This window comes from Gossypium hirsutum, chromosome D10 (assembly GCF_007990345.1).
Source record: "Gossypium hirsutum isolate 1008001.06 chromosome D10, Gossypium_hirsutum_v2.1, whole genome shotgun sequence".
NCBI lineage: Eukaryota > Viridiplantae > Streptophyta > Magnoliopsida > Malvales > Malvaceae > Gossypium > Gossypium hirsutum.
In genome coordinates this window covers 17,234,266-17,303,175 of record NC_053446.1, presented here as the reverse complement: position 1 = coordinate 17,303,175, position 68,910 = coordinate 17,234,266, and the positions used below count along the sequence as shown (strand labels likewise).

Sequence of the window (68,910 nt, the reverse complement as noted above, 5' to 3'; positions counted from 1 at the left end):
TAAAAAAGAAAAATTTTTGAAAAAAATAAAGGCAACACTCGGTATTTGAGATTTTCGAGAGAATTAAGCCCTAACGTATTGGGTTTCAATTTTCTTCGTTGAATCTAAATAATCGAGAATGCTCTTTAATCAAAAAAATAAATAAAACGCTCATTATCGGGAATTCAATACGTCGGGTCCTAATGCATTGGATGTGACACGTTTTCTCGAGATGATGATTTTTTCTAAAAATTAATAAAGGAAATATTCAACGTTTAGAATTTTGAGAAATTGTGCCCTAACGTATTGGGCTGCGATTTCTTCATCTGACTTAAATAATTGAATATCCTTTTAAATTTTACTATACAAGTTTTTTGGACAAGCTCATTTTTGAGGAGGTGAAATATCATGCCCTAACTTATTGGGTGTGACATTTTCTCTCTCCGAAATGAGAGGGTCTTAACGGGTAATTTGATTTATACAAGTTTTTTAATAAAGGATCGTATTTTAAATCTCTTTAAAGTTTTCAATTTTTGACACTAAGACATTAAGTAATCAACTAGGTACCAATTTTGGGCGTTACGAGGGTGCTAATCCTTCCACGTGCGTAATCGACTCCCAAACCCATCTTTCTGAATTTCGTGGACCAAAAGAATTATTTTAATAAATCTAAACCATTTATTACAAACAACCACTTTTAAGGTGACCCGATCACACCTTATCAAAAAAGATTGGTGGCGACTCCCATATTCGTTTTCATTTTTCAAAACCCAAGTCGACCCCGTTTTATCAAAAAAAATGGTGTCAACAGCTTGGCGACTCCGCTGGGGACCAATACGAGAGTCAAGTCACGAGTTGATTACTTTTTGTCTTTTTGTCAAAAATCGAAAACTTGGTTTAAATATACGATGCTTTCATTGCATTTTCATTTGTCTTTATTACGATCTTCATTTTGATTTATAATCGATGTGTTAGTTTAAGTTTGGATATATTTTTGTGCATTGCATTACATGCCACTCGGTCATACCCTTCTAAGTGGGAGTGAGAAACTACGCCTTCGTAAGTTTTTCACCTCCGTATGGGATAGTGAATTGCTTCCGGGATACATCTGTACCTATGTCTTCGTGAGATTTTCATCTTCGCATGGCCATAAGGAAATGTATTCCCTGAACTGAACTCAGTCCGTATAAGCCTATAATGGGTGAGGATCGAGGAATCTGTTGGTTCAGGTACCCTTACTTTAGAACTAAACCGCATATAATTAACCTTAAGAGCCTACCCTAGGTAGAACTACACCGAATGCCTAGAGGTCACCCGAAAACTTGGTTTAAATTTACGATCATTTTGTTGTATTTTGTCCGTTTTTGTTACGATTATCATTACTTCGGTTTGTAATTACTCTATTGGTTTGAATTTTGATATGTTTCTGCATATTGCATTACATAACCGCTCGATTATATCCTTTTAAGTGGAAGTGAAAAGCTATTTCCTTCATGAGGTTTTCATCTCCGTGTAGGATGGCGGACCACTTTCGGGATGCATCCGTACCTATGTCTTCGTGAGATTTTCATCTCCGTGCAGCCATAGGGAAATGTATTCCCCTGAACTAAACTCAGTCCGTATGAGCCTATAATGGGTGAGGATTGAGGAATCTGCCTGTTCGGGTACCTTTAATTTAGAACCAAACTACATGTGGAAGACCTTAGGAGCCCACCTTAGGTAGAGCCACTTCAAACCCTTAGTGGTTACCCGAATAGGTACTCTATTTTTCTTGTTTGCTTTTGCTTCGTACTAATTTGTTTCGTTTTGTTTTGGTTATGATTGCATTGCATTTTCATCTTAGAAAAAAGGTGTTGATTCAAATTTGATTACTAAATTAGAAAGCTTGTCATGGAAAATGAATTTCTTGATAAAGTGTAAGATAATATGGTTGCCCGAATATACCCTAAGAAACACAAGCAAAAGAAGGGTGATGAAAGAGTACATGACTTTACTTCGTGGCCCAAAGATTCAAGCTAATTATTTGAGGGTCGATGATGTTACGACTTCCTTAAAGAAGTTGATGAGCATTACGAGGATGGGTAGACGATGGATCACAACCAGGATCAAGCAAGAAGGAGTTAGTAGTGGCATTTCGCGAGATTCATTTTAACATCCGGATGAAGAAAAGGATTGATGTTGTTTCTTGGAGTATGAAGGCAAGACCGTACATGCATCCGTTTTATGTAAAGGAATTTGTTTTTTAGTAAAGTTTTCTAAATGGAATTGAATCAAAGTCAACATCTTTTTGCATTCATGCATCTACATTACATTTCATTGCATGCATCAAATTTCACTAAAAGACCCTAATCAAACGAAATCATTTCAAAGTCAATGGAAACCAACCTACCAAACCAACTCCCTCACAGTACCCGAACAGAAGCTAAAGGAATGGATCAAAGATTGGAACGATTAAGAAAATGCAAATACAGATGCAAGAGCAATTGACTAAATTTCAACAAGATATGAAGGATCAAATGCTAGAGGTCCAAAGAAATCTGATGAGTCAGTTAACCCAGTTATTGGATAGAGGGTTAGAAAAAGGAAAAAACCCAATAGTCCACTTTGGGGATGATGAAAACCCTGCTTATTTTCCAGGCTTTACCCCAACAAACATCCAGGCACAACCAAATACATATCCACAAAGAGTAACTGTTAACGTCCAACCACAATACCAGACCGGTACCTCGAATCCGGTGAATTTTTCAACCGGCTTAGGATCTAATCTGTGGAGCAATCTAGTTAAGCCTGTTGCTTCTGATGATCCGAAACAAGAAAGGGTAGAATATTCAGATACTGTAAAGGCCTCAAAGAAGAAGAGGAATAAATGGGATAATGCGGGCAAGTATAACAAGGGCTACTCAAAACCAATCATTGTGGACCAGTCAAAGATAAAAACCACTAGCCATCAGGTCCCCCAAAGACAAGAATCTGGCACAAAGAAAAACATCGAGAAGCCCCAATTTGCGCTAATCCCAATATTGTGCTAGGAGCTGTATCAGATTTTATTTGACGCACATGTTGTTTCCCCTTTCTACTTGAAGCCTTTACAACCTCCGTACCCCAAATGGTACAACATGAATGCGTAATGTGACTATCATGCGGGAATTACGGGGCATTCCATAGAAAATTGCATTACCTTTAAAAAGTTGGTTAAAAGGCTCGTCAGTATGGGCATTTTCAAATTTGATGATTCATCCAGTGCAGACAATCCGTTACCCAATCACATTGATAATGGGGTGAATACGATGTATGAAAAAAGATGGAATTGTTCACATCAATGCCATACATGAAGGCAACTGAAAAGGGACCTCGTTAGATATCCGCCCTTATAAACCTGGAAGTGTTCTAAATAATTGGACTGCAGAAGAAATCCCTGTAGTATTTAGAGCCTACTTAGAGTAATATTCAGAACATACTTGTTGCTTTCAGCCTAGAGGCAATAGGAACTCCTTTGTGAAATAGGCTTATGTTTGAACGTCATTATTTTAATACATCTTTGTAATCATTTTGAGCCAATATTCTTTCATTCTTTACGAGTAATCATTTTTTATTCTTTCATTCTTTTGGATTTTCTTCCAAACCATTCTTTCATTCATAACCATACTGTACAAATAATTATTCATAAATTTATACATTCTTTGTATATTCTTTTGTACCTACAATAGGTCCCTGAATATCAACGAAATGAGTGACGCTACTATAGAATCAGAATCTCTTTTTGAGCGAGACATGTGTTTAGAGGGATCTCATGACTTTGAAGATGACATAGATTGTAGCCTATTTCCAGACTTGTTAAGGATGGAAGAACAAGTCAATAAATAGATCATGCCTTATAAAGAATCAAGTGGAAATTGTGAGCCTGAGAGAAGAGAAAGAGATTGGAGCTTTTCTTATCGTTGACACAAAGCGAAACGTCATTAAATTATTCTAAAAATTCAAAGATGATTTCACACGATCATATAAAGATATGTCTGGCTTCCTAAGACCTAGGGATACGGTTAAGGCTAAAAGGTCCATAATTGTGTCAGATGGACACATACAAATGGTTTTATGATAGCCAAGTTAATTACGAGGTTTTAGTATTGCTGGTCCACCATGGAAGGGGATTACATCAGTTTTGCCGTAAATACCAATTTGATGAAGATAAAACCTATGTGCCCCCTCCATTTCTTCATAAATTTTCCATATGTGGGGCATGAATGTAGTGGGGCTAATCTCGTCAAAAGCTTTTAGCCAATATCGATTCATCTTTGCGGTCTTCGATTACTTCATTAAGAGGGTGGAAATAGCTTCATAGACCAATGTTATAAGGTCGAAATCATTAAATTTCGATTTCAAAAAAAAAGAGATCAGACACCGATAAAGAATGCCAAAAAGGATAATGTCAAAAGTTTATATTCTGTTCAAAGATCAGACGCCATAGGCAGCTAAAAAAAATAAAACAAGGATCGTGAGAAAGATGACTGAGATTTGCAAAGATTGGTATAAAGAAGTTACCATTCACCCTCTATGCTCATCAAATGTCGGCCAGAACCTTTGTCGAGGTAACACTTGACCCATTGGTTTATGGAATGTTAAAAGCTATCCATCATGGTCAGATGATGCGAGCTTACGATAAAGAGGTTCATCCTAGAGAATTCCACGAGGGGGACCTAATGTTCAAAAAGATTCTTCTTATACAAAAAGATTTTAAAGGAAAATGGATGCCAAATTGGAAAGAACCTTATGTTGTAAAGAAGGCCTGTTCTGAAGAAGCACTGATATTGACCGAGATGGATTCCAAAGGCTTGCCCAATCTTGTGAATTCAGATTCAGTCAAGAAGGATTTTACCTGAAAAGGAAGAAACCAAGGTAAAAACCAGCAAAGGGCGCATTGAGTCCTAAAAAAAAGAAAAAAGAAAGACCAAAGTGAAAACCTTCAAAGAGCACTTTGAGTCAAAAAAAAGGAAAAAGAAGAAAAAGAAAAATGAGAGGTCAAGGTGAAAACCCGCAAAGGGCGCCTTTAGACCAAAGGGGATTTGAGTTGAAAACCCGAAAAAGGGCGGCTCAAATTTTGATCAGAATGGGATATGAGGTGATTAGAGCAGCTCAAACTTTGATCAGATTGGGGTATGTGGTGATCTTGCTATACCTGAATCAACAGGAAAGGGTAGGCGACAACTTGGGGCATCGACAAAGTACTATAGATCTCCTAAACACATGTCAAACTCAGAATGGTCTTCAGAAAGTTTGTACAAAGAAGTTCAAGCTGCGATATCTGGGGCACCTAATCTTCATATTATTGATATTGAATTTGTTATTATTGGAATACTTTATTTTTTTTCGAGATACGTGTTCTCAATCAATTCCTCTTTTATTTTTCCTATCCTTAATAATTTATTCATTTCGAGCCATGCTCCTAAATCAATTCTATTTTTATCATTGTTATGATCTTTTGCAAGCATGTTGCATTGGAATAATGATTAATGGACCAATAAAACTTTCACAAAGGAAGTTTTGCATATTACTCTAGAAGTTTTTAAATAGTACAGGAACCTGAAACAGGACTATTGTTTAGAACACACCAAGTTTAAAGGTTGAAATGTCTAAGAAGGAAAAGTCTAAATTAAGACTATCCATTCAAATTTTGTTGTCAAAACATTGGTTGAACAAAAAGACAAGATGTCGTGTTGGTGACAAAGCTTCAATGAACAAACAAGCAATAATCACCGAGTAATAAGAAGAGGTTTTCTCAGAGAAGAAAATTTTACAATTGTGCATAAACATTTGGTACGGCACCCTGAGAATGGTGCAAAGACCAAGGAGCTTCACATCCTATACCTTTTGAATTGTAGTAGGAGAGGATTGAGAAAATGCTAGATCTTTCTACCCTTGGGTTATAGCGGGAGAAAGATGGTACAAAGTTTGCATCCAGTGGATTGAACTTGGAGGTTTATAGTGGGGGCAATCCGGTTAGGTAAGATACTAGCGTTACTAATCGGACAAGATAGCATTCTAACGGTATTAAAGCCTTGTTGAAAAACGAGCAATGACAACCTAACCGTTAAAGAGGGATCATTTTCATGACATTTCTGCATTCATGCAAATATCATTTATACATATCTAGTGAGGAGTATTTGATTCATTTCAATCATGACATCCTAATCGCTAGGCATAAATAGGTCCATGAAATGGATTCTACAGGTCATGTTCCCCAGATAACAGATCAATGAAGTTACCCATACCCCTGAAGTTGCAGTGGGATAGATTGAAGTCCTCATATCAAGTCTTATCTCACTAAAATTACAGTGGAATAGACTAAAAACAGCAGATCTTATCTTCCTGTACTGGCAGCGAAGTACATCGAAAGCACCAGCCTTATCTCCCTGAGCAACATTGGAGTAGGTTGAAGACTAAAGATCCTGTCTCCCTAAGCAGTAGTGGAGCAGATCGAAGACTGCGAATCTTATCTTCCCAAGGTAGTAGGGAAGCATATTTAAGCCACCAGTCTTATCTCCCTGAGCAGCAGTGGAGTAGGTTGAAAATTGTAGATCTTGTCTTCCTGTACGGGCGGTAAAGCAGATCGAAAGCACCAGCCTTATCTCCTTGAAGTTACAGTGGAGTAGACTACAGATCTTATCAAACCTTATTTCCCTGAAGTTGCAGTGGAACAGATTGAAGATATAAATTACCGATCTTATCTCTTTGAAGTTGCAGTAGAGCAGATCATATCAAACTTTATCTCCCTGAAATTACAGTGGGGCAGGTTGAAATTACGAGTCTTATCTCACTGAAGTTGCAGTGGAGCAGACTGAAGACAGCGAATCTTATTTCCCTGAAGTTGCAGTGAAACAGATTGAAGCTATAAAATACCGATCCTATCTCTCTGAAGTTATAGTAGAGTAGATCATATCAAACCTCATCTCCCTAAAGTTGTAGTGCGGCAGGTTGAAATTATGAGTCTTATCTCCCTGAAGTTACAGTAGAGCAGACTGAAAATAGCAAATCTTATTTTTCTGAAGTTGCAGTGGAACAGATTAAGGCTATAAATTACAGATCTTATCTCTCTGAAGTTGCAGTGGAGCAGATTGAAGTTACTAGTCCTATCTTCCTGAAGTTGCAGTGAAGCGGATTAAAAGGATAGATCTTATCTCTCCAAAGTTGCAGTAGAGCAGATCGCATCAGACTTTATTGAAGCTACAAGTCTTATCTCACTGAGGTTGCAGTAGAATAGATTGAAGATAGCAGATCTTATCTCTCTGAAGTTGCAGTAGAGCAGATCACGATAAGTCTTATCTCCCTGAAGTTGCAGTGGAGCGGATCAAAATAATGAATCCTATACCTCTGAAGTTGCAGTAGGTTGAATTAAATTTACCATAACAAGTCTTATCTCCCGAAAGTTGTAGTGGAGTAGACTGTAGATAGCAGATCTTATCAAATCGAACCTTATCTCCCTGTAGTGCAGTGGAGCATGTTGGAACAATAAGTCTTATCTCCTTGAAGTTACAGTGGAGCAGGTTGAAGATACAAGTCTTATCTCCCTAAACTTGTAGTGGAGCATACTGAAGCTACTAATCCTATCTCCCTGAAGTTATAGTGGAGCTGATTCAAGCGATGAATCCCATACCTTTGAAATTGTAGAGGATTGGATTAAATCTTATCATACCAAGTCTTATCTCCCTGAAGTTGCAGTGGATCAGACCGAAGATAGCAAGTCTTATCTCCCTGACGCTGCAATGGAGCTGACTAAAACCAAAACCTCGTCCCCCTGAAGTTGCAGCGGAGTAGATTGAAGCTACAAGTCATATTTTGCTAAAGTGTAGTGGAGTGGATCGAAGCAACAAGATACAATGGATAGAAATAAAGCTACTTGAAGAGAAGCGTCAAGAGAAGTCAAGATTTGGCGAGACCGGGCAAATTTGGTCTTTCTTAGTCTTTGCTTCATTCCCTTTACACGACAATGAAGCAAAGAGGGGCAGCTGTACAACCCAAATTTAGCTCGAGCCCGCACCAAATCAAACCCAACCTAAACACTAGCCCAATAACTAACCCAAACAGCCTAAAATTGAGGCCCAAATACCCATCAGACCCAACAACTAGTCAGACTAGGGTTTTAGATACTAAAACCCTAGTTCCTGGCCGCCACCTACTTCTGACACCAGGCCGCCGCACGTCTGTCACACCACCGCCATGCCTACTTGCCATGTCAATCACTTGCAAACAATAAAGAAAGACAACAGCAACAGTACCAAACATTGGACTTTTTTTTTCTTTGCTTACGGCTATAAAGCCGAATATTGTAAAGGAAATGAGGGGATTTTTAATTTTTCTTTCGGCTAAAGCCGAATATGCTGTAAAGAAGAAGGGACTCTTCTTCTTTTTTTTGTTTGTTACAAACATTGAGAAAATAAAAACAAAAAAATTCAAGGTGATTGGTTTTTTTCCCCTTTGATTTTAGCTTTTCATTTATTTATTTTCATCATCTTCTTTTTGTCGAAACCATTTTTTGAAAAATAAAAGTTTTAGGTTGTCGCCTTAAAAAAAATGAAAATTGGGAGTCGCCACCAATCTTTTATTAGGGTGTGATTGGATCACTTAAAAAATAGCTTTGGTCTACGAGTTTAGAAAACGGGTTCGGGAGTCAGTTACGTACGAGGAAGGATTAGCACCCTCGTAACGCCCAAAAATTGGTACCTATTTAATTAATTAATGTCTTAATGTCAAAAATTTTAAAAATATAATCCTTAAAAACTTAAAACGTTACGTATTAAGACCCTTCTCATTCAAGAGAAGAAAAATGCCACACCCAATGCGTTAGGGCACAACATTCTAATTTCCTCTAAAATGAATTAGGTCAGAATACTCGTATAATGAAAAAAATTAAAAGAATATCCATTTATCCAAGATTTATGGAATCGCGGCCCAATACGTTAGGGCACAATTCCTTTAAAATCCCAAACTCGGAATATTCCCTTTATTAATTTTTAGAAAAAAATTCATTTCGAGAAATCAATGCGTCACATCCAATACGTTAGGACACAACGTGTTGAATTCCCAATAATGAATTCTTATTTTTTTGATTAAAGAGAAATTGCTCGATTGTTAGATTTAACGAAGAAAATCGAAACCCAATACGTTAAGGCTCAATTTCCTTGAAAATCCTAAATACAAGCATTTATCTTAATTTTGGAAAGTTTGAAATCAAGTAAAAAAGTGATGTGATGTTACATTAAATATACAAGGCAATAATAAATATTACAATAGCATAGAAATAATATGAATACATGAATAAATAAATAATTATGACATACAAAATATCAAATAAATGGGCAAGATAATAATAAACGATATGCAAACATAAATTGATAAGCGAATAATTAAAATAAATAACAAAAAGTGCATACAAGTATACATAAAAGTATATATAGGTTTGAAATAAATAATACCAAAAATAATTAAATAAATAAAACAAGTATATATATTTATACAAGTATGCGAAAAATAATAATTTCAAAATAAAACATAATACATGCTCTTTCTTTAAAAACATATATATACAAAATAATAATAATTACATATGAAAATTATAAGATAAGATAAAAACAATTGCATTATCTAAAAAAAATATTGATTTTTAAAGAAAATATGAAAAAGGGACTAAATTGAATTGCAAGTAAAAATATAGGGTAAATCTGCAAATAAATAAAATCTGAAGGATTAAATTGAACGCGAGAATTACATAGAGGGGCTGGAAGGACAATTTTCCCTTCTCCTCTAAAACGGCGACGTTCAAAAGGATTAAATTGGAATTTAAAATAAATAAAAGGGTAAATTAAAAAAATAAAAAAACTTAATTACAAAAACATTAAAAGGTGGAGGGGCTAAATAAAATTCGCAGTGGTATCACCTTCTTCCCTTTTTTAAAATTGTAAATAAGTAAAAAATAATCGAAAGAAAAAAATAGTAAGCCACCTTTAAAAAACTGCCAATCGTTCTCTTTTTTATTCCTCCTCCATCTTTTCCTCTCCCTTTACAATGAAGGGAGAGGCCTCTATTTATAGTAGAGCCTCCCCAAATCCAACGGTACAGATCAATTACATCAACGGTTGAGATTAAAGGGTATGTACAAATTAAATCTCTAAGATTACAAAATCATATCTTCTAAGATTACATATCATATCTAAGATTGCATATCATATCTAAGATTACATATCCTCGAAGATTATGTTTCCATATGTGAGCCCGGGCTAAAATTGGGTATTACAGCTGCCCCTCTTTACTCGTTGTCGTGTAACAGGAATGGAGCAAAGACTTTAGAAATGGTCAATTTTTGCCCGGTCACACTGGACTTTGGTGCTCTTCTTCTTCAAGCAGTCATCTCCATCTTACTGCATCTTCAGAGGTATAGGAATTGGTGTCTCGATCCACTCCACCGCAACGTCGGAGAGATAGGATTGGTGACTCGTAACTTTTAATCTGCTTAACTGTAATTTCAGAGAGATAAAATCTATTATTCTAATCCACTCCACTACAACTTAGGGAGACAGGATTTGTTTATTTAGTATGCCCCACTGCAATTTCAGGAGGATAAGGCTTGCTTTCTTGAGTCTGCTCCACTGCAACTTCAGGGAGATAAGACTAAACGGGATCTGCTCTCTACAAATTCAGAGAGATAAGTTCCAAGGTTGTAATCCGCTCCGCTGCAACTTCAGGGAGATAGGATTTGGTGGCTTAAATCTGCTTCCCACTATCTTGGAAAGATAAGATTTTCTGTTTTTGATCTGCTCCACTACTGCTTAGGGAGATAAGATCTATAATCTTCAACCTTCTCCGCTGCTGCTCAGGGAGACAAGGCTTTGTGGCTTAAATCTGCTTCCCACTATCTTGGAAAGATAAGATTTGTCGTCTTTGATCTGCTCCACTACTGCTTAGGGAGATAAGATCTACAATCTTCAACCTACTCCGCTGCTGCTTAGGGAGACAAGGCTTGGTGGCTTAAATCTACTTCCCACTATCTTGGAAAGATAAGATTTGCCGTCTTTGATCTACTCCACTACTGCTTAGGGAGATAAGATCTACAATCTTTAACCTACTCCGCTGTTGCTCAAGGAGACAAGGCTTGGTGGCTTAAATCTGCTTCCCACTATCTTGGAAAGATAAGATTTGCCGTCTTCGATCTGCTTCACTACTGCTTAAGGAGATAAGATCTACATCTTCGATCAACTTCCTACCAATATAGGAAGATAGGATCTGCTATCTTCGATCAACTTCACGCCAATACATGAAGACAAGATCTGCTTTCTTCGATCTACTTCACCACCAATATGGGAAGACAAGATCTGCATCTTCGATCCACTTCCTACCAATATAGGAAGACAGGATCTGCTATCTTCGATCTACTTCACGCCAATACATGAAGACAAGATCTACTTTTTCACTGATCTGTTCTCTGGGAACATGACCTATATAATGAATCTAATTATGCCTAATGATTAGGATGGCATAATCAAAATGCATCAAATGCTCCTAACTAGACATGTGCGAATGGTGTTTAATTTTTCGAGAATGATCCCGCTTAGGTTGTCATTACTCGAAGTTTATTAAGGCTTTGTAACTGACGTGCTATAACGCCTTCTTGCTTGACTGGCTTTTCTGAAGAAACATTTAACCAGGTTGCCCCCACTGTAAACCTCAAAGTTTAATCCATCAGGGTGCAAAAATTCATATCATCGTTCTCCCACTGTAATCCAAGGGTATATGGCTTCTTCAACCCTCTCCTATCACAATTCAAGGATAAAGGATCTAAATTTTTCTGGTCTCTTACACCATTCCCAGGGTATCGTACCAAAGGCTCATACGCAAATGAAGACTCTCTTCTCTGAGGTAACCTCTTCTTATTGTCTGGTGATCATTACTTGCTTGTTCATTTTAAGCTTTGTCACCAAACTGACATCTTGTTATGTTATTCAATTAATGTTTTTTACAACAAAATCCAAAGAGAAAGTCTTAATTTGGACTCTTCCTTCTCAGATTTCCAGCCTTTAAACTTGGTGCTTTCTAAACAATAGTCCTGTTTCAGGTTCCTGTATTATTTAGAAACTTCTAGAGTAATATGCAAAACCTCCATTGTGAAAGTTTTATTAGTCCATTAATCATTATTCCAATGCAACATGCTTGCAAAAAGGTCATAACAATGGATAAGAATAAAGTTAGTTCTGAGCATAGCTCGAAAGGAATGAATTATCAAAAATAGTAAAGAAGGATAACAAAGAAATTGATTGGGAATGTGTATCTTGGAAAAGAATGAAGTATTCCAAGAATAACAAATTCAACATAAATAGTATGAAAATTGGGTGCCCCAGATATCGCAGCTTGAACTTCTCTGCACAAACTTTCTGAAGACCATTCTGAGTTTGACATGTGCTTAGGAGATCTACAGTACTCTGTTGATGCCCCAAGATGTCGCATACCTTTTCCTGTTGATTCAGGTATAGCAATACCACTGTCTATCCTATTTTGATCAGTAATTTGAGCTACTCTGATTACCTCATGCCCCATTCTAATCAATATTTGAGCCGCCCTTTTCAGGTTTTCAACTCAAATCCACCTTTGGTCTAAGGCGCCCTTTGCGGGTTTTCACCTCAGCCTTTCCATTTTATTTTTGTTTTCATTTCTTTATTTTTTTTCACATCACTTTTTTTGGGGACTCAAGCTGCCCTTTGCGGGTTTTTACCTTAGTCCTCTCTTTTTTCTTTTTTTTTTTAAATATTTTTATTGAATCTAAACTCATAGGGTTAGGCATGTCCTTGTTATCCCTTCTGATCGACGCTTTTCCAGATAATGCCTTCCCATAATGTCCTTTCCGGCTTGGGATGAAGTTCTTTTTGTATGGGAATGATCTTCTTCAATACCAGGTCCCTCTTATGGAATTCTCTAGGGCAGACCCTTTTTTTTTGAGCTCGCATCATTTGCTTTTGGCGCATTTGACCATGACGGATAAATTTGAACATTCCTCTTCAATCGAGATTGGATCCAAAAACTCAGAAAGAAAGAATCTTGTCTTTAATAGGCAAAACTGCGATAGTCTCAAGAGAAAGGCATTGCCCCGGTAGAGTTTTTTTTTTGCTATCTTTTTTTGGCAATATGGCATTAATCGTGAACAGACTGCAAAGTTTTGATATTTTACTGTTGTTCAAATTTAGTACATTGTCAGATATGATCCTTTTGGCGTTTCATACTAAAATATGATTCTTCAAGAATTTGCTAACTGTCGACTTTGTGACATTAGCATATGAAGCAGCTTCCACCCACTTAGTAAAGTAATTGACGACCACAAAGATGAATCGATGACCGTCAGACTCTTTTGGCGAGATCGACCAAATGACCTTCATGCCCCACATAAGGAGAAGTCATGTATCCCAATGATTCTTTGTAGGGTAAGATCCGTTTCTTGACTTGTTCTACCACCCTTAACAGGTCCAAAAATAGGCTACAATCTATGTCATCTTCAAAGTCATGAGATCCCTCTAAACACATGTCTCACTCAAAAGGAGATTCTGAGTCTGTAGCAGCGTCACTCATGTCGTTGATATCCAGGGACCTATTGTAGGTACAAAAGAATAATTATCTGTACAGTATGATTATGAATGAAAGATTGATTTGGAAGAAAATCTAAAAGAATGAAAGAATGAAAAATAATTATTCGTAAAGAATGAAAGAATATTGGCTCAAAAAAATGATTGCAAAGATGCATTAAAATAATAACGTTCAGACATGAGCCTATTTCACAAATGAGTTCTTATTGCCTCTAGGCTGAAAGCAACAAGTGTGTTCCGAATATTACTCTAAATAAGCTCTAAATACCACAGGGATTTCTTCTGCAGTCCGATTATCCAGAACACTCCCAAGTTTATAAGGGTAGATGCCTAACAAGGTCCTTTTTCAGTTGTCTTCATGTATGGCATTGATGTGAACGTTTCTTTTAACTCATTCACAGAACTTCATTTATTGTCCATCATATTTTGTTAGACCTTAGCTAACGCTCTTGCAGCAGTAACTGGTCCTACCTCTCCCTTTGTTCAGGTCTCCAATCTTTAGTCCATTACTTGGTTTTTGACCGAGTACCGTAGCAGTGTTTGGTAGGTTGGTTGGTTTCCAGGTTAACCGAGGAATGATTTTAATCGATTAAGCTCTTTTAGTAGACTTTAATGTTTATGATGTCATGCAATGCGAATGCATGCAATGAATGTATAAAGAGATGTTGATCCTGATTCTATTCAATTTAGAAAACTTTACTAGAAAACAAATCTCTTTACATAAAATGGATATTCATACGGCATTGCCCTCATAGGCGAAGACATCCGATCCTCTTTTTCATTCGAGCGTTAATATAAATCTCACGAACTTTTCAAAAAGGACGTCTCTTCTATATCATTTTTGCTCGATCCAGGCTGTAACTCATTGCTCACTTATCCTCGGGATGCTCATTGGCTTCTCTTTAAGAAAGTTCAGCGGCTCTCGAATAATCTTTGTCATCTTGAATCTTTGGGCAACAGAGCCATAATTGTGTAGTCCTTTATTATCATCCTTCTCTTATCATGTGTTCTTGGACCATATTCGAACAACCATATTGTCATCCACTTTATCAAGAAACCCATTTCCTTATGACAAGCTCTCTATTTAGCAACTAAACGTGAATCAACACCTCTTTTTTTTATGATGAAATGAAATGTCATGTCATACAATCAAAATAAAACACAAAAAGTCAGTATCATAAGATATAATCAAGAAATAGTAAAACAGCTAATCGGATATCTACTAGGGTTCAGTATAGTTCTACCTAAGGTGGATTCCTAAGGTTCATTATATGAGGTTTGGCTTCTAGAGTAAGGGTACTCGAACTAGCAGATTCCTCAATCCTCACCCATTATAGGCTCATATGGACCGAGTTCAGTTCAGGGGAATACATTTCCCTATGGCTGCACGAAGATGAAAATCTCACGAAGACATAGGTACGGATGTATCCCAGAAGCAATCCACTATCCTGCACGGAGGTGAAAACCTCACGAAAGCATAGCTTCTCACTCTCACTTAAAAGGGTAAAATTGTTCAACTCATGAAATGAATAATACAAAAAATATTTAAACAAGAAGATAATGAATGCAAAATGATGTTATGAGTTTTTTTTAAATATTTTCTCGACCTTAAGACAAAAGTTAATTAACTTTGTGGCTCGACTCTTTTAAAAAAAATTCCCCAGTGGAGTCGCCAAGCTGTCGAAACCATTTTTTTGAAAAATAAAAGTTTTAGGTTGTCAACTTAAAAAAAATGAAAATTGGGAGTCGCCACCAATCTTTTATTAGGGTGTGATTGGATCACCTAAAAACAGCTTTGTCTACGAGTTTAGAAAACGGGTTCGGGAGTCAGTTACGTACGAGGAAGGATTAGCACCCTCGTAACGCCCAAAAATTGGTACCTATTTAATTAATTAATGTCTTAATGTCAAAAATTTTAAAAATATAATCCTTAAAAACTTAAAACGTTACGTATTAAGACCCTTCTCATTTCAGAGAAGAAAAATGCCACACCCAATGCGTTAGGGCACAACATTCTAATTTCCTCCAAAATGAATTAGGTCAGAATACTCGTATAATGAAAAAAAATAAAAGAATATCCATTTATCCAAGATTTAAGGAATCGCGGCCCAATACGTTAGGGCACAATTCCTTTAAAATCCCAAACTCGGAATATTCCCTTTATTATGTTTTAGAAAAAATTTCATTTCGAGAAATCAATGCGTCACATCCAATACGTTAGGACACAATGTGTTGAATTCCCAATAATGAATTCTTATTTTTTTGATTAAAGAGAAATTGCTCGATTGTTAGATTTAATGAAGAAAATCGAAACCCAATACGTTAGGGCTCAATTTCCTTGAAAATCCTAAATACAAGCATTTATCTTAATTTTGGAAAGTTTGAAATCAAGTAAAAAAGTGATGTGATGTTACATTAAATATACAAGGCAATAATAAATATTACAATAGCATAGAAATAATATGAATACATGAATAAATAAATAATTATGACATACAAAATATCAAATAAATGGGCAAGATAATAATAAACGATATGCAAACATAAATTGATAAGCGAATAATTAAAATAAATAACAAAAAGTGCATACAAGTATACATAAAAGTATATGTAGGTTTGAAATAAATAATACCAAAAATAATTAAATAAATAAAACAAGTATATATATTTATACAAGTATGCGAAAAATAATAATTTCAAAATAAAACGTAATACATGCTCTTTTTTTAAAAACATATATATACAAAATAATAATAATTACATATGAAAATTATAAGATAAGATAAAAACAATTGCATTATCCAAAAAAAATATTGATTTTTAAAGAAAATATGAAAAGGGGACTAAATTGAATTGTAAGTAAAAATATAGGGTAAATCTGCAAATAAATAAAATCTGGAGGATTAAATTGAACGCGAGAATTACATAGAGGGGCTAGAAGGACAATTTTCCCTTCTCCTCTAACACGGCGCCGTTCAAAAGGATTAAATTGGAATTTTAAATAAATAAAAGGGTAAATTAAAAAAAATAAAAAAAAACTTAATTACAAAAACATTAAAAGGTGGAGGGGCTAAATAAAATTCGCAGTGGTATCACCTTCTCCCCTTTTTTAAAATCGTAAATAAGTAAAAAAATAATCGAAAGAAAAAAATAGTAAGCCACCTTTAAAAAATTGCCAATCGTTCTCTTTTTTATTCCTCCTCCCTCTTTTCCTCTCCCTTTACAATGAAGGGAGAGGCCTCTATTTATAGTAGAGCCTCCCAAAATCCAACGGTACAGATCAATTACATCAACATCTGAAATTAAAGGGTATCTACAAATTAAATCTCTAAGATTACAAAATCATATCTTCTAAGATTACATATCATATCTAAGATTGCATATATCATATCTAAGATTGCATATCATATCTAAAATTACATATCCTCGAAGATTATGTTTTCATATGTGAGCCGGGGCTAAAATTGGGTATTACACTTTTTATTTATTTATTTATTTTCATCATCATCTTTTTGAATTTCGTGGACCAAAAGCATTATTTTAATAAATCTAAATCGTTTATTAAAAACAACCACTTTTTAAGGTGACCCGATCACACCTCATCAAAAAAGATTGGTGGCGACTCCTATATTCGTTTTCATTTTTCAAAATCTAAGTCGACCCCGTTTTATAAAAAAATAGTGTCAACAATTAATCATAAGATTGTAAATGGCAAGAAACTTGATATATAAATATTAAAGTAGTAATTGAGTTTAGAGAGGATATGAAATTAGGTTGATAAGTAAGAATATAGAGAACTAAGATTATGTATTGAAATAAGTTGTACAATCTGTGAATAAACTATATATGCTGGAATGAAAATATCATATTAAAGCCAAGTTATGGTATTAATATCATTAAATGTTTTAAAGAATTATTTAAATGATAATTGGTAAATTAAATAAGTGAATTAGATATGAAAAGTAAATGTTAGTTAGTTGATTTGTGCTTCACTTTCACTCGATTGTTGAACAGGAAGGATGTCATAGCCTTTTATACGTGAGTATAACCAGATACTATATCTCCAAAATATCTACGTAATTATCCTTCAAATACATATCACATTTTATGAAACTCAAATCCTTTAATATCCTCCACATATCAACTCAAACAGTATCTGATAAACAAAGTGAATATCTTCATCGAATTTTAGACCAAGCATTCTTAATCGATTCATATACTCTAAAGCATATTTAGATTTTTTTTTTTTACAAATAAATTTTAATGTTTCCTGCATGATCTCGAAATAAATAACAAATAATAAAATATACAAATCAAAATTGTCAGTTCTAGAACAATGTCACAAATTGATAATCCCAGTGTTATAAGTAATGTTACAATAATAGCTCTAAAAGTGAACCAACATTGTTAATGTTCTAACAATCTCCTCTTCTGGGCTTCTTTAAAAAATCTTATAGTAAATATGTTATACCCCCATAAAAGCAATAAACAAAGAAACTAGATTAATCAGATGCATCTGAGTCCATAATCCATCTACATGTGAACTCCACCTCAACAAATGCTTAAGTGGCCAACGGTATAGCTTCTCCTGATCAAAAAATTATATTGGGAATAACTTGATTTAAAGAACTGTACTCGTTCGTTTGGTATTGTATTGCTTGAAAAAGAAATGACGCCACCTACTCTGATATTATCCTTCTGTTCAAAGACCAATTTGGTAAACAATCTCACATTCACGTACTAAACACAACCAAACACAAGTATCAACCATTCTGACTTGCTGAACCAAACGTAAGCATTTAATATTACAAGTGAGGTGTTAAGTAATCTTGTTAGAGGAATCATATTGTTGAAAGCAAATCTTACTTCTTTCCAAAATCAAATTCGTGTAAAAGCCGAAGTTCATAAAACAACAATCTTATTTTTTTAGGCTTGCATCTTGCTACCAGCCAGAATTCGTTGGATTTGAAGGCCTCGGCTGAAAGCTTGGTTGAATAGCAGCCTGGTCTGGAATTCTGAGACGAAGGGGAACCATGCTAATATAGTTATTGGTGCAAACAGCAACACCCCCATCATGTATTCGTACCCTCTTGCTAGTGCCTTCACTGACCCCCACATTCCTATTCCCTTCACCACTGTCCGGCATGCTTGTGATATCTGATCATTCATCAACATTTCAACACAACTAAATTAAACCCAATGTTCATCCATTGATAGAGTATAGAAATGACAAATAATTAGCGCCAGCATGTACCTGCAGAAGAGCCCACCCTGTCGGCACAAAGGCCAGTATGCTCTGAAAGATATCTCCAATTGTGAGATCAAGGAAATAAAACAGCATTGCAATAGTGACTATACTCCCCACAAACATGACTAGCTTAACAAGTCTGAACATTAGCTGGAAATCCGCACTGAACTTCATCCTACCCATGGACACTATCTGCAAATTTAAAATGTGGCGTCGGTTTCTTTTAGAAAGCCAACCAAGGGATGATTCTCGTTTTGGAATGGTTTTATGGGGTTTCGAGTCTCACCTTTAAAATAATCAACACGGTAACAATGACCAGCCAGGAAAGACAATAAACCTAAAACCAAGAACAAAAAAAGCAACTTTATGAACATTCTTGGTATTTACAGATTAGCAACCCTTAAATACAAGATCTTTCAATTATGTAGCAGTGTTACAGCATTCAACTTGTAGAAATATTGTCATCTTTTCCAAATGACACGACAATAGTCTACTCTGTTCGCTATCTACCATGGGATTCATCCTTAATAAGCATTACCGTCACGCATGCATCCTAAGGGAAGCAATAGAATGTAAAAAATCTTGAGGTCTTTTTTCTCCTAAATGATTGTATGTTAGATTAATCAAAGAGAATTTAGTACAAGACTAAAATTTGAAAATGGCTTTTAACCTTAAAAGAAAGTTAAGATACTAGATTAGAAGCTGATGGACTGATACTAATACTCACCACAATGCTCTGCCGAATACCTTGTCTGATACTGGTGGTCATGTTTAGATGATACACAATTCCATACTGGTAAATGAAGAAACGTATAGAAAGAATAATCTCAACAAGACATCCAATAAACCCGGTGTGGCGCAGGTGCTCCTGTTCTTCCTCCCACCAAGATTCCCAGCTCTTAACTGAGGGAACTCCAATACCACCTCTGCAACTAATCCACTTTGACCAATCTTCCCAATCTTCTACTATCTTTTGCCATTCAAATCCCGATGGATTCAGAAGGAAAGGAGCAAACAGCCAGGATAAAACTAAGAACCACATTGAAAATGAGAGGAGTGCATAAGAGACGGCTCCACTTGCTGCAGAACCATAAATCTTGTAACATATAAGCAATACCATTAGCTCCAGCCCTTTTACAAAGTGGCTTCTTGAGTACAAGCGGTAGTTCTCTGCGAATTTCTCATGCCGCACCACAAAACCACGCCCTGTTGCTCTGTATTTAGCCCCACCATGCAAAATAGTGCGCCCAAAGTAATGGACTCTTGTTCCAAGGGAGAAAGTGAAGAACACAGATGCCAACTGAAGCTGCATGATTATGATGTCACCTAATGCAGTTCTAAATCCTCTCTCCAATCCAATCTCCATTACCATGGGTAGTACTGTTAAAACGCCTAATTGAACTATAGACTGCGAAGCCATGGCTGCCTTAAGAGAATCATTTCCCTTAGCTGAAGCATACTTAAGTATTGCCTGCTCTAAACCACTTAATGACAAATAAAGTCTTCCATACAAGAAAAAGTAGACTGTAAAGACAACCAACTGCACAATAGCAGGAAGGGACTCACATTAGCTCTGAAAAGGTAACATAAAAGAGTCAAAAACAAAAAAACAAAAAACCCTAACAATTACTAACTTTCTAATTAATCTTAAGCTCTCATTGCAGGGACTCTCCATATGTTTAATGTTTTCATGGACTAGCACTTCCAAAGTTATGATGATTTAAATGACTAGACAATCTACTCTACTTTTATTTAATTAGATTAATCACGAGTTGAATCTTGCAAGGATAAAGAATTACCATTGAGCTGAAATAAAATCCAACAGTAGTAAAGTAGCAGGACAACATGCGAAAAAAGTCAAATCGATGGCCTAATCTGTAGATGTCTCTGCTGAGTGTCTGCTCCCCGTTACCACAAGCCACTTTCGCTTCAAAAAGTGAAATTTGGTTTAACCCAACGTCCCTACCTTTCCCAACCTGAATATATTCATGATGAGTAATGTTCCCTCGTCTCAGGGTTGAGTTAAAACCTGTTAAAAGTACAATAAATATTAGATAAAAAAAAAGATAGTATATTCATATATAAATATAAACTCACTGAAGACACAGTAGTTTAACTGATTTAAGATCATTACCAGCAAAGATGTCCTCACTCAAGTTGATGCCACGAGAACCCTTGCTGATGCCTCCACGGGTTATATGGAAGATTCTATCGAACACATCTGGATGACCATAATGGAAACGAACCCTAAAACCCACCAACAAATTTTTTGTTCTAAGTATATCAAATCATACACTGGAACCAACTTCGAGATCACTTGCATTAAACAATGCGTAAGAAACTCAATATAGCTCATATGCGGCGGTTTCGGCGTGGCTTGCTGTCCTATAAAGTAAAACTACAGACAAAGGGATGAAGGTTCGGATAGGGTCCTTATATTTATTTCTAAAGTTTTCGTATCTACCACTTATATGCTAACAATATATCGATTACAATTATTACCTGTTATAAATGAAAATGCACTTCCGTTCATATCATAAAGTGTTCTCTCGGCAATATAGTTTAAAAAATAAATAAATAATTGTTGATAGCGCTTTTGTCATGACATAATAGCCTTGATTCGATTATAGGAAGTGGAAAGTAAGATGAAAACATACTTTAGTGGTCTTGCAAGAACTCTTTGACCAATGGTGACAAAGCTTGTTTCTTGATTTGACATGAACCAAGCTAAAGAAGAGACGCTGCATAATAGCGATTCCAAAGCATAAAAGTTAAACCCCCAGATGTTCACGTAAGGAGTTAGCAGATATGACAAACAAGACCAAGCAAATAACCAAATAAGCAAGTATTAATGTTCAGTCAGACCTCCCCGTAAAGATATGCTCTCGAACTCCTAAAATTGTAGGTGGTCTTACTCCATGATCCTCATTAAATTCTTCCAAAAGATTACGCATTTTGAATGCTTCTTCCAAGTAATTGTCCTGAACAATATTGGCGCTAAATGTCATTCGATCTACTGCAAAAAGCCGTTACTACTTAGATAATCACAAACCTTTATGGCCTTACCTGATTCATATCAATGGTTTGAAGAGCTTCTCCACGAGTAAATATTAAAGCATGATTCTGATTTTCAGGTTTTCCTTCTCCTAACTTTGCATTTCCTGGCAACTTTATCCGATAGAGTTCCTTCAAAGAAGATAAAAACACTAGTCAGCAATTATGGTGGCACTGTAATGACACAGGTTATTCTATATGCAGTTTATAAGGATGGATACCTGGTCAAGACTATCAACACCTTTAACCAGTACAGAATAGTAAACCTTCTGTGCTCTTCCACCTTCCCTTTCTTCAACTTCGTCAATGTATGCCACACGAAGCGAGGGATTACTGTATAAGAAAAAGGAGTTAGAAAGGGAGAGAGTTCAAGATGTCAAACAAAAAGACCTAAAGAAATATATTATTAGATTAGGTACTTACTTAACCATCAAATTCAGGATGTCAGTTGCACGACGGTCTCCATTCCTTTTTTGATTTCCATAGTTTTGACAGGTAGCAACATAAGTAAATTTAAGATCAGCAACTGCCTCCAACTGGGCATACAGGGATTTCTGACTTCTCTTATCTTCATCAGGTGCAGTTAAGATGGCTTTGTATCCTTCTAATATTTCTACTCAGACAAGAGTCAAGGTTAAGGGTTAAGGGTTAAGGAATTAGTATCTATGTATCAGGAAGTAAAGTTTTTAATAGGGTTTATGGTTTAAAAATTAGGATTTATGAATAGTGGTTTAATAATTAGATATTAGGGTTAAGGAATAACGTTTTATGGTTTTGGAATCAGGGTTTTATATTGGAGTTTAGGGTTTAAAAAATAGATTTCCTTGTCCATAATTTTACTTTTTTGGTCAATAAAGTTGGTGATAGGAGTTACCCAAAACAGGTCAGGGTATTTGGTGCTATTGAAGCAATGGTTAGCATGTAGCAATCACATGTTTTATTATTATTATTATTATTATTATTATTATTTGGGTGTAATGATGTAACTTAGTTGTATTCCAACTAAGTTTGTTAGTGGTAGTAGGTGTAGGTGGTGATTTATCTTTAAGTGGATGTAATGATGAAACTTAGTTGTATTCCAACTAAGTTTGTTAGTGGTAGTAGGTGGTGATTTATTTTAAGTGGATGTAATGATGAAACTTAGTTGTATTCCAACTAAGTTGTCAAGTTGTAAGCTTGTATAAATAGGCTTTATGCCATTTTAAAAAAATGAATGAATTCAATCAAGATTTCATCCATATACTCTCTATTTTAGCTTTGCTTAAAATTTATTTCATTTTTCTTCTTTGTTTCTGCCGCAAGTCTCGATTCTTGCTCGGCAAGCTTTTTGTTAAACCTTGCTATTTGTTGCACTTAGCTCCAACAATTGGTATCAAGAGCCTATTTCTTAAGGGATCTGTTATACAAATTCATGGCTTCATCAAGCTTTTCACCAGCTGCACCTCAAGTCTTCAATGGAGAAGGCTACCACATATGGGTGGTTAAAATGAAGACCTACCTACAAGCTTTCGATCTGTGGGAGGTAGTCAACTCAGATGTTGAACCAGAGCCACTTAGAGGCAATCCAACAGTGGCTCAAATCAAGCAGCATGCTGATGAGAGGACCAAGAGGCACAAAGCCATGTCTTGCATCCAGAACTCAGTGTCAGATGTGATTTTCACAAGGATTATGGCCTGTGAATCACCAAAACAAGCCTGGGACAAGTTGCAAGAGGAGTTTCAAGGGATAGAGAGGACAAGGCAGCAACAGTTGCTGAACTTAAGGAGAGATTTCGAGAATTTGAAGATGAAGGAAGAAGAAACTATCAAGCAGTACTCTGACAGGATTATGGCTGTGGTTAACAGCATAAGGCTCCTTGGAGAGCAGCTCAAGGAAGCTAGGATAGTGGAGAAGGTTATTGCAACTCTGCCCGAGAGGTATGAGGCAAAAATCTCATCTCTCGAGGACTCAAGGGACCTGTACACCATCTCCCTGACAGAGTTGATCAATGCTTTATATGCTCAAGAGCAAAGAAGAGCAAGCAGACTGGAGGAGCATCAAGAAGGTGCCTTTCAGGCAAGAACAAACACTGCCTACAAAGGCAAGAAGGCCTGGAGAGACAAGCCAAGGACTGATGTTGGAAGAAAAGAGGGTCAGACTTGCAAGCATTGCAGAAGGGCTGGTCATCCAAAAGAAAAATGCTGGTTCAATCCAGATGCTGTATGTCAGCATTGTAAAAAGAAGGGTCATGTTGAGAGAGTCTGCAAGAGCAAGGCCAAATCAAGGCAGAGTCAGTTTCAACAGAAGAAAGCTGAGGCTCGAGTAACTAAGGAGAACAGTGACCAAGAGGAGCAAGTCTTTGCTGTGTTATGCTCAGCTGCTCAAGAAAGGTTCTCATCTGGTTGGCTTCTAGACAGTGGATGCACCAACCACATGACACCTGATGCTGCAATCTTCAAGTCTTTAGACAGAAGCTGCAGAACTAAAGTCAAGATAGGAAATGGACATTTTATTCAAGCTGAAGGCAAGGGTGATGTGCTGATATGCACCCCCACAGGTGCCAAAGTGATTTCAAATGTGCTTTTGGTACCTGAAATTGACAGAAACCTGCTCAGCATAGCTCAGTTGCTGGAGAAAGGTTATTCTGTTGTGTTCAAAGACAACCAATGCCAAATCAATGATCCAAGTGGATCCAAGCTGATGGCAGTTCCTATGGCTAATAAGAGCTTTGTAGTTGACTGGACCAGGGAGTCAGACATTGCCTACACAGTCACATCAGATGAATCCAAGCTTTGGCATCAAAGACTGGGACATGCCAACTTCAGATCGATGGCTCGAATGGTCAGAGAGGACTTGGCTGAAAACTTCATCAACTCAGTGGATCATGATGATGTGTGTGAAGTGTGTCAGCTAGGAAAGCAGGCCAGACTCCCATTTCCCTCGAATCAAGCCTGGAGAGCCTCTGAAAAACTCCAACTGGTGTACACTGATGTGTGTGGCCCTATGAGGACTGAGTCATTAAGTGGAAACAGGTACTTCATACTGTTCATTGATGATTTTTCAAGATATTGCTGGCTTTACTTCCTAAAACAGAAATCAGAGGCGGCCTCAGTGTTTTGGAAGTTCAAGACTGCTGCTGAGACTGAAACAGGTTGCAAGCTGAAGTCCATAAGGTCTGATAATGGGACTGAGTACACCTCAGCTCAGTTCCAAGCCTTCTGTGATAAGGCAGGCATCAAACATCAACTTACCAACACATATACACCTCAGCAAAATGGTGTAAGTGAAAGGAAGAATAGGAGTTTGATGGATATGGCCAGGTGCTTGATGATTCAGAAGAATCTGCCTAAAGCACTATGGGCAGAGGCAGTTAACACTGCAAACTACATTCAAAATAGGCTTCCAACCAAGGCCTTGGATCAGAAGACTCCATTCGAAGCCTGGTTTGGATTCAAGCCATCACTGGCTCATCTGAAGGTCTTTGGATGCATCTGTTATGCTCATGTACCTGCTGTCAAAAGGGACAAATTGTCTGAAAGGGCTCGACCTGGTATTTTGGTGGGCTACAGCACTGTTAAGAAGGGCTATAGGATCTTGGATCCTTCAACAAAGAAAGTGCCAGTCAGTAGGGATGTGGTATTTGATGAAAAGTCATGTTGGAACTGGGAAAAACATGAACCTGAGGAAGTTTCAGAAGGACTTGCAGCAGATCAAGCTGAGCCAGATCAAAATGTTCCTGAAATGGACATTGATGATGAACCAGTTAGAGGAACAAGACCATTGACTGAGATTTATGAAAGAGCTCATGTAGCCATAGCTGAACCAAGCAATTTTGAAGAGGCTGAAGCTCAGCAAGAGTGGAAGCAGGCAATGGCTGAGGAGATTAGCATGATTGAGAAGAACCAGACCTGGGAATTAGTTGAAAGGCCAGTCAAAAGGAAGATAATTGGGGTGAAATGGGTGTACAAAGCCAAGCAAAATGCTGATGGTACCTTGAACAAACTGAAAGCAAGGCTAGTTGTCAAGGGGTTCAGTCAGAGGTATGGCCTGGACTACCTGGAGACCTTTGCACCAGTGGCCAGGCTAGACACCATCAGATTACTGATTGCATTAGCAGCACAGCTCGAGTGGAAGATCCATCAACTCGATGTGAAATCAGCCTTTCTGAATGGTTTCTTAGATGAAGAGATCTATGTTGAACAACCACAAGGGTTTGAGATAGCTGGCAGAGAGCATATGGTCTACAAACTGAAGAAGGCCCTATATGGCTTAAAACAGGCTCCAAGGGCCTGGTACAGCAGAATCGATGGCTACTTGACTAATTTGGGATTCGATCGAAGCAAGAGTGAGCCAACACTGTATGTCAAGAAGCAAGGGACACAAACACAGCTCATTGTATCCCTATATGTTGATGACCTGCTGGTGACAGGAGGAGATCGAGCAGTGCTGGTCGATTTCAAGACCAAGATGCAAGAAGTATTTGAAATGTCTGATCTAGGGGAAATGTCTTATTTCCTTGGAATGGAGGTGACTCAAGCACAAAATGGGATATTTCTAAGTCAGAGAAACTTTGCCACAAAGATTCTGACCAAGTTCTCCATGCAAAACAGTAAAGCAACTAAAACACCTGTTGCTGTTGGAGAAAAACTATCGAGCCAAGGTGATTTTGAGAAGGTTTGTGAAACAACCTACAGAAGTCTAGTTGGTTGTCTGTTATATTTAACTGCCACTAGACCAGACATAATGTATGCTGTAGGATTGCTCTCAAGGTTCTTGCATTGTTGCAATAAAAAGCATTTACAAGCTGCTAAGAGAGTGCTTAGATATGTCAAAGGCACTTTGAGCTATGGTTTAAGGTACAGCAAGGAAGGAAATCTGAAGCTGGTTGGCTACACTGATAGTGACTGGGCTGGCTCGATAGATGACATGAAAAGCACCACAGGGTATGCTTTCAACCTTGGTTCAGCCATGTTTTGCTGGAGCTCGAAGAAGCAAAGTCTGGTGGCTCAATCTACTACTGAAGCAGAATATGTGGCAGCTGCAAGTGCTGTCAACCAAGCCATTTGGCTAAGGAAAATCTTAGCTGATTTGAAAGTGCATCAAAAGGAAGCTACTGAGATCTTCTGTGACAACCAATCTTCAGTTGCAATTGCTAAAAATCCAGTGTTCCATGGAAGAACAAAGCATTTCAGCATCAAGTTGCATGTTGTTCGAGAAATGGAGCAAGCTCAGGAAGTGAAGCTGATCCATTGTAATTCTGAGGATCAACTTGCAGACATTTTGACTAAAGCCCTTAATGTCACAAGGTTCGAATGTCTAAGAAGGAAGCTAGGTGTTTGCTCCATGCAAACCAAGGAGGAGTATTGAAGCAATGGTTAGCATGTAGCAATCACATGTTTTATTATTATTATTATTATTATTATTATTTGGGTGTAATGATGTAACTTAGTTGTATTCCAACTAAGTTTGTTAGTGGTAGTAGGTGTAGGTGGTGATTTATTTTTAAGTGGATGTAATGATGAAACTTAGTTGTATTCCAACTAAGTTTGTTAGTGGTAGTAGGTGGTGATTTATTTTAAGTGGATGTAATGATGAAACTTAGTTGTATTCCAACTAAGTTGTCAAGTTGTAAGCTTGTATAAATAGGCTTTATGCCATTTTAAAAAAATGAATGAATTCAATCAAGATTTCATCCATATACTCTCTATTTTAGCTTTGCTTAAAATTTATTTCATTTTTCTTCTTTGTTTCTGCCGCAAGTCTCGATTCTTGCTCGGCAAGCTTTTTGTTAAACCTTGCTATTTGTTGCACTTAGCTCCAACAGGTGCTTACCACGTGCTATTGAATGAGTACTCAATCAACTAAACTAATAATATCAGAGCATAATTTCCCTATTCTCATTATAATCAGCTTGCATGGAAGACGAACGACCTGAAAAGACCTCTGAGTCTGGCTATTAAAAGAACATACCATTTTCAGTAGCCATGTCGAGAAAAGCCTGAATTTTCAAAGCTCGTCTGTAATACATCATTCCTCTGACTGCAGTTCCAATGATCATTTGGGAGAGGGATACACAAATAGATAAATTAGTCAAGATAGGAAATAATGAATTAAAGAGAGAAACTAAAGCATCAAGCACCTGTCCTGCACAGAGTTTGTCCCCTCAAGGAGACCCAGTGGCGAAGCTGCAAGATTTTTTCGTCATTTTCCCAAATCTCACTCTCCTTACAGTTGAGTCGCTCAGTAAAGTTGTTCCACTCATCTAAACGAAGCCAATAACAGATATAACATTGAAGTTATCTAAAAGAAAAAGGAAATCACAAGAAACGATATTATGGAAGTTTACAATATAACGAACCTGGAAATATTTTCTGCAGATAGAAAATGATAGATACACCATCCTCATTTTCCATCTCAAGTTCAGTTTTGGAATAGACAGTCTCTTCACTATAGTATGGAGTCAGGACACTGACAATGGCAAGAAGATGAATTCAATTATTCAAGGGGGGGGGGGGTGGAGTAGACTTCAGCATATGCTAAGACACAGAAGAACACAATCACGTTTCCACGGCAAAATGTCAGAACTGCATTAGCAATTTTATGTGCTATGTCTTTCAAAAAAAAAAAGTGCAATGGAAATAGTATGCCAAGAAAGTAAATTTACCTTCAAAAGGATCATGAGACATGTAACCAGAACATATATTCGATGACTACATTAAGCAAACATAGAATACCTGAACGAGAGCATGTTACGAACTCGAGGAGCACGTGGCAGATCCATAAACAATGAATTTGCAAAGAATGCAATCCTTCTACGTGCCTCAAGATTTGATGGTATATCAATGCCAGATTCTTTGATTGTTAGAAGGATATGAAGACGTCGTATCTAAAACGTGGGACATTTGTTGTTAGAAAATGTCAAAGATTCCTATCAAATAGAAGTTCTTTGAACTATTATTTGTGCTTCAAGTAATATCCGTTATTTTATTTTATTGCATGATGTACCTGTTCTACCCAATGTGCAGTTAGCACGGGAGGGAACACTAGAGCAGGTTTTTCTTCAGTGCCAGCAAAAAGTTGCCTTCCCGATTCCTTGTTACTATGTCCTAGCTCTACTAATTCGCTGTACAATATGACAAGAAAAAAGGAAGGGAATTAAGCTTGTGTAGAAAAAGGCAACCTCTAGAGAACATTTTCTTCCATATTCTGCAAAACAGAGTTCACTAACCGTATCTCGTTGACCATCATATCACGGGTCACCACTTCTAACATATCTTGCAGCAATAAAACCACAGCATCCTTTTTGGAGGGATCACCATCTTTCTGCAATAAAATAAAATAAAAAAAAGATCAAAAAGGTATTAACTAAAACCGCAAAATGAAGAAATAATTATGTTTATTACTTCTCATATCAAACTGACCAAGATCCCCACAAGCTCCACAAATTTCTTCCAAAGGACAGGTAAAGGAGCCATTCTGAAATTTGCAAGAAGAGTATTCTTCGAAATGTTACTCTCGATTTCCATTATAATAATTCTTATGGTCCTGTTACATTATAGGTACGTACAGTCAGAAATACTAGCACTGAATCTGAATAATTTAACACACTAAACAGAATTTAATGGTTTCAAAATGCAACAACATCAATCATAAGGAAAACCTTAAAAGTTAAAACTAAGATCAATACAGAATTAACAACCTTTTCTCATTCTCTCCAACCACCAGAGTGTTTAGAACAAGTTTGAAAGACTCAAAGCATTCAGTTACAGCACATTTCATGTATTCATCAGCACAGATGCGCTTCCAAAGTTCAGAGTCCTTCGAACGGAACTGAGCTGCCATGTCCAATGCAATTGGGATCTGTAGAAGGAGACATAGAGTCAACACAAACTAAAGCAACTAAACCAAATGCGAGTTTAAGGGACTTTGCGGACCTTGCTTGCTAGCAAAAATGGTGGCCACTGAATCAGTTTCAAGCTAGGATCTGATGTATAAGGAACCAGTAGAAGGTCCATCTCCCTGTTGTAAAGAATACACAGTTTTAGTTAAACTGCATGTAGAGTAAAGCATAATAAACTAAATACATTTAAACCCTTGTATAAGGAACCAGTAAAAGGCCCACCTCCCCGTTTTAAAGAAATACCCAGTTTAACTGCATATAGATTAAAACATAATAAATTGAATACGAGTTAAAACATCTATGGAAGGGAACTTTCCTGTCACTAATTAGGTCTTCTTCACGAAAACTACAAATTACTTCATTCCATAGCTGAGCAAATTTTGCAGCTTCGCTTCTTCTGTTTGCCGTTACCTGTGCATGACAATGATTCAATCATTAGTATCGCTTATGTCATTGTACAACAATATAATGAGCCAGTAGAAGTTTAACCTTAGCAAATCGCTTTGATAAAGAGAATCCTCTCTTCCGCGATTTATCAGTAGGTACCAAGTATGCATTAAATGCACCTGGCAGGGACTGGAACCGTGATCTTAGCATGCCCAAAGTTCTTATCTGAAGAAAAGAAGAGTGAAAGAACAAATAACTCTTTACTTTTTGTGTGGGAGTGTTGTAAAGTTGGTGCATATTAACAAGCCAGTTCTTGATGTGACCAGTTACAAAAGTTACTCCAAAAACTCCATAAGCAACTTGCATGGCTGCAGTGAAAATATAAACTAATGATTGTTTCGAGTCATAGGAAAAAGTATTCTAGTACAACATAGGAAAAAGTATTCATGTGGGAGGCAAGGCCTAATAACCTAGATGACATAATTCACAATCCAGGTTGAGTTTCTCAAAATTGGGTTCATTGTCCATCCATTCGATAGAGAGCTAAAACAAATTTTGCCAAACAGATAATTTATCTCAAGTACCGCTACTTGATGCCGAACAATCTAGCCGTGGTCAGTGGCTCGCTTTTTGCAGAAAAGAATGGACATTAAGTAAAGGGCAAATAAGCTAATCAGATAAATGACGTCCAACAATCATGGACAGTACGTGAATGTAGATCAAGAAAGAAGATGGGAAAGGAGTTCTAAAATAAAAGCAAGATGGTTTCCAAAGGATTACCTCTCCAAGGCGATCAAAAGCCCCACTAACGCCACCATATATAGTTGAGAAAATAGAATACCAAATTTGAGTGTCCATAAAATAAACCTGCAAGAAATTCCAAAAGTAAAAAGACATTTTCACCAGATATGCTATAGTAAGTTGATAGAAAGGATAAAAAAGGGTCTAAATAGTAACAGACCAACACTACCGGTGCCCAAAGTGACACAACTCCTAAGTGGTTCTCAGCTGAAATGAAAAGATAGCCATTAACAAAAAAATAAAAATAAAGCAGAAAATAGAAATTTTATTCTAATAAAAGGAAGAAAAAGAAACAAGCACCATTTGGGAAAAATTCATGCCATGCATATTTAACACGATGAATGCTCATTATGTCTTTTGTTGGCTGCACCAGTGGTTTTATCTGAAGGAAAAATGCGCAGGGGTTTAAAATAGAAATCAACGACTGAACTCTCTATTTTGAATGGCAAAATAAAAGGAACAACCAAGATCACCTGGACAAAATAGCTGAATGCAAACTTGGCACACAAAAGTATTAACCAAAACAGAGTATACCTGAAAGAGAAATATATTTAAACTTAATGAAATTTCAACCAACTGAAAAAAGGAATACATAACTGGAAAGTGTTGTTACATGGCGCAAGGTAGTGTATCTATTTTCATACTTACTTTATAAGCGCAAACTGACTTTCATGTATTCCCCTCCCGACATAAACTCTAGGCTGCACACAGGGAAACTCGATCAAGAGATGGCACAAAACAACTGATGGTATAGCTTGATGATATAATTTTTTTTTATCTATTCATATCTCATTTAAAAACAGTAAAAAAGAAAAGTAGGTTTAAATTCATATCGGAAAGATGAAAGACCAAATGTTGTAAAGACAACATGATGAATTTTGTGAGACTAGAAATATAAGATTAAGAGTAGCTTTCTTCAAGATTGATAATAATACTAGACCCTATGACATATACTGAGCTTAAGATAGAAGTTCAATTCATATGCTTTTCTCAACATTCCGGTCTTTTGCTAACTGATACGTGAAAGCCATTCTATATTAATCGCTATGACTATATCTGATTTCAAGTTCATGCTTCTCATATGATATAAGAACGTAGCAATGAACTATATGGAAATGAAACATATTCAGTACCTGTGACCACCATAACAGTAACCGAATAATGTGCCAATCTGAGTTTTCAATCCAACGCCGGAGCATTGGAAAAATGAACAGAGCAGCTGTCAGTAAATTTGGGAGCAAGTATAGCGCCACAGCCATGACATATAGCGGAGAAATGCCCTTTACTTGATTAAGAAACGATAGCATATCTTTAACGTTCTCAGGGACAAAAGAGAGTTCACGCACATAGAATAGAGGAAGAATGATGACCCATGCAATACTAACTACTATCTTCAGAACGTTTCTCAAAACGTCAGTGAACCTCCATCTATGATATCCTGGGAAGTTGATAGCAAGGTCCAAAACACCTGAAACAAAGTACAGCAAAGTTATAAAATAAATATAAAGTTTGAAGTTGCCCTCATAGGGGAGAAGTTAAGGACGTGAAAAAGAAGAGCAAGCGCAGAAAATAATGGTTGTGAAGCTAAACATGATACTTAAAAATTGTGTATCCCCCTCCCCCCAAACCCACGTACTCAAAAAGACACAAACACACAAGCCTTTGATAACCATGCTGTTGTTTAACAAAGAGGAAATACAGCCAACGTGGGGTGGCTCAATGGGCTGAGCTGGCTCGTGGCTCCAATTAATTACTATGAAATGCGCTTGGGTTGAGCCTCTTTGGTGCTAATCTCGAACGCTACAAATGTAGCTTTTTCAAGCGCACATCTTGCCCAGGGATTAGAGCAACCTATTTCCTCCTGGATTTTATGTACGAAAAAAACCAAAAAAAAAAGAGAGAGAGAGAATATGCAAAAATCCACCACATAGAAGTACAGTGTCTAGAATAGCTTTAAATGATTCTAAATTTCATAATCTTCTTCGAACTGTCAGCTGAAAACAAAAACGGGGAGGAGCAAAGAAAAAGAATAGTGCAAATAGACTAAAAATATAATTTGTATGAAGGAATAAGTTGCTAACATATGATGCTGCATTAGTAATTCTAAACTGAGAATTGCTTTTGATGGCTTACCAGACAATTAAGAAGATTCAATAATCCATTTCTTTCTTTCTTTCTTTTCCGGTCATGGCTCCATGTTTATTAGTTATACAATAATATTGATGACCAGAAGAAAAAAGCGTTTCAACTATGTTGAAATTCTTCGAGGAAAGAAAATATTAAAAGCTCGCACCATCGTAAGCATCTCAATAGAAGTCAACCTCTTGAATATTAATATTCTAGTCTTAGCAAATTTCAGAGAATAATTGGCTATTAAGAAGCCAAAGATACAAAGCAAATAAAATTCTGGAGGAAAAATAAACTTCCTAGAAGACAGCAATTTAAGTAAGAATATCATACTCTGAATGAAACGCAAAATAGCTGCTGTGATGAAAATACTGGATATATCATACAATAAATCCTTTTGAAAGATTTCTGTTAACGAAGCTCCACTCCATGCAATAATGATCATTACCTGCACAAAAAAATATTGGAATATTAATATGTACAAGAATCAAAAACGAAGAGCAAAGGTCACATCTTAATACCTGCAAACCTAGAATATAAAAAGTCCATAGTCGATCAAAACTTCGAAAGAGGTGCCAAAATGTTCTAATCTCAACAAAATTTGATTTGCCGGTGCTTCTACATTTTCTTCGAGAAGTCTTCTTTCCCTGGCATAGTAGCTGTATTAAGCAACACAATCACTAGCTTATTTAGGAAAAGTGCTGACAACCACTAAGGACTACCGTGTCACGTGTTGATTTGAAAAAGTCACCATCATCACGCATAGGCCATCCAAGAGAGAAGCAATCAGAAGACCTGAAAAGAATTCATCATAACTAAATTAGAACTAAAATTGATACCCTTAAACCAATCAAATTTTTATATCAAAACCATACAAACCAGAAATACTCGTTTAGATCATCATAATTACACCAGTCTGCATGAGAAGCCGTTCCATTTTTGTTCTTTTCGGCTTCCTGCAATATTTGAACTCCCTTATTTGTATCTAGAACACAATAGCCAAAGTCCAAGAAAATTCGTCATCAAGCATACCCTTTCAATGACACAGTAAATCGGTTTCACAACCTTCCTCAAGAAAGCCTCATCATCTCCACCATATGAGGGCTTGATATTTTCTCCAGTCACTATGCTAACATTTCCAGCCAACAGGCCATGGAGTTCATGTGCCATCTGAGAGCATCATGGGATGTAATTCAAAATACTACAAACTACATATTTCTTGTTGAAATGAAACAATAATAGGTGAACAAAAGCAAAACCTTGTTGAACAGAAGAAAAAGGGTAGCATTAGATATTTGAAGAATACTCACATTATGAAAAATGTAGCATAGACATTCTGGCATGAACCGGACATTAGCTGCTTCACCCCAGATGAGAAGATATAATCCCATATATAGTATCTTTCTCTGTTGTATTTCTTGAGAGCCTTGAGGCAGCCTATACATAAATGAGTCAGTACAAATTAGACCACAACTTGTTTCGATTTAACAGAAAGTAGAGTTGAAGAGCACAATAGTAATGTACGGAAATATCCGCCAGTAATTAGATGTATAAGTTGTTATTTTTTACCTTAAACTATGTTTACGTCCTAAGAATTTACACCATGTTTTGTAATTCTTAAAAAGCTTGCTCATAACAGCATCAACTGCTCGTTCATCAAGCTACATAAAAGAAATAAGTTTAATCAGTATACAAGCTTAAGCTTAGAAGAACAAGTGAAACTATATCTAGGCTTCCATTTGAAATTTCAGTAACCACAGGCACGCGAAAAAGAGATTAAACACCTGTGCATACCATAGTAAGAGGTTTGGGCTTGGGGTGGAGTCTTATATGATTATTGGCAAGCAGCAAAATCAAGTGCTCCCTCATGTTCCTGACATTGTCTCTCTGCAGTGATGAAAGCCAAAATGCATGATATTTGAAGAAGACCATTTATTCATTCAACGACAATGCTTTTTCTGGCTCGTGGGCGTGGGGATGTTAAAAACTTACCTGGAATCCGAACATGGCTCTTAACCAATCCAAAAGGTCCAAGTCTCCAGCCTTTTGCCTTTGTGGATCAAATCCCGAAGGCCAGTTCAAACCACGAATGTTCCCTAGTGCAACCACAGAAGCCTTAACCTGTATATTAAAGTAAAGTTCAAGTAGCATCCAAAACAATACGCCAACAAATAAGATGCTGGAATGACACTGAGTCATGACAGCAGCAGAGCAGAGTAGAGCTAGTTCAAAGTGTCTGAAATTTTATATCAATTTCTTCATAATTTAAGGTATGCATATCTTTTCCACATGCTAATAAAATATGATCTCACAGACAATTTCTTTTTGGATCCGCCACTTAATCAGCAGAATGACACATGATACTATGAATTGTTACCTCCTCAAGCTGCATGATAGACTGTGAAGCACCGGCAGCATCCAAAGGAAGAATGTTGTAGGGAGTGTAGATTTCCTTCTTTTCTTGAACATCTTTGGCAGTTGCCATGATCTACCCGAGGAAATATCATTTGAAATTACATTTTATGCCATCAAAATTGGCAATATTATAATCAGCTATTCAATGTAAATAAAAACTTGATGGAATTACTAAACACAGGACTAACCTCGGGAGCAACTTCTTCAACTTTCTCAGTGTTATTAACGGCACAGAGAACTTCAAAAAGCACTCCAGCTGTTTGGTAAGCTTTCTCAAGTTGAGCTCTGTCAACAAATCGGGAAAAGAAATTAGTTGACATTCTCAAGTGTTGTGGATTGGAAACCCCTTGTGATATTAGTTACCTGTCTGCCTTATCTCCCTGGTCCAGTGCTGTAACATAGTGTTCATAATATTGTTTATAGTAGCTCCCAATTTCCCCTGCATCACTCTTTTCTACTCGAGAGGCAAGACTGGATGCATCATCCTACAGTCCAAAATATTAATCATGGTGTGAAATGCTAAAAATGTTTGTGCCATCAAGTTATGCTTATAGTTGTGAGATTGTGAATGATGGTAGCAAAAATTTTGATATACTTGGAATGAAATAAAACATGGAAGGGAGACCAACCAAACCTTGTTTAATTGTTGTTATCTTCTCACACCAAAGAATAGAAGAAACAGATAAACAGGGCAACAGAAACCTTAGCTAAAAGCAATTGAATATCCAAAACCAAAAGCCCAAATTGTATATGGCTTTTATAAAGTGCAAAATAAGCATATACATACAAACAAGATGAAAATAGATGTATTCATGCAAACATACATCAAAATCAATCAGTGATAACTTAAACTTGATCTCCAAGTAATATTTTCCTTGAATGAGATCCAATAGTTTCCATAGAAAATAAGACCCATCACTCTGGCACGGGAACAAGTAGAATTTCGGTACCGCACTGGTAAGAGGAACAATTAGTATGGAACTTAATTTAAATGCAGTCCCTTTTTGGTCGTAAATTTCAAGTTGTGGTGTCTCCTAAACATCTGATTGACACGGTGACAAAAGCCTTTGGCATAGATTACTAGCAATTACTAGGCAAAAAAATTCCCTATCTGTTGTCTTGGCGGATTCAATTCTCTAACCAAGTACCAACTACCAACCATGAACAAAGAGGAAAGGTGGAGTTCCTTACATAGTTGGAGTACTAATATTAAACATCGAAAGTGACAACCAAACAAAATATCAACCCTCCATTTTATTTCCTTCAACTCCTAAAAATTTATATATATATATGCATACCCTTTTCCTTTTTATTAGACATTGCAAACAAAATTATAAAATGTAACTTTATAAAAATCTCCGAATTCAGTATCTCCTTGCCAAGGAGAGAATTTAACTGTGTTCGGTAGGAATATAAAATAGACAATCAATAAAAGTGAAGCAATAGAAGGGAATAAAAAATCTCAAATTGGTACACAAAAATCTGAAATAAATAAAAATAAAAGAATAAAAATATTATTTAATATGATATTTAAATACTCAAAACTAAAAAAATTATTTGCACAAAAAAAGAAAAAGAAAAAAACTGCCAACTACTTTAATCAATTTCTTTCTTTCTTATTTTTTTACTTCACCGACAAGTAGCCTAGGGAAAAGACAGAAAACAGAAGTAATTTGACTCATTAAGTGTGGTTTGTTCAGTTTTAAATCAGTTAAGTTAATTTAAATGTGTTTATTTAATCAATTCGTAGTTTTTTTTTTTAAACCGAACCGATCATATAAATGAAAAAAACTAATTAAAATTAAATATATAATATCCGGTATCCGATCAAATGGAAATAGAAAGAATTTGAAGAAAAAAGAGGGAAGACATCTGTACTTCAAAAAAATACTAATCTTCCTTTAAAAAAAAGGAATACTAATCTTTTGCGTAATTAGAGAAGTCAAAATTAATTTAAGAAACTTTTATTCAGTTTAAAATTAATAAAAAAAAGTTATTTGTCAACAGAGCTTTTAAATTCTGAAAGAGATTAGAGAATTATTATACATCTTATTAAGATATATTTAAGATATTAATAAGATCATCTATCAAAAAATCCAAGCACAACCTGTAAATTTTACCAAACCACGCTAAGACCTATAGAGATAAAATCCAAACACACAAGATATTATCCAAAATATTACGCAAAACAAACAAACAAGGTAGATAAACTCGAGTTTGTACGTGATTGAGCACGTCACATTATCGTTTCTTTTTTCAGTTTTTTTTTCCTTTTTTTTTTCTGGCAAATCACAGGTATTATTATTTTTTTAATAAATTTCTCTTACTATAAAACAAAACCAAATTATAGAAGAAATGCAATAAATTTACTCTCTCTAATCTTTGCCGCAAACCAGTCTTGAACTGCCTCACTCCACGTCCGGTGGAGTTGGGATCCAACCTATCTGCTTTGTCAAAAGCATAGAGACGACCTGTTTTATTTCGCAATGGATTTTTTTATATAAAAAAGTAAGAAAAGTTTGATTTAGAAAACTTAACGCATGAAAATGAAAATAATGAAATAACAGAAAAGAAAGCTTTGAGACGTACAAAGATATGCGACACGGGGGCGTTCAAGTTCGATCTCTTTGGCAATGCGGAGGATGGGAGTGATGGAAGAACTAAGTGACGAAGGAACGACCTCGTTGTCGAACACCTCCGTGGAGAACGTTGTGGTCGAAGCGCTTCGCGACGGCCGCCTTGTCAGCCCTTGCGGTCCCGTTTCGGCATTCGCCATCACGTACTACCGACCGAGTTAACTCGCTAGCTTGAAACAAAGCCTTCTCAACTCTCTGCTACACAAAAATCCTACAGAAAACAGAAAAGAAAGATATATATGAATAAATGTAGCGTAGAGATGCAGAATCAGAGAGCAGATAACATCTCTCCCATGAGTCAAGTAGAAATCAATAATCAGGTTTAGGTTAGGGTTTCAAAAATTACCCGCTCTGTCGGAAACTTGAAGACGAGAGACGGCTTGAGCCAGGGGCGGGAGGAGGAGGAGAGTATATCACTGTTACGATACTCAGAGAAAATGAATCAGAAAGGAGAAATTGTGAGGGAAAGAGTGGAAAAGAAACAAAGAAATTGAGAGAGAAAAGTTGATGAAAAAATGAATATTGACAGAATGTCATTAACGGAATGCAATGCAAGTATCGGCTATATACCTCTTTTACATATCACCTGAATTCTCGGCTCCCCGAAAACAACTAACTATGATATCAAATTACCAATATAACACTGACTCTTTCTTTCATTTTCTTTTCCTTTTTGTTTACTCTTTTTCACTATTATAAGTGGGGCCGGGTGAGAGCCTTGTTTGGCAAAGGGAGTCGAGAAGAAAAACTTTGGTAAAAAGACATCTCCAGTTCCTCCCAATTTTGAAATTGAGGAAATTAGTCCCTCTTAAAAAATTGGAGCAATTTAATCCATGTCAATTTTGAAATTGAGCAATTAAGGAGAATTAATCATGGTGGTAATTTCTTTCATCCATTGTATATGATTTTAATTGGTACAATAACAATTTTAGCCCTCAATGCTTACATATTTTATTAATTTGGTTTTGATTCTAAAAATTCAACAAATTTAGCCTCAACATTTGCACATTTACAAAAATATTGCGGGCTAAATTTGTTAAATCATGACCAGATTGATAGAATGTGTAAGTTATGAGAGCTAAATTTGTTATTATACCAATCAAATTTATATAAAATAGACAAAAAAAACGTTAACATTATGATTAATTGTCCTTAGCTACTCACTTTTAAAATTAATAGGAATTAAATTCCTCTAACTTTTTTTTGAAATAAACCAATTTGCTCAATATTAAAATTAAAAGGGACTGGAGAGATTTTTTACCAAAAACTTTTGATATAGTATGCTTTATTTGGATGTAACATTATTTTGATACAAGTTAAATTTATATAAATTTAGACATTATTATTTAAATAGTTGTTATATCTTAATTTATCATTTTATATTAAAATTTGAATATTTTTTATTTATACTCATTTTTTATGTTACATGTATTATATATATATGTGATTGTACGTGTTTAATTTTTAATTTGTTTAATAATATATTTTTATTTCTTATAAAGTAATATTTAAATTATTAAATATAATTAAAATATAATATTTATTTTAATAATTTAAATGTTATAACAATAAAAAAAATATCTAGCCATAATTAGAGAATGAACAAAATTAGTAATGCTATTTAAATCTTTTTTCATGATTTTTTCAGTTATTAATTGAATGAAAATATATAAATGTTAAATTTTAATGCAAAAATTAAATATTTAAATATAATGAAGTGTGGCTTAAGATGAATACCAAATATAATTTCAAATGAGCCTATGATATAAAGGCAAAGGGTTTCTCTTGAAATGAAATCCAGTTGACATCAAATCTTGAGTGCAATATTTAGAGATTTTTTACTCATTTCCCTTACAAAAAATCAACTTTCATAAAATTATTTTTTAATATTTAAAATTTAATAAACATAATATATTATTTTAATATAAAATTAATAATATAATGATTAATAAAGAATATTTTTATCATTTAAAAAAATCTATATGTAAGTTTTTTTTATTAGATTAGCTTGTAATTGAATAACAGTGAAAACTAAATTTCATTTCACCTATTCTAAGGAGAAAATATTTTTTTAAAAATAATATTATGTATTAAAAATAATTATATTTTGAAAAACAATTTTCTGAGAGTTTAAAAAATAAATTATAATTAAATTAATTTTTTAAGTGAATGGTTTCTTTTAACAATAATTATTATTGTAGATAAAAATGAAAAAAAAGAGTTAGTGAGCAGTTTCTTTTAAGAGTTAAATGAAAAGAAAACAAAAACAAATGATAGAATTTGTTTATAAAAAGTTGTGGAAAATGATAAGTATAGAAAGAGTTACTTTACTTATCACTTATAGAATTATTTTTCAATTATTTCTATTTTATTCTTTTAACATTATCCTTTAAATATTTTATTTTTAAAAAAATTTAAAATTATATTTATCAAACTGTCTAATTATATTTAGTATTTAGATAATATACCAAACAAATTTTATAACTTAAATTCATTACTTAATTTTTCAATACTTAAGTCTTGTTTGATAGACCATTCAAAAAAATTAAATTAATTGATTTAAATTTTTACGCATGTTTGATAATCCAAAATAAAAACAATCTGATAGAATATTTATATAAAAAAGTGTGAAAATAATAAGTAGATAAGAGCTACTTATCACTTAATGGAAAATATTTTTAATTAAATCAATTTTATTTTATTAATTTTAATATTTTATTATCTTATAAAAACTATACAATTATTTTTTTATTTATAATAAGGTGAAATATTTAAAAATTAAAGATAAAATATAGAACATATTTTTTATAATCTAAAACCTATATTTATTAAACAATTTAATTATATGTGTCGTAATTAATTTGTCAAACAATTTTATAACTTTAATTCCGTACTTAAATTTTTAATACTTGGAACACCTTGATTTTTTTGCATTTAATTTTTCGAGTGACATTAAACTATAATAATATAAAATATGGATATGTTATATTTTAATATGTTTATATTTATTACTACATAACATTCAACACATAGTATTAATTTAAATGTAGCTTTAAAGCAGATCATAAAAGAGACCAATCTGCCCATCTTTTAACTGCATCTTTTATGCTTAGCATTGGCTGACCAGTCTCCTGATTTCTAAGTATCCGCTTGGGTAGTAATAAATCTTGAAGCCTTTCATGGTACACATTGAAATCGGATGATACATGCTAAAAATGCTAAGGTGGATTTCGTTTTTACAGTTCCTTTTAGTAATGAATGAATGACACAATATATGCAACTCATGGTGATTAATTAGAACAATGTAACACCATGGAAATGGAGAATCAATGGTCATCACACTCAAATGTGCGGGACTCCATTTCTGAAAACTGCTTCACAATCTCTCATATTGGAGCTTCTCAGACTGCAAACAAAGAACGGGAACCAGGCACTACAATTACTACAATATAAATGCTTCCAATTTCTATATAGCAATGGAACAGCGCGAGAGCAAATATTACAAAATCCATTGCCACACTGCCATACTTTGCCCTGGCCACACCCTGCTTATATATACATGTATTGAAATATATACATGTATGTACATGTATACATATATAAGCAGGGGCTAGGTGGGGCGAATCAGGCAATCACCTTAACTGCTTCATCCCACCTTCCAAAAGAAAAAAAAATACACCCATCCCACCTCCACTTTTCAACAAGAAGAAAAAGAAAAACTCTTCATTAGAGTGACTCACTTTTGAAATCCATCATATAGTTCAAAGTTTTGCCTTCTCTATAAATACACATATATACATACATAAGTATATATGTGTGTGCCCAATAATCATTTTACTAGAGCAGGTTAGTTATGCGTGATAATCAAAAGCATTAACAGTGTCTGATTGCCAAGTTGATTGATCATCCAATAACTTAGCTAAGCTCACAAGCATTCTCGACTATTGGCAGGTATATCAGGCTTACTGAACAAGGATTGGTCTATAATTTTGAAACTTTATTAGTAAACAAGTACTTTGAATGCATTGTGGTAGCTTAATTTTGCAGTGAATCAGTGGCGTATCTGCCAGGCCCCCCTAAAATGGAAAATTGTCTATTTAGGCCCTTTAGAAATTTTAAAAATTTAAATTAGTGAAAGTAAAATTACACTTTGGCCCCCCTAAAAATGACAAAAATTTGACTTAATCCTTTAAAAATTATAAAAAAAAATAGGCTATTAAAAATTACAAGTTAATTCCCCCCGCCCCTAAAAATTTTCTGGCTTTGCCCCTACAATGAATGATGCATAAAGTAATAGAAAACTTACATTGTAAGATTTGAAATAAGTTAAACTACTTAGCCAAACTAATAACCTGAATGATTTTGGTTCATTTAGTATATAGCAGTACAAAACTAACCAAAGGTGTAATTTGCCAAATCGACTCAAATGGCCAAAGAAACAATCTATTAACAGTACCTTGATAAGCATGTCCGTGGGAAGCCAAGCTGGTGCAGTTGGGATGCCGACCCATGCAACCTGTAAAAAGGTCATGCTTAGCTAGATTTAGCCTCAAATGCTCTAACGTCTAACTTAAGAATCGATCAGCATCCCGCAAAATGGGATTGCACAGAGCACAATTATCAACAGTGGCAAAAACTATTATTCTTTTAACTAGCATTTGTATAACATATTAACATAAAGTTCTCAAAATTTTTGTATGCATAACGCTAAATAAAATAGTTCATCATTATGTCACATTAGCTTAAGCTTAAGAATGGAAGTTTTCAATGATAAGAGAAAACTGAATTAGCATGATTTGTGGTAGAGAAGAAGCTCTAGTTTTCTGTAATCATCATAGTCTAACAAATGAAAGTGAACCAAAATACTAAGGCAAAGGCTGCAGTGAAAATTTCTTACAAGTGCATGTTCTCCTGTCTCAAAAATGCGTACATCCAGAACCTGATATCATCAAGCAGATAGCAAAAGATTTAATGTCCTTCAAAGATGTCCTCAACAAAACAAAAAGGGGAGAAAGCTTTGATACTCAATGGCTCGATAGTAGCACCTCACCACGGTCTTCGTATATGTAGTCCAAGCCTTTGTAATAGGGGGGATGCCCTACAGATAGATACTAAAACAAAACCAAAACTGTCACTATCCCTGTAATTTTATGCTAAGTGAAATCCAATACAAGTTCAAGCAGCAAAAAGCTTACATAAGTTTGTTTTTCTAAAACAAAAGAAAAAATGTTTGAAAATCTCTTATAATCCCCTTTCTTTTTCTTCTCTGTACATAAAGAAAAATTGTCTAAACCAAAGCAAAATTTTATCCCTGCGGAAGATCCCTTCTCTAAAGAGTTTGTATCAACAAGGTAACAAGCATGGTGGAAACAAGGGATTATGTGTCATTTATCCAATTTCTTGCACTTTCAGCAAACTATGTAACAAGAAGAAGATAACCAATATAGCATAAATCAATTCATGTTTCACTTACATTAATACTGTTGAGATACTTGTCTTTATCCACCCTAACAATCTGGCCTTTCTTCACTGCCCAAAACCAAACCCACTTCCATCATTTCAAACCCAAGCAACTTAAACCAATAATTGAGGGAAGTATTTCAGAGAAAACTCACTGGAATAAACGGGCTTTTTGGGAGGTGGCTTAGCGGCGGCGGCGGGAGTGGCTTGAGGTTGAGGTTGAGCATTGCTAGAGCCTTCAGCGTTTTTGGTCTGTGTAGCAGTGGGGTTTCCTTTGTCAGGTTCAGAAGAAGCTTTTATGAGTAAAAATGATGGGAAGCGAAGATGGGTTTTTCTGGTTGTGAAGGCATGTGGGAAGGAAGAGAGGCATGAAGAAGAGGTGTGAGAGAGAGCAGAAGAAGAAAACGCCATGGAAACTAACACTCCTTTGAATTGAAGCTTTACTGACCTCTTTTTAGCTGTTCTACAGATATAAAGATAAGAGATGATGATCTTCTTTTTCTTCTTATTCTTGTTTCTAACGGCCAGATTTTGAAGACAAAAAAACTGTTTGTTTCCGTACATTCTAGTGGGTGAGGATGCATTTCGATCAATTTTAAATTAATCTTATTATTACGTTGCTTAAAGATTTATTTTTCTTTTTGAAATTTATTACCTTCAATTTCAACAGTTTTCGCTCCAAATTTAATTTTCTTTTTAAGAGTAGAATGTGTTTTATTTTGTAGCGATGATTTTGATATTTTTTTATATAATTAACATATCTTTCATATTTATTTTAAGATTATAAAAATTATTTTTTAAAATTAATTTCATCTTTCTTTAACAATGTTATCAATTTTAATTCATTTTAATTTGGTTAGTGATTTTATAATTTAACTTCTTTTTCTCTTTTTTTTTCTCCTATTTCTTAAGAATTAACGGGATGAGGTTGCATTTGGATCAATTTTAAAGTTATAATTTGGATGGTGTTTCACAACCTAATTTTATTTTTTTTCTACTGACGAGTGAATATTCATTCATTCAAGACTAACACTACAATTAGAAACAAAAAAAATCAAAGATCTCAAACAAGTTATAAGAAAATAAGTTAAAAAAGACAATTCAGTCAAACTAAAGAGAAAAGGCAAGAAAAACAAAAGCACAAGCTTAATACGACGATGATTCAAGCATGATCTTAACCTTTTCTAGTTTATAGAGTTTAAAACCATAAGAATCTAGATTATGGGAATCAAGAGGCCAAGGCCACATTTAAAGCCATAATCTGTCTCGAACTTTTGATCGTTTATCTCAGGCACTTGAACTCACCCAACACATTGACAATTATATGGCTTGTTCTCACATTGAGAAAGATCAACAGATGCATCAACTTTTTATAACATTACAGCCCAATAGTAAAAAAGAAGATCCAAAAAGAAAGGAAACAATCGTATTCCCTATTAAAAACATTATATTTGCATCGAAGGCGACTCAGTTTGGAACCCATGTCCATCGCACCACGATCATTGCCTAAAAGTCTCATTCTTGCTTCTTGGGCTCTTGAACCAAAGAAAAAAAAATAAAGCTTAAGAAAAAAAACTCTTGATAAAGGATAACCAAAGAGAGAATGAGATTGCATAATTGATACTCAAGGGGCTCTAAGTTGTGACATCACAGGTCCGATGTTGCGACTTAGCTCGATCTTCTTGGTCCATCTTCAGGGTGGATGTCGTGACACCACATGCTCATTGTCGCGACCATGCAAGTTAGAGACCTTGGTGTTGTGTCTCTATAGGTCTGTTGTTACGACACCGAGGCTTCTCGAGGTGACTTCATTGGCATGGTGAAAAGCCAGATGCAACGACATCAGAGAGTGATGTTTCAACATTTAGAGTCAAAGGACTCCAAGTTGTGACATCAACATGCCAAGGTTTCAATACCGAAGCTACATGTTTGATCCATTCGCTTATTCCTTGGTTAAGCCCCTGAAAATGCCTTAGCCGCATGTTAAGCTTAATAGCACATATAATTGATGTTTTTTTATTGCAAATAGCATAAAAACTAATAAAAAGTGTAATTAACGTAAATTCTAATCTAAATGTGAAAAAGAGATAAAGGACTCGAAACATCACCCAAAAACAAGCTCTTTAAGTATGAAAAGAGCTTAATTTATCATATTGAAATACAACATATCAAACTCCCCCAAACTTAAGTCATTACTTGTCATCAAGCAAACACACGAAACATACACAAGATGTCCCTTGAACTAACTTAAGCAATAAGGTGCATGGCAATCAAACATCGAATGTCACATCCCAAAAATCAGGTTAACAAAATTGAGTTAATGAATCTAGAATGGTCACATCTAAATTTTTTTTAGATGACCTTAGCACATTTGATAATAAATATCAATTATAATGATTGAGTAGTGGTAGAGTTGTCTTTGATTATCTGAGTTCGAATCCCTTCCCTCTCGTTAATTTCTATTTGGTACAAATTTGTTTTAAATCCTTAGCAAATGACATCCTATGTTTTTAAATATTTTCTGTTAAAATGATCACAAGGAGTAATGTGGTCAAGTTTTTAAGTGTTTAGATAATTTTCTAAAGGTCCTATGTTTAACTCCCCATACTCTCAAATTTTTATTTAATTTTTTTGAAAACTTTAGCTAGTGTGAACATTCCTTACCATCCAACCTAGTTACCATGCATGGGGAAAGATTCTTTTACCATGTATGGGGAAAGATTCTTTCCTTGTGTGAGTCAACCTTCCCTCATTAATCCCCATTTTCACTCTCATAATCCTTTTTTTGCTCATTTTCCCCCTCAACATACCATTCTCTTCACCCTTACCTTGTGTGATGTTAATTGAACCTAGACAAGATGAATAACACCCTTTTAGTCCATCTTATAATTATTTTCCTTTTCATTGTCATTCCCCTCTTTTGCTCTTCTCTTTTCTCTCCTCCTCTCTTTTTGCACCACCTTGAAATATCATTATTTTGATTTTGGCCTCCTTTCCTCCACCGTTAGCCACTACCATTCAACCTAAACACCACCACTTCATTACTTATCCTCTTATTCTCTTCTTCTTTTTGTTCCATCGATGCCTTTAGTGCCACTTTCCACCATCGTGGCAAACCACTGTGCACCACCGCGTAACTTATCTATTTTTCTTATTTTTCACTCTTCTCATTTCTCCTATTTTAAGTGAGTAATCGAACCCATATTCTTTTCTTCTCCTCTATTGAATCGCCGTCGACGGTTGAGATTCTTCCTCTTTAGATCCTCTTTTCCTCTCCGATTCATGTTTAAGATAATCTATTGATCCTTTTGTTTCAATTGTGATAGTGTAAGTGTAATGGTTGTGTAGAAATAGTTTTCTCCTCCCTATTTTCTTCGTTTGGTTGAATGCTTTTGAGGGCCTTAGTGAATTATTTCTCAAGTATTAACATATCGCATGTCATGTTTATTGAAGGGCCAATTGACACCAACTCGAGAGACCATTAACGTGGGAATCGAAACCACTAATCCAAGTGATTATCGATACTAACTATTATATCAACCTTAATAATGATCGTCATTAACGTAAGATCACCATTTATTGATTGGCTAAGTGATCCATTGGATATATCCAAGTGAAGGCATCTTAGAGAGTTGTAACACATTGGATCTACGATTAGGTGTGGGTTTTAACATTAAACAAAAATAAAACTTTGTTTTATATTGTTAAAATTATTATTTAAATTATATTTGATGATGATACTTTATGTATCCATTAAGAGAGATAAAACCCATCGTTATGGACTATGTCAAGTAAGTGGTTTCAAACTATTGACTTTGGTGATATGTATGATGTGTGATTTGTTGATTATTAGTGGTATGAAAATCTCATTCTCATGTTATGTGATCTTATGGCATATGTGATTTTCACATGATTTATAAAATGTGAAATTTTGGTACCATGTGTACATATGTGATTTGCATGTTAAACATGCCTATAGGATTTTAAGTGATTTTAGTCATATCACATGCATGGGGTAGGATATGTGAAAGGTGGACGTTATTGGCATTTTTTCTACGATTTTGGTGGCTTGTCCACGATTTTGATTATTGGCAGTTTATCTGCGATTTTGGTGGCTTGTCCACAATTTTGATTATTGGCAGTTTATTTGCATTACTGTGACACTATTCACAATTTGGTGTGTTATTGGATGGACGAGTTATGGAGAACTCAATTTTGGTGTATAGCGGAGATGGGTAGGACTGTTTTCACAAAATCTGTATCGTTTTTTGAAATGTATGTTGACATGATCATGCATAGTATAAGTGTGAAATATTGATTTATATGAAACTGATATGATTATTGTGATTGTATAACGTGTATGTTTATATGTATATGATTGTGTTTATGTTAATCTCACACTGAACTTTATAGCTCACCCCCTATAGTTTTCTGATGTTATAGATAACCTCGAGGTTAGGATTCAACGACGACATTTGGAGGAGTTTCTCGAAATTCTTTTTAAATTAAGGTAATTAAATTTATTTTGATATTTTGGGTTTGTAATAAGTTTGGGTATAGACTGTGACATGAGACTTTATTTTGAGGAATTTTCATTCTGATTTTCATAAATTGCTTGCATGACATTAAGTTTTAAAAAATGCATAAATTAGTATTTGATAAGATTTCGCTTGAAACTCGATTTTTAAAATAGAATCTGTCAATAACACATTTTTCAGCTGCATTTCTAAACAATGAGTTTTTAATAAAATTAGACTTAGTTTCAAAATTATTAATGTTTACAAATGAGTTTTCTAAAGACATTTGATTTATGAAGTTAATATGTTTTTATTTCCGAAATAATGACGAATAACCAAGTTCTCCAATTTTGAATAAAAAGACAAATGATTTAGAAGTATGATTGAAAATCCGAAATAGTTTTGAATAAAAGATTGAATGTTTACAAATGAGATATTATTTATTTCGATTCCTGAAATTTGTACGGTTTTTATGAACTTAAAATAAACATTTTATTTCATTTATTTTGAATTGATAATTCAATAGTTTTAAAATATTTTTCAAAATTCCAAAAGTTTATTTTGGAAACATGAAAATATACACAATTTTTCATGCCCTTTTTAACTCAAATTCATGTAGTTTCGGTAAAAATCTTGTCAAAAAATATATAATTATTATAAAATAATTATTTTGTACTTAAATTATTAAAATGTTGAATTTTAATTAATTTTATAATTATTTTTTATTATTTTCAACAGATTTGCACAAAGGGAGAAAAACGGCCCGACAAACACTACTAAAAGCACAAAACCGAGTAGCAATTTTGAAGCATCAAGGCGAAATAATTTTTTGACATAAGACGGTCCAAATTATGTGTATTAATTAATAATATAACTAATTTTAATTTTAATCCAATTTAATTTGGGTTAAATAAATTATTATTAATTAATTATGAAAAAAGGCCGAGTTGAGCTGAACGGAGAAAATCGAACCAACCGAGCACTAGGCAACCCAAAACTGTCCCACATGCTGAGCCAATCAGCTTTCTTGGCTGATTATTTGGCTTAAAAAATGGCCCTTGAAGACTTCTTCAAATTGCATTCAAACCCCTCCACTATTTGTGCCTTTCTAGATTTGCCCTTACCTTAATATAACAAGTTTGAAAACTTCAAACTTGCCACATTTGTGGCCGGCCATAGGGGGACTCTGTGGCTGCTGATTTTTGCTAACTTTGGCAGCCATCTCAACCTATAAATACCTCATTGGCCTCTCACTTCAAACACATCTCAACTCTTCTCATCTCTTCACTTCTCTCTCATTTTTTCTCTCTTCATTTCCCTTCCATTATTCTTCATTCCCTTTCCGATTTCACCTCTTGAAAAAGAGTCATTCATCCACCATTTGGAGCAGCATTCAAGTTTTTGTAGAAGCCTCGGTTCGATAAGAACAAGCGGAGAAGGAGGAGTGGAGCAAACTAGTCAAGCCACGGAGAACACCGGATTTGATTCTTGTTTCCTATCCTTTTAATTTTGTTGTTGTTATGATGAACATGTCTATGAATAATTATAATGTTGAAATGTTTAATTTAATTAATATGGCTTAAATTTAATTCATGTTAGGTTGATTGCATTTTGTCTACTTAATTTATTAAAGTTGTGTTTGTGTTGTTATAGGCCTCAGTAAGATGTTTAATTAAGTAAAACCATGACTGAGTTATTCTTGCATTAGAATTGTAAGGTAACTAATGAATTAATTATTTAAACGGGTTGAAATTGTAATTAATTGACATGGTACTTAATCAGTGCATGTTTAATCATCTAAGGTAGCTAAGGATTAAATTAACAACGATATCTAACGATACATTAGCCTTGCATAACTGGCAAGATTATTGTGATTAAACTATTTCAAGGTAGAACTACATTGTTACCTCACGTAATCTTTTATGTGCTTATGAGATTGAATTAATTGTTTGAATTGGCATAGAGATATAGACAATATATTATTTTAATTTTATAAGTACGTATGTGCATTAACGCATTTGCTTATTAAAATTTGTTTAATCGATTGAATTGACATAGAGATATAGTCAAGAGATAAATGGATTTTGGTAGGTAAGTATATTCATATGTTAGTAAATTACTTAGTTGCCGTGAATTTATTCGTAACAACATAAACATGAGTTTAATAATTCTAAGTTAAGAAATGTAATTAATCTAGCACAATTATATCATCTTGATTAAAATCATCTTTTGAAATCGTGCATTGGAACTTTTTTATTTTAATTAGTTAAAATCCTAGTTTTTAAGCACATTCTCAAATCAAAATATTTTTCTCCACTAAAGTGTTTTTAAATTGCACTCATATATAATCCTTTTCACAATCCTTGTAGGTACGATAACTCGACATTTACTTGTCACTTTATTACTTGTTGTGATTGTGTACACTTGCACATTTCCGTCATTCCAAGTTTTTGGTGCCATTGTCGGGGACTATTTTAAAAAGTCATTATTTGTGAATTTGTTAGTTTTGCATTTTGGTTTATTTTTTTGTTCAATTTTAACTTAATTAATTTTTCTTTGATTATTTCAGGTGTTTATGAGTATTGATTGAATTATCGATTTACTCCCTGTAGACTCTGAGATTGAACGAACTTTTCGACAGTGAAGAAGACAAGCAAGTTAGAGAAGGACCGAATAGATGAACCTTGAAAATTTGAATCAAGGAAATCGAGTAGACTCTGCTCAAAATCCTATCCTTATTGCTGATGATAGGGACAGAGCTCTAAGACAGTATGCCGTACTAGTGTTTCATGATCTTAATCCGGGTATTAGGAGACTCGAAATCGAGGCACAACAGTTCAAGCTGAAGCCAGTCATGTGTCAGATGCTTCAGACAGTGGGCCAATTCAGTGGAATACCTACCGAAAATCCTCATCTTCACTTAAGACTGTTTGTGGAGGTGAACGATTCTTTCAAGTTAGTTGGAGTACCCAAAGATGCATTACGATTGAAGCTGTTCCCATATTTGCTAAGGGACAGGGCTCGAGCCTGGTTGAACTCATTGCCACCAAATTCAATTACCACATGGCAAGAGTTAGCAGAAAGATTCCTCATAAAGTATTTCTTGCCTAGCAAGGATGTTAAGTTGAGGAACGAGATCACTGCTTTCCAACAAATGCATGATGAGTCCTTGTATGAGGCATAGAGATATTGACAAGAGATTATTTTAATTTCATAAATATGTATGTGCATTAACACATTTTCTTATTAAAATTTGTTTAATCAATTGAATTGACATAAATATATAGTCAAGAGATAAATGGATTTTGATAGGTAAGTACGTTCATAAGTTAGCAAATTACCGAGTTGCCATGAATTTATTCGTAACAACATAAACATGAGTTTAATAATTCTAAGTTAAGAAATGTAATTAATCTAGCACAATTATATCATCTTGATGAAAATCATCTTTTGAAATCGTGCATTGGAATTTTTTTATTTTACTTAGTTAAAATCCTAGTTTTTAAGCACCTTCTCAAATCAAAATATTTTTCTTCACCAAAGTGTTTTTAAATTGCATTCATAAATAATCCTTTTCACAGTCCTTGTGGGTACGATAACTTGACATTTACTTGTCACTTTATTACTTGTTACAATTATGTACACTTGCACATTTCCGTCGTTCCATATTTCGACCTTTTTCGTGGACAAATGGTTTTTAAAATGAGATTGAAAATAAAGTTGAACATTCGATTGTACTAGTTTTGAATGAACTACTCAAATGGTTTAAAACAATTATGTTTGAAATCAAGAAAGTTTTTCTGGGTCATTCCGGTGGCCAATGTAGCTTTTCGAATTCGACCATAACGACTGAGCCAGGTTTGCGGTGTTACATCAAATATGTATAAGACATTTGTCACATGCAACTTAGGAATGATAGTTAACTAACTTAAATACTTTCAAAGTAAATCTAACTAATTCACTAAATTAAAGAACTAACTAATCTAAAGGTAATGCATATAAATACATACTCAATTGTGTTATTCCATCAATATAAACTATATAGATGCAATGTAGATAAAAAAATGAGAATCAAAGGCATTTATAATTATATCAATATAAACTATTAGCAAATCAAAATAATTAAGCAATGGAAATAAGCTTTATTTGATAAATGTTTTGATATAACAAAGATAATGTTTTTGAATAAAATTTAATAAATTTCAAGTGACAATTTATTTCAAAATATTTCTAAGAATAAAATTTTAAATCTACACTTCAAACAAGTTCAAAATGGTTAACAAATTTTTTTAAACATTTTTAAAGAGTCAAAATTGCTCTCAGGGATCAATGTATCAATACTCTCAATAAAGTATCTATACCTCAAACCAAGTATCGATACCCATGATTGGTATTGATACCAAAATGAGCTTCGAAGTTCAGGAAAATAGAGAAAAAAAATTGAAAGTATCATTACCTTATTAAAAGTATCGATACCCATGACCTAGTGGTATCAATACCAATTTGAGCTTTGATGTTTTAGAAAAATTGAAAAAAATCAAAAGAATCGATACCTGTCAAATATTATCGATACCCTTGCTTGGTATCGATACTGTTTTAAGGTTTGATGTTTTGGAAAATTGAAGAAAAATTGCCATAGTATCAATACCCTCCCCAAGGTACTGATGCCTCATAGTAAGTATTGATACACTCCCTATTGTATTGATACTATAGGCTTTAATGGTCACTGCATTTAGGCATTAAATGTGACATCCCTTACTCAGTCTGATTGTCGGACTCGAGCTACAGAAAGCTACAATAGTCAACAGAACAAATCAAGACATTTCTAACTTTAACATTCAATAAATCAAGAAAATAATTCATAATTCTTATTTAGCATGATTTACAAACAATTTCGAGTCATAATTGAGCTTACGAAGCTCTTGCGTTGACTCGAGTAAAAATAAAGACTAAATTGTAAACTCTTAAACAACTAGGGAAAAATCACAAAAAAGGGTCACACTACTGTGTGCCTAGGCCATGTTAAAAACTACAACCGTGTAAGGTCGAGTCACACAGCTGTGCATCCAAGCCGTATAACTCATTGTGGCCATGTGGACCTAAATGCAAAATATTACAAACAATCACATAGTTGTGTGGCTGGGCCGTGTAAGAGACTAAAACCATGTGGAAAAACCATTGACCAAATCTACAGTGCCACATGGGCGTGTGGCTAGCCCGTGTAACAGACTAAAACCATGTCTACCTATAACCTCTCAATTCATAAATAGCACATGGTCGTGTCATGTGCTTGTGTGTGACATACGGTTGTGTGTTAACCCGTGTATGCCAAAAGGCACCTTATAATGCAAGTTATAAAACCCAACTCTCACATATACCATAAGTATGCACTTAACAATTCTTTGAACCTATTCAAAATGCACCAAAAGAATACCAAAACATATCATTTTCCTAATTCTAACCAATATGCCTCAAGACACCATCACAAACATGAAACAATACCAAATTTCATCTCATTTAATACCAACAAAGTGAATCACCAACATATACCTTAAACACAATCAAAATGCCATCTTTCATTCACCTATTATTGACCAAAAATACCAAATACACAACTTATGACATTGATATTCAAAACCATCCACATATCATACATAAAACATCCAAATTTTATCATCAAGCTTTTATACCATAATGTCCAACACAATCTCACCTATTCAAACATTACATAACATAACTAATCATGCCAAACATTCATATAAATCTATCACTTTTCCCATGCTTAACAACCATATTGAAAATTACCATTTCAAGCCATGATCAAACATATCAAAAGGCCATCAAGCACACATTCTTTATATAACACCATTCACACTTTACTATTACAAAACACTTATATACAATTTAACCTCTATTAAATGCCACTTAACCGAATTGAACGTTAAAAGTCTACCAAAATGGAGGTTGGATAGTGTGATCTTCTAGATGATCCTACCATCGAGTTTCACAAAATGATAACTACGGGAAACATAAAACGGAATAGAGTAAGCTTCTAATAATGTCACACCCCAGAATTAGGCCTAGGAGTTTCGAGGGTAAAATGAGAACTTTAGCTCTAGTGCGTTCGGGAATTTTGTAGCATGGTAAACTGAAATTATTTTCGATCATAGCTTTTGAAAAATTAAATCAATTTTTAAAAATAATGCTGAAAAAACTTTCAATTTTAAAATAAGGACTGATTTGTAGAATGATCTAAATTTTGAGTGTTTATAAGGCAATTAAGCCAAACTTTAAAAATCAACCTATTTTCCCCCTCTATCTTTATAAAACCCACAATACGTTCCTCTTATTCTTTTATGTTGTCACCCATTTGCATTCCTAAGCCTTATTCACCAAATTTTGATTCTCAAACTACATTCTATTAATTTCTATCATCACCCAAGCCATAAATATTCAATCTCAAGAAAAACACTAAAAAACACCATAGATTTTTCCATTGTTAAGCTTTTGGGTTTTTCGATTTTTTTATCAAACGCTCAGTTTTTCATCAACTAAGGTAACCATTCATCTTTCTATTAGTTTTAAATGTTATCTAGTCTTTTAAACTGAGTTTTAGTCATTATTTTGTATCTTTTAAATAAAAGCCAAAAATTGGGTCGTTAATGGTGGATTTTAGAATTTTGAATAAAAACGTGGTTTCAAAGTGTTTTTCAATTAGTTTTGACATAATTAGAGGGCTTCTAAATTTACTTTAAAGTTACGTTAAGGATTTCTAAGGATTTAATGAATTTTTGTGAAAATTACCATAATATGTCAAAAAAATTCGATACCATAAATTGGGTAGTTTTGCATAGTTTAAAGGTTGAGAATCTGTCGTAGGTGAATAATTAGATGAATGGAATTCATTTTAGGAAAAAATATTAAGTATAGACCGAGATATTTGAATTTCAAGTTTGCTATACCAAAGGTTTCGATTACAAAAGAATTTAGTTGAGGCTTGTGTTTTGATTGTTTGAAGTGAGTCTTTGGCTGATTGTTGATTGTGTTGTTGTGTGATTTACCTTGTTGAAGCTTCGAAATCATGATGACCTTCCACAAGTAAAGATAAAGTCAAGGAAAAGCTAGTTTAAAATTTCAGCGATTGGGCGAAAACGCCAACGGTGATTGTTTGGAATCGCTACTTGTAGACACAATTGATAATGTTAATTGGGAGCTTAATAATGACCTAAACCCCTATCTTAAGTTTTGAGTGTAAGCTTTCTATTTTTCTTGCTTTATTTTGGCAAATTATGTGATTATGTGAATAATTGTGGATTGATTATTATAATGCGATATCATGATATGAGACATGTATGTTCACTATTGTGAATTGTGTTGTATTGTGGGAATGATATACATGCCAAATGACAATGATAATGATATGCTAAAAAGGAAAATTTTTAGTGAAAACAAGTGGAATTTCGGTAATTATATATGTGTTAAGTAGTGGAATGTGATATTATTATGACAGGTAAAATGTGAGAATACTTGTATGTGATATATGATGTACTGATTTTAATACACACATATGTGGTCGGATATGTGATGGCTCAATGAGCATTATTGTGGCACTTAAAGTGCAATTAAATGTGAATTTGATAAGCACGCATTGTGTACAAGTTTTGATGTAAATTGATGAATAAGAACAGGGATGTTATGCATTAAATCAGTAATTAAAATGTGTTGCGGATATTTTGGCCTCGTGATCTCTTGAAACCGTTAGATATAGTTGGCATGCCATAGGATTGTGAGTACTGACCTATATGTGTTATTTGATTTGGGCATTAAGGCCTTGAGACATGTTAGAGAGATAAGGGAATGTGAGCTAAGCTCCATTCAATGAGACATGTTTGGTGTGATGGAGAGTGTTAGCTATATGCTACACTTTTTGGGATATGTTCGACTCTACAAGTCATTTGTTGTGTTGGAGATCCGTATATTCGATGTGTGGTGGTAGAGCCCACTTTTATGTTTCATTGCCTCAAGTGCCAAATTATCGTTTAAATTTGATCTTATTTATTGTGATAATACTATGTGAGATAGACACATAAACATGTGAATAATATGCTAAATGAGTTTATTTAAATTTCATGAAAATGTTAGTATGTTCTCATAGTAAATTACGTATGTAAGTGTGGTTTGAGTCGTTCTCACTTAACTTGTGAATACATGTGAATATATAAAATAAAATTTTGAGTTATTGAAGCATGTATACATTGTTTAGTCTTGGTGAAATATTGTAAAATGAATCAATGAAGCATGAACACGTAATTCTGACTCGATTAGAATATAGTTGTGAATGTGTTGTAGTATGCTCTTATTTAACCTTTGATATTGTGTATACATTGTGGTTACTCTGACATTCACTAAGCTTGTTAAGCTCACCCACTCGTTTTTAAACCATTACAGATTAGTTGTGTCCCGGTGTGAGCGGTGTGGTTCTAAGGGAATGATCCAAGCAAGACATTAGCTTTATTTTGTAGGTGTTTTATGATTATTATGTTGAATTGTGGGAATAAGGCAATTTGGTAGAAATGTTGCATTATATTGCCATGATGTTTTAGCTGATTTTGCCTTGATGTCTTGAGTATTTTTGTAACTTATTTGCTCTTAGGATTTAAGGACTTGGACCTTGCTATGTTGATTCTTGCTCGGACATAATTTAATGTTTTAAATTGCTATTATAGTCGTTTCAATGATTGCTTGAAGAGGTGAAAGTTGCATGTTGATTGGATTTAAGCTAGGTTGAGTTGATTGCTTTAAAATGTTGCATTTTTGCGGTCTAGAGTAGAGGTATCAATATTCAATTTTTAAAAATGATACCTTTGTGATTTTTGAATGTGCAGGAAGTCAGTTTTGCAGTTTGGTATTGATACCATATCACAAGTATCGATACTCGGGGTAAAATAATCGATACTTTAACAAAATGCTATTTTGGTCTCGATTTTCCAATCAATACCAGTACCTTTTGAGGAAATATCGATACCATTGCTACAGTATTGATTCCTACGTACTTATTTTGAAATTTCAACTATGTGGTTCAAAAGCATGTATAATTGTAGTATTAGTTCAATGGAAGTATCTCACGAATGACATAATGTTGGATGTTGTATGTTAGACTCAAAGTCGCGTGAATGCTAAATCAAAGATTGATTTTCTTAATAATATGACAATTTACTATGAGTGCGATGTGTTACGGTGGTGTGACATCTTAATATTCGGGCTCGACGATCGAGCCGGGTGTAGGGTGTCACAAATAAGCTTAGTAAGTTCATAGGTTGAAAATAATGCAAGTTACCTTAATTTCTACCGTTACAAAACAAAATAGTTAAATAAATGTTTTACCATGTTACAACAATTCATACCAAAAGGTGAGTTCATCACATTCAAGTCACATTAATATGTCGTAATCTGTTGTAATAGATTAAACTAGTTTTCGCACTTAAAGAGCTTGAATATAAACAATCCTATTATGTTTTAATTAGTTTTTCTATTTTAGTTTCCATTTAATAAAAAGTGTGATTTGAGCTTATTTTATGACCTTAGAGGCTGAAAGAGGCCTAAGGAAAGACTAACGTATTTGGTAAGTGTGCAGGACACCATTTGGAGGTATGAGAGCTCAAAGTTGGTCCCCATGTTACAGCACGAAAGTCCAACGTCGCAACATAGTTAGCAGAAGGCCAGAATCACTATACTGCCTTCGGTGTCGCGACATAGCTAGTGGATGTCGTGACACACCCTTGAAGTTAAGTCTAAGCCAAGCAACTTTCCTACGATGTAGTGATAGCGGCCCTGTATGTGAAAGCATTAACGAGTTGAAGGCGTTTTGGTCCACACAATGTATTTTAATGGAAAAAGTTAGTTGACCTAGGATTAAGGACGATGGCTAACCCTAATGTTATAAATAGGCTCCATTGAACACATTTTAGGGGGGATTCAAAAACAGAAACTATTTTCTTAGAATTTTACTTCATTTTTAGTTTTTCTTAGTTTATTATATGTTCATGTAATCGGAAGATCCTATTCTGACGTTAGATGATCACGATTGGAGATTACTTCGAATCCATGCTTTTACATTGATAAATCCATGAGCATCTCTTTTCCTTATTCTATTATTTATATCTCTTTCTTTAAAATTGTTAATTGAATGTTTGTGTAAAGATTAAAATACTTCTATGCTTTATACATATTTTGTGTGTTCTAATTGTATTAACTTAATCCATTGATTGAACGGTAGAGGTTTTTTAACGAATCAGCTATTTGGGAGAGAAAAAACTTAGACCCTAGGCTTGACAACCCTAAGAAGTCATTTAGGTGGGAATTAACCCAAAATTGGTATGGCCTATCTGTGAACCCTTTAGCCTCGAACCAATCTGGACTATGAGGTCGAGAGATAAGTAGTTCTTGCTGACACATTGGTTTAGTGGAAGATCGAGAGATCCTGCTAGGGTAACGACTAGTTGGTTGATTAGAACCCTACATCAATAATTAATTAGGTAAAACAATTGGGTCTAGACTAAAGGAACTTGCATAGTTGAAACAAAAGGATAGGAGAAGTCAATACATAAACTTAAAAGTAGATTAGGTTTAATTCAATTTATTTAGTTTATTAATATTATTATCATCTTGCTTCCATATTAACACTACTAATTCGTGACTCAATTAGATTAGTAATTATTTCTCGTAATTGGCTTGATAATAGTTTTCCCTAAACTGCAATCCCTTGGATACGATCCTCAAAGTACTTACCTATTTCGTTGTAACTATATTACAACCTGACCCGTATACTTGGGGACACCGCCTCAATTCTATATATTTTGTAGCAGTATTTACATTCTGGTGATAATTTTTATTGAATGAATTTCTTCTAAAATAATATTAGTCAAAAGACGAATGAGTTAGATAATGTGCTAATTTTATTAATTCAGCTTTATTTTCATTTCTCATTAATTTTGTTATTTTTATTATTTTCCTTATTGATTAAGCAAATCTAATCATGAGTGTAATTAATGGTGATTACAATTGGTATAAAGGAAAGACATGGGATAATTTATATGACGATGTGGAATCAAGTTGGTTAGATGGAGATTTGATGGATCAATGGAGTTTGTATACAAAATGTGGAAAAGAAGGGTATTCATATGAACCTTTGTATGAATTAGATGATAAAAAAGATTGATAAGCCCGAATACCCAATAATGTCTCTTTATAATCCATAAGAGATATTGTCATACGGAACAATTGAGCTTGACAAACCTTCAACCCAGAACATAGACGCACACATTGTAATGGCCTAAATTCAAGGTTATCAGAACAGTGGTTTCGTAACCACAAATATGATTTAAAGAGAAATTTATTTTAATATTTTGAAAAATCTTGCACTAAAATAGTTTTGGACAATAGTAGTAGGCCATATTTGAAAAATCGTCATAAATTGTGGTAATTTAATTAGAGGATTAATAAAATATGGAATTAAATCTTGTTGAGTCTAGTTTCTCATAGAAGAAACAATGTAAGTAATAGAATTATAAATCATGAGATATAATAAATTTTTTGAGACAAGGTCAGAATGAATTTGGATTCCCCTGTTCTGACTTTGGAAAATCATTAAAACTGGAGAAAAACAATTAGGGGTTAAAATTTATATTTTTAAATTATTAATGAGTCTATTTTCAATAAAAACAAATGGAAACATCATCCAAATTTTTTACTAAGAGATAATTAATTTTTAGCAAAGAAAGGTCAATGCTGTCAGATAGCAGAGCAGGGGTAAGTTTGAAGATTTTACTGCAATTATTGGCTAAACCAAAAATTCTAAAAATTTTATGGTAAAAAGGTATTTGAGTTTAGTTTCAGAAACACTAAGCAATTTTTAATTTGAAATTCTGTAGCTTGAGATATACATAATTTAATGACTACCACTCAAGTAGACAGCTTTGAGTGAACTATAAATAATAGTGGAATTATAGAGAATGTTACATATGAACATGAAATGTATTAAATTGATGATTAAATTTATTTATTTAGATCCAGAAAATTCAAATATGAAGCTAGATCGAGGAAAGGAAAAAGTTCGGGATTAGTAGATTTTTGTATACGAACAAGTATCGAGGTTAGTTCGTGTAACCTGAATTATATTCCTAAATGCTTGAACTGTATGTTATTGATGTGAATATGATTTAAATGTTCACTGTATGAAAATTGATGAGACATTGATATATTTGATAAAAATGGGAAGAAATCTCGGTTGAATGAAAGGAAAATTCGATGGATCTTTAAAAAGGAATTGACAGTAAAAAAAGATCTAGCCCGAACGGGTGATTCTATCCTGATATAGCCCTCCTGAAGAATATGTGTAAAATGGATTTAGCCCGGACAAGTAATCCAAATTAGGGTCTAAATTTAGCCTGGACTTGTAATTCAAATCCAAGCTCATTAGAGTAAATTGTCGTTGCAGGGGATTTAGCTTGGACTGGTAATCCCGACAATACTCTATAAGTTTATATTATAGGAGATTTAGCCTGGACTGGTAATCCCGCTGTAAGGATGAGGTTCGCAGGAGTGTGCTCTCTGAAATGGAAATGTGCGCACATGAATATGAATTGACAGACCCGGAATGGTACGCTAAAAGTGCAACTCTGAAAATCCATCGAAATTTCGAGAAATTCAACGGGATAAATATAGGAAATAATAAGGGTAATAGAAAACATGGAATCAATGAGCTCATCAATCATTAATATTTGTATTGAACTCATATGATGCTATTTGATTAATGTTTTGGTTGAGTTTTTGTGTGATAGGTAAATTGTAAATTGAATGGATGTATGAATAGTTAGTGTATTGTATTGAAAATATTAGGTAAGTATAATTCTTGTTACATGAGCTTACTAAGCACAACGTACTTACCATGTTTCCTTTTTCCCTAATTCGTAGTATTAAGAGCTCAGAGGTCAGATTCAGTCGGAGACACATCACATTATCAACTTTAACATTTTGGTATATCAAGAAACTTTATTTTGGAACCAATGGCGTGTATAAGTTGATAAAGTTAATGTTAATGTGAAATGAATGTAAAGTTAGCCATTGGTATGGCTATCAAATCCTGGTTTTGGTATGTGATGAGGTTATCTTATGGATATGCGTAAATCTATCTTGAAAATATGTTTAATTGGATTGGTTGATTTGGTTTGATATCGATATATGTTTTGCGCTTCGGAGGACCATCTAAGGGACGTCATAATATGTTTCAATAAAAGAATAGTATTTAACTCATAATAATGAAAAAAGTTAATTCAGAAAACTCTGGTAATGCCTCGTACCCTATTCCGACAATGAATATAGGTAGGGGGTGTTACACACATGAATAAATTTCATGATGATGATAGCTGGTCTGAGTCAGATGAGTTGTCCTTTTGGCACAATAATGAAGGACATATTTGGTTGAACGGAGCTTCGACAGCCAAGTGGAGTAATAACATCGAATACAATAACCCTAAACATCTGGCCAAGGTACCTTACAATGTGTATGGGAATTATGAATATGAAGATAAAAGTAAGTATCCGAAGGAACCTGTACGTGAGTCGAATAAACATCTATCTGAGTGTGATCAAATCTATCGAGCTAACAACGAAACATCCAGTATAGTATCAAGAATGTCAAATAAGATGACATAAATGATGGAAATGCTCTGAGAGATATCAGAGGCCTTAACTCCATGGGAACAGGTTGTACATGATGTTGTCAATTCTAATCATAATGACCACTGTGTTGTCAAAAATCATCCGAACTTAGATGATGGAAATAAATAAGAGTTTGGAATTAGGGACTGTGTTGATGAGCTAAACGTACCCAAAGGTGTTCCCGATCCAATTAATGTAGAAACAAACGTAACAGTAGATGAAGCCATTGACATAAAAATAGAAGTAACCACTAACATGAAGCTTAAACCAATTTTGAATGAAAGTGTAGAAGAGCTGATACACTTTCTGGCCATAACAGAGAAGATGCCAGCCGAAAAGATCGATGAGTTTGACTCATTCTCATCCGACAAGGGTAACAAAGCTTGAGTGAGCAAAACTTCACACGACATGGAGGGAAGAAAGCTCGAGGCAATAATACCCTAAAAAATAATTTAGGGTTGGCTCGAATTTGGTACTAATGGCTTGTAATGTGGATGTCATGTTAGTTGAAAATAAGGCAACATCATTGGAATTGACCGGACGGGCTGGTTCATATATATTGATAGTGGAACAAACATCGAATCAATGTGTCGAGAACCAATTGGAAGTTCTTCTATGGTGGCAACATGGATCGTCCCAGTTTTAAAAAAAAAACTATTTGCTATTTTAAATTTTGTTTTATGTTTATTTTTTATTCGTTTATTTTATTTTTATTAATCTAAGGTGTGTTTAGTTTTCCCATAATAGGTGTAGCTATAATGGAGTGACAGAATAAAAAAAATCAAAGAAGCCAGAAACAGGGCTCGATGTCTCGACATCACACCCTAATGTCGCGACATCCTAGATAGAACGCAACCTTGAAACAATGAAGAGCCAAGTTCATCTGAATATTTTGAAACATTTTGTCATCCATTATCGACACTTTTTGTTCTTCTTACTTTTATTTTTATTTTCATATTTCTTTTCGTAGAATTTTTTAGGTACTTTTTCGTCAAGTTTGGAGCACACAAATCCTGAGATTATCATAACAATAAGGATTCTGCCTACTTAGGGAAGTTTTCTTGTTTGAACTTTAATTATTTTACACTAAAGGTAATATATGTTCTAAAATGTAAGGGAAGTACATAGGATAAATTTTTGTGTTGTGTGTTTACTTTGTTTTAGTTGGTTATTTCCTTTTAAAAAATAAAAAAATAACGTGTTATTGTTTGTGTTGCATGATGCTTGAATTATATTAATATTGTGAATAGTGGTTGAAAATAATAAAGCATGTAATGATTTTTTTCCAGCATGAATTTTTTTATTGATATAAGATAATTTGATTATTTTTAAGGGAAATTGATTAGATTACCAAGTGAAATTGCATAATAGATTAGAAGGACCTAAGTAAGAATGTTTGATGATACCATATGAGATATAAGTGTTATTGTAACAACCTGATAGTCAAGGGTGTCAGAAAACGAGATTAGGGACTCCGTTTCTTTAAATCAAACTTTTAAATATTTTATTTAATATTTATGAGGTTATTTTAGTAGTGAATTAGATTTGGTTAAGTAAATTTCATGGAATTAGGAATTGTTAATGTGTGGGGACTAATAAGGTAAATATATATTTACCTTGTTGAAGTGGATGACATTAATGAATAATATATATGATATATGTAAACTTATTATATATATATTATATGTTATAATAATAAAATTAAAATATAATAAAAGAAAGAATAAAGAAAATGGAAAGAGAAATGCATGCAAAATTAGAATAAAGAAAGAAAGAAAAGAAAAGGAGAACATGCACAGCCTAGGGACTTTAAAAGTTCAAGCTCAAATTGGTTAGTGCAATTTAGTCCTTTTATTGTAATTTTTACGTTTTTAGAATCCCGGTACTTAGGGCTAGTCAACCCGTGTTGCAATTTTTAGTATTGCTTAGAATTTTAGATGTTACTATTGTTAAATAGTTTAAATAATAGAGGTTAAATTGATAGATTTTTAAGTTAGAAATGGAAAATGATTAAGTTAGATAAGGCACTAGGTGCCAGTTTGCTTCGGTTTAACCGATGAGACACTAGGTGTCAATTTATATAGCGTTGGGCATAGATATTAGTTCAGATTTATCTGTTGAGGCACTAGGTGCCAAACTGGTGTGTTAGTTGGATCCGTGTATCCGTTCGAGTCCAAGTCGTGTTAATAGGGGTAAATAAATAAATTATGTATTTGATATTGAGATGACAAAGATGAGAAATGAATATGAAATGATGAAATGAACTGTGATTTGTGACATGAAATCAAAGAGCTATATTATGCTATTACATTAGATGAGATTAGCAAATGCTATATGAAATTCCTTTGATATGAGATTGAACATGTGAAAATGGTATTAGGTGTGAATAAGGAATGAGCAAAAATTATATTATTAAATTAAAACACATGTACATAGCTTTACTTGATGCATTTTACATATTAATTGTTTATGTCAAGCTTATATCGTTCAGATTTTAGAAATACCACTGGGTTATACTCAGTGTACGGTTTTGTTTTTCTATGCACAGGTTAGGTACATTACAGCTTACAGTCGACTCAGCATCCAACCTCAATCCTGAGCTCAAGTGCGGTGATATTTCTTTTTGTAATGGCATGTACCTAGGAAGTCTTTGGTTGTAATTGATTTGTTGGTGTAATGTTGTTTTGGCTTAATATGAAATGTTGGCCACTTGTATATATAGTTATAGTTTAGGCATTGTTGGTATGGAACTTTAGTCTAATGTTTTGGTATGTGCATAGCTTCAAAATTTTGGTAACTTAAGAAGTTGAAAGTTAGCTTAATTATGGAAAATGTGGTATGATTTGAAGTTTGAATGGTTGATTGCTTTTCTTGCATAATTGATGATATAAAATGTGGTACCAATGAGGGTATATTGGTTAGGCATCTAAGATGGTTGTTTTGACATGTTTTCAGTATGTTTAATTATGTTTTGGATAGGTTAAATGGTTGATATTTGAGTTTCTTAATGCCCAAGCAAGTAGGAAATGGTAAACTTAAGTTTTAAGGTACATTTTGGTGCACACGATCTGCCACATGGCCGCGTGCCACACACGGGCAACACACACAGTCGTGTTCCCTAAGCTTGTTGAAAATAGTATATAATGACCTGATAGTCAAGGGTGTTGGAAAGTATATTCTCGGGACTCCGTTCCCATAAATTAGACTTGTAAAAATATATACGAAGCTAGTTGTGTTGTTAATTAGGTTTCAATTAAGTGAATTTGCTCGAATTAAGAGTAATTAGGTATAAGGACTAAATTGCATATAGAGTGAAAGTTGAATTATAGATTAAAAAATAATTAAAGGGACTAAAGAGGTAATTATACCATTATTTCTTTAGTAGGACGACCTTAGGCATAAATGAGGTGTAAATTTATTATATATATTATAATATGTTTACTTAATATTTAAGTAAATATATATACTTTATATAATGATAAAACAAATAAGTAAAAGAAAAAGAAATAGAAAGTTAAACAAAAGAAAGAAAGAAAAAGAAAGAAAAGGGAAAGAAGCAGATGCAAGACTTAGGGGTTTCAAAGTTTCCAAGTTTAATTGATTAGTCAATTTAGTCCATTTTTCTTGTAATCTTTATGTTTTTGAAATCTCAGTGTTAAGTATTACCTGATCCATGTTAAAATTTTAACATTGATTGAGTTTTTAAAGGTTGTTAATGTTGAATAATTTTAGTATTAGGGACTAAATTGATAGATTTTTAAGCTAGAAGTGAAAAAGGATTAAATTGTAGAATAAATTGTAAATTTTGAGTTATAGGGACTAAATATTGAAAATTTTTAAATTTATGGATTTAAGTGAAAATAGGGAGTTAAATTTAGTTTAAAGTGGAATTTGTATGAAAATATAAGATTAATTGTGAAGAATAAAAAATTAGTCTCGATTTAGGGACTAAATTGAAATTTGGGAAATATTGAGTCAAAATTAAAATATTCAATATGAAATTGAATTGTATTATATTGATGAATTTTAATTTTTTAATTCTGTAGCTAACATCGTACTAAAATCCTCAACTAAAAAGCGGAAAGATAAAATCGACGTCGAATAGCTCGAAATTCCTGGTTTGTATTTCTATAATCCAAACTAAGTTGTAAAATTATTGCATTTTTATTTTTTGCATATGGTAAGTATTGGAGGTGAGAACTATTGTGTTTTACAATTGAAATGGATTGATTCAGTATGTGATGAATTTATTGAATTTATATAAATTGAATTGAATTCATATGTATATATGTGATTATATATAAATTTGATATTGGATATTGGTTATATTTGAAAAGTAAAATGTAACCCTATTAACTGTATAGGGCTGAGTCGGATATAAATGGCATGCCATAGGATAGGAAGAGTTCAGAGATTTCTTCGACTTCGAGTCGATGAGGCAGTGGGTGCCAATTTACTTCGGTTTAATCGACGAGACACTAGCTGTCAATTTATATAGCTCTGGGCACAATTACTACTTCGGATTTATCCGATGAGGCACTAAGTGCCAAACTGGTGTGTTGGTTGGATCCATGTATCCGTCCAAGTCTGAGTCATGTTAATAGGGGTAAATAAATATTAAAGTTCTATAATTGATATTGATATGGAATAGTATGAGAAATGGAAGTGATATAGTGAATTGAAAATAAAATGTGAAAAGCTATTATATAGCAAGTGATGAGAATTGAGTATGGTATTTATGAATTGAGTATTCAATGGCTAATGCCATTGTATGAATAAATGTGGTTTTAAATATTCAATTGTGATTATAATTAATATGTGCATATTATATTATTATGTCTTTAATTATTCGAATTATAGAAATACCACTGAGTTTTACTCAGCATACGGTTTTGTTTTCTGTGCGCAAGTTAGGTACTTTGCTTTTTGATCGCCGATTCAGCATCCAACAACGATCCCGAACTCAAATGTGGTGATGTCTATCTTTTGTGTTGGCATGTACTTAGGGAGTCTAAATAATAGTTATTTTGTGGATGGATTGTAAATGAGGTTATAAGTTTAATATCGGTTTGGTATATATATATAATCTTGTGTTTGTTTTTGAAGCCATATTATGGCATGGTAAATTGAACTAAATCTAGATATGTGCATGTGAATTTAAGTTAGTGTTTAAGTGCTTATGAACTAGGAAAAATGGATTGAAATTGGTATGTTTATAATTTGGATTTGAATGATGCTTTGATGATATGTTTTGATGATATAAATGTGGTACCAATGAGGGTACATTAGTTAGGCACCTAGGATGATTGTTTTGGCATGTTTTGAATGTGTTTGGTCATGTTTTGAACATGTTAAATGAATGATTTTTGAAATGTTTAATGCTAAGCATGTAGGAAATGGTAAAATTGTTGTTTAAGGCACATTTTAGGTCCACACAGCCAAACACACAGGCGTGTGACTCAGTCGGACATACGGCTAGCACACGGGCGTGCGAGGCCATTTCGAAAGGGTACACGGCCTAGCATACGGGCGTGTGGCTTGGCCGTGTGACCCAATTTAGAGAGTTCCACGGGTATGGACACGGGCTAAGACACGGCCGTGTGTCCCTATTTCAAATGCCCACACGGCCGTGTGACCCCTATAGCTTGAAAATTTTTAATGTATTTTAAAAATTTTCTGAGTTTCCGAATTAGTCCCGACTTATTTCTAACGTGTATTTTAGGCCTCGAGGGCTTGAATAAGGAACAGTATGTATGAATTTGATTGGTTTCTAATCTGAATATTATATGTTGTAAAATATTTGAAATTTCTGTCTGTTTGATCTGTAAATTTTGGTAATGCTACGAAACCCTATTCTGGCAACGGATATGGATTAGGGGTGTTACATAGTATAGGTGTAGTTTCCACACGGCCTGTGACACGGTGGTGTGGCCCTAGTCAAAGGGTTACACGAGCAGAGACACGGGCTGGGACACAGCCGTGTGTCTCAAGTCAGTGAGTTACACGGGCTGAGACACGACCATTTGTCCTAATTTCAAAAGTCACATGGCCCGGGGTATTCCATATGGCCTCGCCACACGGCCGTGTGTCCCCTATTTTTAGGTATTTTTGATTATGGTCCTAAACTTTCTGAATTATTTCAAATTAGCCCCTGTTTGTTCTTAGACTAATTCTAGAGTCTGAAAACTCATATTTAAGACCAAATGGGTGAATTTTATTGTGATTTTGAATGAAATAGAATAAATTGTTATTAAATTATATAGGATGTGATTGTGGAAATAAATGATCTAAATTGTTTAGTAATGCCCGTGACCCTAATCCGGCGACGGAGAGGGCTAGGGGTGTTACACTTATAGATGGTCATAGAGACGTGAATGCTTGAATAGATAATTATTCATTTGGTTTAATTTGAAGAATGAAAGAATTTGTGTATGGTGGGATGCTTAGGGATGGCCTACGGCATTGTTTGAATTGTCAGTTCTCAGATGACCAAACCTTAATGCTATGAATCCCTAGTCTCCTTATTTGAGTCTGATAACTCCTTTTTAATGAACCAACAAAATTGAAACCCAAAAACTACACATAAAACTTAAACTTTTCCCTATCCTTGGTCCTTTAATACATTACTAAATAGACGTTAGGCCATAGATATTGAGAGTTTAGGTAGATACATTATGGTGTTTTAAAAAAAGAACAAAAAAGGAAGAAACAATGTGATACAGTGATTATAGGTCGGGAAAAAATGTGTGAAAAAGAAAAAATCTAGAGAAATTCAAAAGTAAAAACGAGTGGGAAAAGTGTTGAATAGAAACAAAAGTATTGTGACTGAGGAAGGAGTAAAAAGTCAAGTGACAAAATACAAGGTCAAAAAAATGAGAGAAAACTCAGTCATCAGTGCACCAAAACTCGTTAAGCTGACGTAGTTGCTAGTATTATATTGTATCTTCATATATAGAGAGATAAGGTAGGTGAGAGAGGGCGACAATCATATTTTTTGACCTTTCGTTGATTTCTGTTTACAGAGTTGTGTTTACACGCCTGGTTTGTTTGTGACGTAAAAACACTTCCGAG

The 68,910-nt window shown here is 34.3% G+C and overlaps 2 protein-coding genes across 3 annotated transcripts; both read right to left on the bottom strand.

The window, feature by feature from the left end:
* Window positions 1–18,211: 18,211 nt before the first annotated feature.
* On the bottom strand, window positions 18,212–38,683 carry LOC107914427 (callose synthase 5). Of its 2 annotated transcripts, none has more exons than XM_041102128.1 (43): window positions 38,490–38,683; window positions 38,097–38,354; window positions 37,878–37,978; window positions 35,871–35,992; window positions 35,696–35,792; window positions 35,470–35,580; window positions 35,085–35,213; window positions 34,887–34,979; window positions 34,662–34,753; window positions 34,403–34,529; window positions 34,125–34,262; window positions 33,972–34,048; window positions 33,815–33,887; window positions 33,614–33,739; window positions 33,426–33,540; window positions 32,099–32,433; window positions 31,614–31,666; window positions 31,439–31,499; window positions 31,266–31,347; window positions 31,126–31,172; window positions 30,945–31,031; window positions 30,267–30,389; window positions 30,094–30,188; window positions 29,812–29,896; window positions 29,577–29,737; window positions 29,299–29,422; window positions 29,106–29,200; window positions 28,883–29,000; window positions 28,612–28,763; window positions 28,236–28,345; window positions 28,017–28,139; window positions 27,848–27,916; window positions 22,321–22,510; window positions 22,119–22,230; window positions 21,910–22,029; window positions 21,709–21,824; window positions 21,501–21,584; window positions 20,978–21,090; window positions 20,643–20,872; window positions 19,571–20,383; window positions 19,130–19,180; window positions 18,850–19,035; window positions 18,212–18,752 (listed from the first exon to the last, which is right to left on the bottom strand). In XM_041102128.1, exons 2-43 carry the CDS (start codon window positions 38,281–38,283, stop codon window positions 18,522–18,524), a joined length of 5,754 nt encoding a protein of 1,917 aa, XP_040958062.1. In that variant the 5' UTR covers window positions 38,284–38,354; window positions 38,490–38,683; the 3' UTR covers window positions 18,212–18,521. The 2 variants fall into 2 exon arrangements, with proteins under 2 accessions (XP_040958062.1, XP_016698829.1); XM_016843340.2 differs by having other exon boundaries at window positions 33,614–33,751; window positions 38,490–38,679.
* A 2,643-nt stretch (window positions 38,684–41,326) lies between these two features.
* LOC107914428 (NAD(P)H-quinone oxidoreductase subunit O, chloroplastic) lies at window positions 41,327–44,199 on the bottom strand. The gene is made up of 6 exons (XM_016843341.2): window positions 43,759–44,199; window positions 43,617–43,672; window positions 43,189–43,254; window positions 43,041–43,082; window positions 42,600–42,659; window positions 41,327–41,549 (listed from the first exon to the last, which is right to left on the bottom strand). Exons 1-6 carry the CDS (start codon window positions 44,165–44,167, stop codon window positions 41,520–41,522), a joined length of 663 nt encoding a protein of 220 aa, XP_016698830.2. The 5' UTR covers window positions 44,168–44,199; the 3' UTR covers window positions 41,327–41,519.
* Between the last annotated feature and the right edge of the window lie 24,711 nt (window positions 44,200–68,910).

Bases quoted from the DNA above. Each gene is read 5' to 3' on its own strand.
- LOC107914427 (XM_016843340.2), bottom strand. From the start codon at position 38,283: ATGGCGAATGCCGAAACGGGACCGCAAGGGCTGACAAGGCGGCCGTCG. The intron at 34,754-34,886 runs GTATGCACAGGT...TCTTTTATGTAG, and splicing joins AGCCCAAACCTCTTACTATG to CTTGATGAACGAGCAGTTGA. The intron at 32,434-33,425 runs GTATGATATTCT...ACTTTGTTTCAG, and splicing joins TATTTTGCGTTTCATTCAGA to GTGTTTTGGACCTTGCTATC.
- LOC107914428 (XM_016843341.2), bottom strand. From the start codon at position 44,167: ATGTACGGAAACAAACAGTTTTTTTGTCTTCAAAATCTGGCCGTTAGA. The intron at 43,083-43,188 runs GTGCTACTATCG...TGATGATATCAG, and splicing joins TATACGAAGACCGTGGTGAG to GTTCTGGATGTACGCATTTT. The intron at 42,660-43,040 runs GTAAGAAATTTT...ACCTTTTTACAG, and splicing joins AGACAGGAGAACATGCACTT to GTTGCATGGGTCGGCATCCC.